General features: G+C 29.8%; 5 protein-coding genes across 6 annotated transcripts; 2 read left to right on the top strand and 3 right to left on the bottom strand.

Annotated features, from left to right (window-relative positions):
- Positions 1-2,844: 2,844 nt before the first annotated feature.
- LOC111675452 (programmed cell death protein 10) lies at positions 2,845-5,869 on the bottom strand. The gene is made up of 5 exons (XM_023436218.2): positions 5,589-5,869; positions 5,245-5,422; positions 5,050-5,182; positions 4,479-4,643; positions 2,845-3,080 (listed from the first exon to the last, which is right to left on the bottom strand). Exons 1-5 carry the CDS (start codon positions 5,655-5,657, stop codon positions 2,996-2,998), a joined length of 630 nt encoding a protein of 209 aa, XP_023291986.1. The 5' UTR covers positions 5,658-5,869; the 3' UTR covers positions 2,845-2,995.
- A 1,761-nt stretch (positions 5,870-7,630) lies between these two features.
- LOC111675435 (cullin-5) lies at positions 7,631-12,652 on the top strand. Its single transcript, XM_023436199.2, has 7 exons — positions 7,631-7,773; positions 7,896-9,364; positions 9,759-9,879; positions 9,951-10,308; positions 10,387-10,562; positions 10,629-10,778; positions 10,843-12,652. Exons 1-7 carry the CDS (start codon positions 7,765-7,767, stop codon positions 10,978-10,980), a joined length of 2,421 nt encoding a protein of 806 aa, XP_023291967.2. The 5' UTR covers positions 7,631-7,764; the 3' UTR covers positions 10,981-12,652.
- A 7,265-nt stretch (positions 12,653-19,917) lies between these two features.
- Positions 19,918-25,233, bottom strand: LOC111675428 (NAD-dependent protein deacetylase Sirt7). Its single transcript, XM_023436193.2, has 2 exons — positions 24,661-25,233; positions 19,918-23,610 (listed from the first exon to the last, which is right to left on the bottom strand). Exons 1-2 carry the CDS (start codon positions 24,820-24,822, stop codon positions 20,197-20,199), a joined length of 3,576 nt encoding a protein of 1,191 aa, XP_023291961.2. The 5' UTR covers positions 24,823-25,233; the 3' UTR covers positions 19,918-20,196.
- A 109-nt stretch (positions 25,234-25,342) lies between these two features.
- LOC111675433 (serine protease snake-like) lies at positions 25,343-27,723 on the bottom strand. The gene is made up of 3 exons (XM_023436197.2): positions 27,518-27,723; positions 27,120-27,390; positions 25,343-26,528 (listed from the first exon to the last, which is right to left on the bottom strand). Exons 1-3 carry the CDS (start codon positions 27,612-27,614, stop codon positions 25,934-25,936), a joined length of 963 nt encoding a protein of 320 aa, XP_023291965.2. The 5' UTR covers positions 27,615-27,723; the 3' UTR covers positions 25,343-25,933.
- An 8,044-nt stretch (positions 27,724-35,767) lies between these two features.
- Positions 35,768-55,855, top strand: LOC111675427 (protein kinase C). Of its 2 annotated transcripts, XM_046948912.1 has the most exons (12): positions 35,768-35,940; positions 42,949-43,200; positions 43,287-43,411; positions 43,496-43,569; positions 44,111-44,142; positions 50,392-50,462; positions 50,598-50,882; positions 50,953-51,390; positions 51,452-51,679; positions 51,746-51,998; positions 52,063-52,202; positions 55,268-55,855. In XM_046948912.1, the coding sequence occupies exons 1-12, from the start codon at positions 35,787-35,789 to the stop codon at positions 55,427-55,429; spliced, it is 2,214 nt and encodes a 737-aa protein (XP_046804868.1). In that variant the 5' UTR covers positions 35,768-35,786; the 3' UTR covers positions 55,430-55,855. The 2 variants fall into 2 exon arrangements, with proteins under 2 accessions (XP_046804868.1, XP_023291960.2); XM_023436192.2 differs by lacking the exons at positions 35,768-35,940; positions 44,111-44,142 and having other exon boundaries at positions 43,059-43,200.
- Positions 55,856-62,492: the final 6,637 nt, after the last annotated feature.

The raw sequence follows: 62,492 nt of genomic DNA, 5'->3' as shown, positions 1-62,492 counted from the left end.
AAGTTAGTAAGTTAGTAAGTTAGTAAGTTAGTAAGTTAGTAAGTTAGTAAGTAAGTTAGTTAGTTAGTTAGTTAGTTAGTTAGTTAGTTAGTTAGTTAGTTAGTTAGTCCAATTTCATCATCTTTCATTTCTTTAAATTGTGCAAAATTTATGTTTTGGAGACAAATATGTAGATGATAATTGCTGATCACATCATCTATATTTTGTCCGTAATTGTACTTCTTGTCCGCATAAGAAATCATCTCCACTTTTTGAGGAATTGTATGGAGTTTAGAGAGAAAAACAGAGTTAATGACCCTTTGAGATTTTCAGCATTTGCCTTTAAACTTAAGAAATGTTTAAGAAATATTAGTTAAATGTTAGTTAAAACTGTTGTTAAATAACTGGCCAACTGCTTGGAGAAAAGAGGTAAGACGGTCTATATGATTAGTTCTTGGTTGCACCGTTCTCTAGTTTAAGTATTGTGATAAGTTACGCCTTTCAATTCCCTTAAGAGTTAAGGGACTGCTCATCTCTTTAAGGTAGTTTGTTGGAAAACTGGCTGCTTTCGGTATATATTGGAAAAAGAGGTGTTTCCAATACTCAGTACTGCCAGTACTATAAATTGTAACAGTCTACTGCCTGGCTTAGTCCTTAGATTAAAAAGGTCATCGCTGGCTGGTCTGTTGGTTGAGGTTCCTTCGGGATCTACGTAGTGGCTGTGATTTAAACCCAAATTCGCGGGGAGAGAGTGTTGATTTAAGGACTGATATATCATATACCTAATGGGTTGGATAATCTCTCTTCGAACAGGTCTTTGTACAAAGCGGCATATGTTGGATACCTGAACCCGATCGATTTTGGGACGCCAATCGCGTTATTGGACAACGGCATATGTTGGGGAATTGTCAGGTTAGTATACAATGGTTGCCTGTCATCCCGTAGATTAATCTTTATGATCATGAGAATGGAACTGATGCGATGGCGTTTAGTACTGACTACTAAGTTTCTCGATGCTATTGCCATCTCAACAAGATACATTGATACATGCTATGCGACTATTTGTCGTGGCAATTATTGAAATTATTGACTTTGGAATTCTTACTTCGTTTGTCACATTATCGGTTCATAAAAGAGGGATCCTAATTTGTTGGGTATTTCAGACTACCAAATACGTCTATAGGTGCTGTTGTCGCATTAACAGAGGCCATCCCAGCGGCGTGGTTGTAAACGGAAGTGATGTTTTTACATCTCGGAAGTTAAGCAACTGAACAAATCCATGTACAAAAATTGCCACCTGAGTTCTTCATTGAAGGATTAAGGGACGATGGTAGACCGTTGTCAAGTCTACCCAATGGATGAAAAAGACCACTGTGGGGTAGGGTAGGCAGGTACTAACGTAAAACACTCGGCATTAATTTCCATGAAGTTATTCGTTTTTTGTATTAAAATCAAAGGGCACCAGGACTCCAAAAACCGTTCGAGCCATATGGGCGAGATGCTGCAGATGCAGATATTGTAATTTGATGATGACGATATATATTTCTTTATAGTTATTCTTGATAGCTAGCAACGAAATCATATAAATAGAATTCCTAAGCTGAAAACAGCTCAAGTAAGAATTACACCGATCCGGCACTCTCTAGGGGAATATATATTTAAGGATCTAGTTTTATTTATGCATTAACTAATATCATACGAAATATAAATGCCCAATGAACTTCTCTATAAACGAAAATTGTATAGTTGATGCTGGCACTTACTGGATTTAATAGAGTACTCTGTTGTCAGGGCCTTTTGAGCTTCCTGATCTTCTAAAACCTTTACTAAATTAAACTGCTTTAAAACAAATAATTGTTTTCAGATCGCAGATCCGAAATATAACCTAGGAATTTCTTTTAATAAAAATATCTTGTACAATTAAATAAATTAAATAGGTCTTCTTTCCGTTAATTTTTTACGATTTTCAAACCATTTGCTTCAAGTCTTAATGAAAAAAAAAAGTAATAAACTAAAACTCCCTTGCAAATCTTTGCAATTAAAACACATGAATATTTTAAGTTAAAATGGATTATAAATACATTTATTTGTCATAAGTATGTTAGTATCAATATACTACATGTTTTCTTCTTTTTACTTTCTCTCGTTTTTTTTAATTTAAAACATAAAATTAAAACAATGGAAATATATTTTTTTGTATTTCATTACTATTTTATAATAATTATTAATTGAATTGATTTCATTTTGTCGTTTTAATACAATAAAATTAGTTTTTATATTTTGTTTTGGAAAATTCTTTTTTTGTTATTAATTATTTTTTGTTCTTTTAATGCAATTACTTTTGAATTTCAGTGTTTTCTTTAGTTATCTTCTTCAGTGTCAAGTAAAATTATTTAATTGAAATGAACAAACAAATGTATAAACGAACGAGCAACAAAATTTAAGACAATAATTAAATATTTACATATTTTTAATGTTTTTCTTTTATTTTTTTGTTTAATTTTTATAAATAAATTGTAATATATATATATTGGTTTTTGTTAGTAATAATACTAAAAACTACATAAAAAATTGTTAAATAACTTTTAAATAATTTATTTTTGTTTAACTTTTCTTTTAAATTTATTGTTTTTTATAGTGAGAAAATAAAAAATAGTTTTTTTCTTTGTTTGTGTTAATTTTATTTATATATTTTTGTATTTGTAAATAAGTTTTTTTCTGTAGTTTTTGTTGATTTTTATTGATTTTAATTTAAATTTGTATTTGTTGGTTTTTTTTTTTTGTATTTGTGTTGGTTTTTGTTTAAATAAATAAATGTTTTTTGCTACTCTTTTTTATGTTTTTTGTTGTTGTTGTTTTGTTGTAAACTTTTTCTATTACAATGTTTTTAGATTTGTTTTATTATGTTCTTTTTAAAATAATATTTCATAATAATTGTTTTTAATTAAAAATTTTAAAAGAAAAATAAATTTATAATAAAATAAAAAATGCCACTAATTTTAAGCACTTAAATTTTCTACTCGCATTTACTTTTTACCGTCAGCATAATTTGATTAGTTTGTCGTATTAAATACAGGGCACTTATAAATACTGCATTGGGCCTGGAAAGAAAGAGAAGAAAATGAGGAAAGAATTGTGGTTTTATTTATGTAATACTTTATTTATTAATTACGAACTTTCGAACATATTTAAAACGCTTATATAGAAATCCTAACAAACTAACTAATTAACTATCTAACAAACTATCTTACTAGCTAGCTAACTAACTAACTAACTAACTAACTAACTAACTAACTAACTAACTAACTAACTAACCAGCTAACTAACTAACTAACCAGCTAACTAACTAACTTGCCAACTAACGAACTACCTAACTAACTAACCAACGTTAGAGCCATATTCCTCAAGCTGGCAGCCGGAAACGGATTGACTACGTGAACTCGACAGCAGTTAAATTGAATGAAAAATCATTCAAACGAATGTCGACTCTAATGCAAAAAAATTTCCTACAGTGACAAAATAATGACAGCTACTCTTTCTTTCGTATACTTAAATCTGTTTAAATTGATCACGAAAAAGTTATTTTCTCTTTCATTACACATACAAGACGCCGGTCCTTTTCCACGATGATACTTCTTCTTCAACATAGTTAGATGCTAACGATCCACCACCGCACCATTGTTAACCCAATGTTTGTACATGTTAACTGCAGACCATGTACAAGCAAAGTACATCAGCTATTTAATCTTTTAGTATATCTTCCCATTTGCTTAACTTCTGAGATGATTCAAAATAATCAAGCAACATCTCCAAGACAAGTATTCGGTAGACAGAAATATGAAACCATCATGTAAGTACACGTAGAGAACATACTGTGGTAAGTCAGGTATGAATAGAGCTATTCGTGGAAAAGATTAGAATTTCAAGAATGACATCATAATCAGTTTTCTGAGGGGTTCCAAATATTAGTCGATGATTCATCATTCACCAATAATATCACCAAATTAGAGGCCAATTGTACGTAGGCAATTACTTTTAGAAACACCTTTTCCATCAAAAAACTTGACAACAATAAATAAGTCACAAGGAAACCAACAATTATAAACCTAATTCAGTCTTTGAATTCAGAAAAAGTAAAAAATCCTTCTTCTATGTTCAAACATTAATACATTTTAATAAAAGTAAACTACCCTTATGTCTCACTTCAAAGGAATGTTTATATAAAAATAACAAAAAGTATATAACACAAACCAACTAGATAAGATAATGATAACAATAGCTCATATTAGTTTATTCTCACAATATGTTTTATAGATAAACCATATATACATATATGTATTTGTATTTTCTATTACATATTTAGAAAATAATCAAATTAGTCTGCATTATAGAAGATATACATTTGGTAGACTATGTTTTAAAAATAATACCTAGATTTTCCCTGTTTTTAATTTAAAGCAATAAAGAAAAATATGTTTTGTTTTGTAATTTTTACTTACTGTCCTTCTTTAAAGTATTCCTTAAGTGTTGTACTAAACTTTTTCGAATATTTAACAAATTCCTTTTTGCGCTGCTCCACAGCTTGTTTGCCAGTAACGCCGGGTATGAAATTACCAATTTCATTTACAACATCTAATAGTTTTTTAATAGCGCTGGCAATTTCTCTGTAAATGAAGAAAATAATTTTATTAGTTATTTGTTTAAAGGTAAAAAAAGAAAAGTTTAAAGTTAATATGTCACACTTTGAAACAATTGTTCTTGTCTCTTTTTGTTTGCAAATTTTAATTAATTCGATGAAATAGGATAAAAGGTAAACATTTCCTTAAAAAATGTTAAAACCACAATTAGAAGTATCACATCACCCAAACAAGTTTTTATTTAAAAAGTAAAGAAAATAAGTTTCAATTTTCTTACCATTTAATGAACGAAAATGGTTAAGAAAATTCTTTCTGTAGAGATTTGTATTTTATGTTTCTAGGCTCAATATTATAGAAAATTCAAAAAGTATTCCTTATAAACTTTACATGATCAACTGAACTTTAATTGTTTGATAACTGCACTAAAACTTACTTGATAGTTTCCAAAAATGTTTTACGATCTTGAATTTCATCAGGAATACGACTTAAAATAACTTTGAGTGCCACTGATTTGCGATTTAGTTCTTGGAATGGTTCTTCGGTACGTGTTAGGCGATATTCATTTACTAAAACCAGAAAAAATATATTAAATTAATAACAATTACCTAAAAAAAGCATTAAAACTTACAATCTGATTCTGGTAAATTTCCTTGTAATCTTAAAACGGATTCATTTAGATTGACATTCAGTTCAGCTCTACGTGTAATGGCCATGATAAGATCATAACAAAATCCTGGATTATTTTGTTCTGTTTTTAAGATTGCCGAACGCAGTGATTGAGCAGCTCCCACATCTCGTCGCTCCAACTGTGAGGAGAAATCACAAAAACATTTCAATTTTTCAATTAATTACCATTTTTGTACATGACCTATTTTTCCTAGAAATTCTTTAACACTTTACTACTTATGCATAGCTTGACTTAATCAGTAATTTATTGACATATAGTTCTTACTCTGTACGTTGTGACTTTACCTGTGCAAATATGGGTCTCAATATTACGGGCAAGACAAGTGACGGTGTTGGCATCTCACCCATGGTCATTTTACATTTACTTTAACTTGTTGTCTAATGAAAAATATTTTTTTTTCGTTTCTTTAATAAATTCCCACACAGAGTATAATAAAACAATTGTTGTTTTTTCTGTAATAATGTTGGCTTTTCGTAATATGCTTTGAATAGAATAAAAAATAATAATTAATTAAGAAAATTTCAACACGGAAGAACCAATGGGAAAGAAAAAATATTCACACAAAAATAAAACCTTACAAAAATACCAACAATGCAATGTAGGCATAATGTTGCCACAGTTATTCAGTTTTTTTAACCAAATTTCTTTTAAGAAATTACCAGAAATTAAAAGTTGCCATTCTATTAGTAACATATCGATATACTGGTCTTTGAACCTCAAAAGTTTATGCATGTGTGCTGAGTCCGTATTGCACTCTAAAATGATCAAACAATATCTGTCTGCTTTACTGCTAGCATGTACATTTTATAAAAACAATAATGTGTTATCAAGTTTTGTTAGTGGGGAAAAGAAATAACCAATTTGGGTTAAAATTAATGGCAACACTGAATGTAGTTCATGAACAAAAAAATAAGAAGAGAGAAACAGAAGGTGAAAGCAAAAATATCAATGACATTTGAAAATGTCAAATAGCAGCAGAAACAAGAGAGAAAAGCTGTGTTTAATTAACATTAGAGATGGTAAAATAAAAAACAATCGAAAATTTATAAATTATTAGACATTTTGATTACGATATTAAAGCTTCAACGGTATTTTCGCTTACTTTTATTATATTTATTTTTAAGATAATACAATTCTAATGAAACAGTAAGTGAAATCAAAATTCTAGAAATAAATAACATTCTCTTATTTGTTACGTACACATGTATAATGATTACATTCAATAGTCGCTTTTAGAATTTATAGCGAACTAAAAATAACTACAATAAACTAAAAAAATACATTTCCCCCATTATCACAAAGTCTGGTTATTTTTTAAGAATAAATTGACAGTTTTCATACAAAAAATATTTTAATCGGCAGAATAACTTTCAATTAAACGATAACTGTAGGTGCAGTTAACGGGGCTTTGCATGCAAAACTCTTTATCTTTCACAAAAAATACCTTGTCCTCTATTATTTTGAATAATTTGTTTCTACTTGTTATGTTTTTAACTTGGACGGGATGAACACATATCCGTCAAAATATTTGAAATCGGCTTAATGGTTTTCGAGATATCAACCATTATGATACTTATTACTTTAATTTTAAATTAAAATAAAAATACTACAGTTATTAGTTCTCCTGAATTTAACATATTGCGTGCGAATATGGCCTCAGAACTTCATCTCATTAATATATCGTATCATTAAAAACGGGAATTCACTACTTTGGGACATTATATCAGCGAAGAGCCATCTTTATTTATAAATGTTTTATGTCACCTAAAAGTCCAATCTGTCGACTTGAAAATGAATGTTTACCAATTTTTTGAAATGATCTACAGATCTAAGACATATGGTAATCATAGTCGTTAAGCATGTTATAACAATTTTGATTGTACCTTTATGTGCTATTAAGTATATTTATAATACAAGATATGAAAAACCAAATCATGCTCTATTTTAACAATATTTTATTAATTAATTAAATATAAAAAATACCTCTATTTATTTACATTTGAGTTCTTGACATGTTCTGGTAAACAATTACATCCAAATGTCATGGTGTAAAATTGACTCGTGCTGTCAAATCATATGTCTACAATAGATGTCAAACAAGAGAAAAATAGAAGAGAAGAAAAAATAGCGGCGAAAAGTAGAATTTTTGCATATTCGCAAAAAAAGAAAAAAATTCTTTTTCTTTATAATTTTTTGCAAACTATTTAGAATTTTAACAATATTTTATTGTTGTAAAATAAATATAAACAAAAAGAGCAACAAACTTTTAACAAAAATAACTTAGAAAAACAAGTAAAATTGTGCAAAAAAGGCTAAAAATTAAATGTCATTTTTAGCTTAAAAAACATTAATATTAAACAAAGTTTAAATTTAATTAGAAAAAACAAACCATTCGATTAAGTAAATAAATGAATAATAATTAATAAAAAAAAGTGTGAAATAAAATTATACTTGAGAAAAATGCTAAAGGTAAGTAGCAAGCAAGTTGATTGTTTAATTAAAAACCTTGAAAAAATCTTCATTTTTTTGAAATCTCTTTTGTTGTTGATTTTTCTACTTTTTGTTACATTGTGTGCCTTGCTGGCGTTTAGGGTAAAGGACAACGATCCTTTGAGGAAGTATGGCCTGATATGCGTATTATTGTTCTGAAACTTTTGAAGCAGGAAACAGTATCACAAGTTGAGTGGCAGGATTTATTTTATGGCGTCCATTTGGTGTGTTTGTGGGATGAAAAAGGAGCTGCCAAAATCTACGATTGTCTGCGCAATGATGTGGTGGAGTTTATAGCCCATGCCCAGCGAAAAGTGCAGTCACAACGCGGCGAACATGCTTTGCTAACGACCTACATAATAGAATGGCGTAAGTTTTTTACACAATCCAGTTACCTGCCTTTGCCTTTTCGACAATTGGAGCATTGGTTTCAATTGAAACAACCCTCCTCAAGCTGTTCATCAACTTCCGCCTCAAGTTCCTCGGCAGCAGCTGCCTCGACATCGTCGGCTGCCGCTGGCACCTCATCATCGTCTTCAGCTAATAACAATAATAATAATAACAACAATAACAAAAAGAATCCCACCGAAGACAGTATTGTTCGGAAACTAATGTTGGATTCTTGGAATGAGCACATTTTTAAAGACATCAAAGATCGTCTACAAGAATCGGCAATGAAAATTGTACATGCCGAGCGCAACGGTGATGCCTACGATGCCCAGCTGGTGATTGGTGTTAGGGAAAGCTATGTTAATCTCTGTTCTAATCCCGAAGATAAACTACAGATCTATAGAGAAAACTTTGAGGCAGCTTATTTAAAAGCCACGACTTCATTTTATCGCCTTAAGGCCACAGAACAGCAACAGGCGAATGGCGTCTTGGCCTTTATGAAATATGCCGATTCCAAATTAAAAGAGGAGGAATCAAGGGCTAAACGTTATTTGGAACCCAGCAGCTATGCCATATTGGCACAAACTTGTGTTAAGGTTTTGGTGGGCGATCACATGAACACCATTATAGCCGAATGTGCGCCGCTCATCAAAGAATACGAAACAGATCGTTTGAATCTAATGTTTCGTCTCTTGGATCGTGTACCCAATGGGGTGGATACTATGTTACGTGATTTGGAAAATCATATTGTTTCAGCTGGCCTAGCCGATATGTTGTCCGCCTCTGAAATCATCACTCAAGACTCGGAAAAATATGTAGAACGTCTACTCGAACTATTTACCAAGTTTAGTACTCTGGTTAAGAATGCATTCAACGATGATCCTCGTTTCCTAACGGCTCGCGATAAGGCATTTAAAACGGTAGTTAATGATACTAGTGTTTTCAAATTAGAATTGCCAACGGGTATACAAAATCGTGGTGTTAAATATACAGCTCCTGAGAGTAAATGTCCTGAACTATTGGCCAATTATTGTGACATGTTGTTGCGTCGTACACCGCTGAGTAAACGCTTGACCAGCGAACAAATTGATGCACGTTTAAGAGATGTTCTGTTGGTGCTGAAATATGTTAATAATAAGGATGTGTTTATGCGTTATCATAAAGTTCATTTAACGAGAAGGTAAGTTGAGGTGGTGGGGTTTTATTTATAAGATTTCTAAAGAAGAATGACTTTTTTAATAAGAACCATTTTGTTGTAGATAGATAGATGATAGATAGATAGATAGATAGATAGATAGATAGATAGATAGATAGATAGATAGATAGATAGATAGATAGATAGATAGATAGATAGATAGATAGATAGATAGATAGATAGATAGATAGATAGATAGATAGATAGATAGATAGATAGATAGATAGATAGATAGATAGATATATAGATAGATAGATAGATAGATAGATAGATAGATAGATAGATAGATAGATAGATAGATAGATAGATAGATAGATAGATAGATAGATAGATAGATAGAAAACATTTCTAATACTTTTTTATTGTTCATTGCTTTTAGACTAATATTAGGTACTAGTGCTGACAGCGAAAAGGAAGAAGATATAGTTGAATGGTTGCGTGAAGTTGGTATGCCAGCCGATTATGTCAATCGTTTAGCACGCATGTTCCAAGACATAAAAGTAAGTTTTAAGACTCCTATCTATTACCTTTTACACCTTAATAATCCATTACAATTTCTTCACCATTATAGGTCAGTGAAGACTTAAATACTCAATTTCGCAATTCGACTGGACGTCATGATGCCATTAATATTAAAATTCTTAATGCCGGTGCATGGGCTCGCTGTTCCGAACGTGTTTCGGTAAGTTTGCCTCTAGAACTGGAAGACTATATACCCGATGTGGAAGAATTCTATAAGAAAAAACATTCCGGCCGTAAACTTCAGTGGTATCATCACATGAGTAATGGCACAATAACATTTGTTAATAATTTTGGTCGCTATGATCTCGATGTCACAACATTTCAAATGGCAGTACTATTCGCTTGGAATCAAAGGCCACAAGATAAAATATCATATGAAAATTTACGTTTAGCAACTGAATTGCCAGGTAAAATCTATAAGAATATATACACACATTTGCTAGATTGATAAATTAATTTTGAAAACTATTTATTTATACTTAAAGATCCCGAATTAAGACGTACTTTATGGTCTCTGGTACAATTTCCTAAATTGAAAAAACAAATTCTATTAATGGAGCCGAATTGTCCAACACCGAAAGATTTTGCTGAGAATACATTATTTTATGTAAATCAAGAATTTGCAGTGGTTAAAAATAATAAATCACAACGCAGAGGAAAGGTAAAAATGCAATTATTATGTATTTATTTTGTAAAGCTTATATTCTTATATGATATCGTTTTATAGCTTAATCTAATTGGTCGCTTACAATTAAGTACTGAACGTTCTATACAAGAAGACAATCAATCTATAGTTCAGTTGCGTATACTACGTGTCCAAGAGGCCATTATAAAAATAATGAAAATGCGTAAACGTATGAATAATGCAACATTACAGGTAAATTCATTTTTTTAATTTTGTAAAAATCGTTTGATTTAATTGTGTTTCATTTTTCATACAGGCCGAATTGATTGATATTTTGAAAAACATGTTTTTACCGTCGAAAAAAATGATTAAAGAACAATTAGAGTGGCTGATCGAACATAAGTATATGCGTCGTGATGATGACGATATCAATACTTTCATATACATGGCTTAAGTATAATTTATTCTAAAATTTCTTTCTACGTTTATTTTTTACATATTTATATACATACATAGTACATACATACATCTACAGATAGAGAGAGAATCTTAATTAAGAATGCTCGGGTTATTAAATTTTACATTTTCTTTTAATTTAACATTAGGTTTACAGTTTATATTTTAATTTACTTTACACTTACACTCAAATGAGAAAAACAAATACCATTAGAAGAACAAAGCAATAGCAGAAACATAAATTACAGGGAAGGAATATTAAAAACAAAAGTATAAAATTCAATATAAAAATTTAAATTAATTAAATAATGAAAAACTTGATATAGTATAATAATAAACTGTAAGTGTATAGATGGGAAGGTTTTTAGTCTTGTTTAAAAAAAGAAAAGAAAATAAATATGATCTTAAAAAGGGAAAATAATATTAAACATCAAGACTTAAAGAAAAGTTGTGAATAAATATAATTATTTCATAATATAATTCCAAATTCTAAATTAAACATTTATTTACTACTTCCATACAATACCACCACAAGATTTTATACTATATGTCCTTCCTCTTTAAATACAATTCGATATTATCCTTCCTTTAACATGCAAAAGAACACAAAACGATTCTAAAGTTATTATGTATTTCTCTTTACCCACTCCACAAATAATCAGTTCATAATTTAAGTATCGGTAGTATATAGATCAGATTTTGCCTATTTTTTTTATTATAAAACTACTTATAAGGTTTATAATTTCTTAAAAATAACTTGTTTTATTTTTAATTTTAATATTGTGTGTTGTTTTTTTTTCCTTTTCATTAAGAACATATTCCTAATTTTTTTTATAAATTTTAAGTGTTTGTGTATTTAAATTGTAAATTATATATATTTTTTAATATCTTCCTTTTTCAACTTTAGCTTTTTTTAATTCCACATCTGTTCCAATTATGGTTGCTTATTTTTATTTTCGAAGAAAAAAATTCACAATTTAATTGTAATTTTTTTCTGTTATATTTTAAAAATTGTATACATTTTAATTTTTATAATTTATATTGCTTCATAAAAAAAAAACTTTTTAAACAAACAAAATCTTACGTTATATTTTATTTTATTCCTTAAACTTCTTACAATCTTTAATATAAATCCAAGAAAGAACATCTACCAGGAATTTTTCTGTCCTACTTCATCTGAAACACATCTGAATTTTAAAACAATTATCCAAATATTTATCTGAAATGATCAGAAAATGTGTTACTTCAAAGTTTTAAATGTATCAGACATACTCGTAAAGTACCGCGTTTAACTTGACATAAAAACAATGATTTGACATAAAAACAATGATTTCGGAAGAACAAAAACTTAATATTTTAAGTAAATTGCAATTTTCTGATTTGTTTTGTTTTATTAATTATTGTTTTAAATGTTTATTTAACATTTTTCCAAAATTTTCCATTTTACAAAAGTATTGCTTGCAAAAAACATCTGTTCATTGTTTATGTTTTTGAATGAAAACTTGACAATACTAACAAAGTTAATTGAGCTTTAATCTTAAACTGAGTTAAACTAGGTTTAACTTGCTGTTAGATTAAACTCGGAACAAATTTAGGCGGACTTTAACCGATAATTGTGTTTTTCAGTTATGGATTTAAGTTCAGTTAACTTTGTTAGTATTGCCAAAAACATAAACAATGAACAGCTGTTTTTTGCAAATAATACTTTTGTAAAATGAAACAAAACAAATCAGAAAACTGCAATTTACTTAAAATATTAAACTTTTCTTCTTTCGAAATCATTGTTTTATTGTTTTTGTTAATTGTGTTTTCTCACTTATAACTTGAGTTTAATTGGCCAATTACATTCAGTTAAACTAAGATAATAAGTAACTTTACTGATAACTAAAAACGCGAAACATATATTAAACCAGGTTTAACCAAAGAATGAAGATTATCTTTATCAGAAAAACTCGCCCTTAGATAACAGATAAAATTCAAACAACAGGCAAAGACGAATTTTGATACGTGCGTAGACGCTTATTACCTTTGTATATCTCAAATTCTTGATTTAATGAAAGCTGTCCGACTGGACAACTCCAATGTCCAAGGCTTTGATACAGCTTCATGTTACTCGCTTCCACCACTTACCCAAACTTTTGTACCCGATAATTCCAATAACTGCATAAAACTTCCTCCATGTAACACTAAAGGCAGTTATGAACAATGGCCATCATTTCGGGACATGTTCACTGCAGTGTACATAAATCATTCGAAACTCTCTACCGTCACAAAATTATATCAACTTCGAAACAAAACAAAAGTTGAAGCAGGTGCAATAGTAAAAAGATATCCACTTTCTTATGACAATTTTGAGCTAGCATGGAATGCTTTAAAAACTCGTTTCGAGAATAAACGAGCACTGTTAGATAACCAGATCAAAATCCTCTTTCATATTCCAGCAGCAAATTATCTGATAACGACTCGTTAACAGTGTCAGTCCAGTAACAGCTTTATCGATCAAACGTTTTTTTCCCAGGGAAAATACTTTCGGCCGCAATCGAATTGTTATAACGACATAACCTCGAACCTAGAGTTAATCATCGTTAATATATGTGAACATCTGCCTTGTCGGCCTCATTTCATTTTCATGGTCATTTTCAACCACAAATTGAGCTTTTGTGATGAGTTACCAACGCCCCATTGTTTGCCAGAAAGTACCTCTCCAATAACTGTCACAACAAAAAGTATAAACTCTGACCTTCGGGCTACCGGTGCCTGTGATATCAGATTATGTGGGTCTCGATATTTGCGAAGAAATATCGAGAATACAATTTTTAGTCCCGACAGACTAGAGGTATTGGTAGGACCAATTTTTGTCGGAATCGCAATCACACCAAGATGGGGTTTTTTCAAGTTAAGTTCCCCCGTGGGGTCTGTAACTGCACAGTGCTAGAACTGAATTTGACAGTTAATTCCGAAGATTACCCCAATTGGTGACAAATGCGATAGTCTTATGTCCTTAGCCCACACCAAATCTACAATAAACTTTAAAGTAGGAAAAAATACTCAAGTTTCTAGACGGATTGAAATGGACAAATGATGGCCAAAAAATGATAAACTATATAGCACAGTGTATCGTGGAAGGCTGTGTGCAAGTGAAATGGGAATATCATTTACATGACGGAAATGCTTACGATTAAGGAACATAAAATCATGCTTATCACACAATTCATGATAATGTGAACAAGTAAGTCTTTATATTAAGCCTATGATCAATAATCTCCATTAGGTCTAATTATACCCATAAAGTTCTTACTAAATAACTAAGTGGCTTACTAATTAAAAAGTAAAATGAACAAATACTTAGAGCAGTTCCACGTTCGATTGATTTATTATTACATTTGCCCAGATCGAGGTTTGAAGCGAGTTTTATCCTCAGTACATATATCGTAGATTATGTTTGCATGTAGTACTGTAGAATCTCCCCATGTTTACCCATTTAAAGGTTCTCGAAGGATGAAGTTACTCTCCCCAAATGATCTCATCGATATGGTTTATTAACATCCAAGCAAAAAAATGTTGATAAAGATGTAGAAATTTTATCACAACTAGTAACTTGAAGTGTTTCAAATTTGGGTGAAAAACCTATGAATTTTACATTAGCGTGTCATTGGAGGGATGTTGTTCATTTTTGGTAACTCTGAACTACATCTAATCTTAGTTTTAGAAGCAGTAAAAATCCAATATTTGAATGTCAAAAATGAAACATATAACCTTAATGACACTCTTATGAAAATTTCAATGGTTTTTCACCAAACTTTGATATACTTTAAATAGGTCAACTTTTAACTGGGTATTCTGAATTACGATCGTAGCTGCAGAGCGTCGAAATTCAGAATACCAAACGGAGAAGTGATCGATTCGAATTGAAATTCAGTGAAAACATTGGTCTATTGTTTAGTATATAATCTTGGACTAAACTGGTTTGCAGTCTGGACAATAGTAAAGTCTATAATTTGGACCTATAGTATGGAAAATAGTCTATAGTGTATACTGGATTATACACCCCTATTCTACATTTCTACTACGTTTATGCATTCAGTTACGTAATGATCGAAAAAAGGTATTCCAACAAAAACTGAATCGTAAGAAAAAGAAGAAGCAATTCAATTTCATTCCAATGTTTTACGATTGTGTGTATTCTGCATTTCGAGAATAATTACGTTTCTGTAAGTTGTTATGTATGTGGCGGAGAGTCGAATCGAAATGCAGAATGCCAAAGTTGCCAAACGGAAAAAATTTCGATTCAAATTGAAATGCAGAATAGGGTCCATAGTCTTATCTACTTTTGAATGCAAGTCTATAAGCTGGACTTAGTACAGTCCAGCTAGAGACTAGTCTATTGTAAGGAGTATAACTTGCTTGTGTACTTCAAACAAAGTACTCACGGAATTGTATTGTTTTTAAAACTTCAGAGTGCAATAACATTTTTAAAACATTTTTCACACGTTGTCATTTTATCCTTAAAATCTGACTGTAACTGACACGGTTGTTAGACATTCGCTAAACATTTTTCTGACAACATTGTAAGATCTAAGAATCGAGTATACATAACTTAAGAAACACTTAAAAACCCACATATATGCTTTATTTTTAATTATTTATGATGTTATGTTTCAATATATTTGTTTAAACATAATAGGTTTTAACATTTTTGTTTACATACCAACTGTAAATTTTTTTAAAATTATAGTTTATGCTTTAAATTAAGAAACATTAAAAAACAGCAAAACAAAATGATTAACAACAAAAATAATTTTATAAAACTGTAATAAAAATACACATTTAAATCTAAATTACCTACCTATATTACATATTTCTAATTTTTTTTATAATTAAAACACTTTGTTACAATTTGCTACAAAAAAAAAATTAAAACAGAATAAGAAAAAAATGAACGTAAAACGATGATCATGCCTACTTTTTAAAAGAAAATAATTTGTTCCATATAATTGATAAAATCGTAAAAGTAAAATTCATATTTAAAAAATAAGACATAAATTGCATAATAATAAAAAAAAGAAATGTTTCGAGTTTAATAAAAACTACATACAATAAAATTGTGTTTTTATTTTATATAGAAAAAAGGTTTAATTTTCTTTATTAGTTTAATTAAATATAATTTTTACAATAAATTTACACAATAATACTATACAGTGCATACTTAATACAAATCGTAACTAAATATTCTATAAATAATAAATGAAATCATCCTTAATTAGTGATCAGAGCAAATAAGTTAGAAATATTCTATGATATATAGATTATTAATAATATATAACTATAATCTCCAGAAGTACAAAAATGTACTTTAAATACATTATTTATTTTCATTTAACTATGTTATTAATCGAATATATATATATTATATATATAATATATATATTATATATATATTATATATATATATATATATATTATATATATATATATATATATATTATATATATATATATTATATATATATATATATATTATATAATATATATATATATATATATATATATATATATTATATATATATATATATATATATATATATATATATATTATATATTATATATATATATATAATATATATATATATATTATATATATATATATATATATATATATATATATATTATATATATATATATATATATATATATATATATATATTCTCTACGTTTTTTATTTCTGATTCGATATTTGTTTAAATTTTTAGTATTAAAATAATTATTTGAAAATCTAGGTAATATACATAGAAACAAAAACAACAAAGTAAAGCGATATCCATACACGATAATAGTTCCTGTTGTTTTTGGAGTTGACAGCCATTAGCCCAAAAAATCGTTTATCCGATATGTGGGTCGGATAGGTTGTGATTCTGGTTGCCGAGATCCCCATTTGAAGAAAGCTCGCGTGGCAACTTTTACCTGCAATTCATTTGGCACCCAGCTTTGCGTTCTTCGCAAACTTCAAAAATTCCACCTACTGAAGTTCGACAAACCTTCACAACAGCTGAATTTGCTGATGTCAACAACGCTAAACTATCTAATGCGATTGGCCCCGATGGAATATTTAAGCTGTGCTAAAACACTAGGCAAGGGGTAGGTTAAGTACCTAACTCTGATTTCAACACGTCAATGAGCAGCTTTAATTCTGTTTTAAAGCGACGGATGGATAATCATACAAGCCGATATTCCTCCTACAACTCTTAGGGCGCTTCTCCTCCCCCTACTGTGCTGCCACCTAACATCAGATTGGTTTCCTCAGCATTAACCGTTATTGCCATTCAGATCTCACAAGGGTTAAATCAGTTGAAGCGCTATGAAAGGACGGTCCTAATGACGTGATACTAGTTCAAAGTCTTCTACACTATTAACTATGCGACACCCTTCGAGGATATCCCGCAATCCATAATCCAAACAACACGAAAAGATGGGTCGTAAATTATCTAAGTAAATAGAGATAAATACTCTAAATCTTGTAAACTGTACAGTCATGACGTCAACATTGATGAATTAGGCGTTCAGGTGAATCTCAACGAAATACATTAATTATTCACTCACTGCCCGTAACCATCAACTATGATCAACGAAGTGGGCGAAGGAAATAAATGTAACCCTTGTCGGCGTGTTCGATTGAGCTTAAAATCTGACGGCGCATCACCAAAAATCTTTAGAATCATATACCATACCATACCTCACACAGATTTCGAAAGTCTACAAAGGTCTAGCAGGTAGCACTTGGGGTATGGATAATAAACATTATTAGCTATATAAAAACTATTGGTTGGTCAGTGGTTAACTATAATGCTGCAATGTGAAAAGAAGAGTAGTTATGGTACCACCATCAGCACCAAAGCCATCCTCAACGACTGTCCAGAATGTGACTAATGTCCGCATGTTACCCACTCTTAAGCCAACCATACTTCACTTCGTCTATTGGATTTATGGACACATCCCGTTAAGTGGTGGGTATCGTGAGGATCTTGACCAAAATATGGACATTTGTTGATGACGTCAAGGTCTATGCGTGACAAGTAGCCATTAAGCTTATTGATCCATCCCGGTCTTAGTTGTATATAAACCAATCCTGTTTTCTGTGACACGTTTTATCTTGTCTTGCAACCTCCAAGCACGATATTCTTGCATTAAAAAATCCAGCAGTGGCAGGTTATTTCTTCTATTAGAGTCCTAATACTCTGGCTGCCCTATCCCAATTGCCATAGTGCCTTAGAAACCCTTCAATGCATTCTACTGTGACTGGATCTATTTTTAGAAATTTGGATTTTTCGGTGATTAGTTTATAGAAGAAGCAGATAAAAGGTTTTACAAAATTATATATATGTACTATTAAGGTCCAAATCCGAGTTCTCCTTGCCTTAATAAGTACAATTCACTAACACTTCTAGGGTTATTATGCATCTAGCTACCAAGCTAGACTCTAAGGAAATCAAAAGGATTCCTTTGGATCTCCGAGTGTTATACAACCCTTTTTAACCAACTAAAGTATTATTTCTTACATCTACAGAATGTATAACTGAGTCTTTACAGATTTCAAATGGCTAGGAGATGATATATTTCGTAAATATTAAGTAGCTGTTATTATTGTAACAGGTTGGCTGTAATTGAATGTTCTTCCTGGGGAAAAACTTTTTTTGATTATTTGAATTGTTGGCTGAGCTCATAAACTAAATGCTAGGGTGGCCCACGTTGGTTTAAAGAAAATCCTCCAAGTCGACCTATATCTTCATATAGGAAGCTGGAAACCTATAAACACTATCGAAAGCCAGGCAACAAACACAAGCCTGAACGCGTTTTAGAAATAATCGCGATGACGCGAGAGTTGTTCCCCAACTCAGACCTGAATTACCACTGGGGAAAAAACTTCCGGTTTATACTATCTTTGGCCGATTGAGAATCGGGTCATGGGAACGATATATTAAATAGTAGATGGGTTTGCTTACACCATTAGATGGTGGTTCGGGTTACCCCTCCGATGGCATTCTAGTCGGAACTAGCCCTCTCATAAGTATAACATTTTACGATTTTGATAACTTTAGAGCTTCTTCCACTGGGTCCACACTGGTACAGCGTACTTTACCACCGACCAGTCAATCGTTTGGTTGGTATTTAACAAGTTTTCTTTATTCATTCTCTAAGTGCAGACGGCTAGATCTAAGTAATTGGTTCCAACTTCACATTTTGTTGTGAGGCTTTCGAATGTAACATAAAATATTTTTTCGCCATCGAATGTTGAGAATTACTGAGGATTTGGTCTGTGATATTTTTAAATTCCTCGAATAAAAGAAGTTGGAACGATCGAATAAATAGCTGTTCTTCAAATCATTAATACTGTTTCCTGTGGGCAATATCGAACAGTCTTCAGCGTAAGATATTATTTAAACTCCGATCGGCGGTTTAGACATATATAAATTAGAAAGGATCGGCGTAAGGACTCCATCTTGGAGAAATCCCTGTTTTTTCTACGACACTTGGATCTCTGGTTTCTTAACTGCAAGAATAACAATCGTTTACGCAGGTAATTCACGAGCCATCTCTTGGTGCTATCAGAGATATTGGATGTCAAAATATCTCTGAAGAGAATAGCGTGATTGACCGCATCAATTAATATTGTATCAAAGATAATTTTGGAGAATCCGAATCTCTAATCGCATATAATTTTTTAATTTTTCTAAAAATTCTATAGCATTTTCAGCAACTACTAATTGATTTATAAATTGTATAAGTCTAATTGAATCACTTAAAATTGAATGAATTTAGATTAAAAAAAACTACTTTCTAAACCTTAAAAATGTGTATTTCATAATAAAAATTGTACATTGAAAAATAAAAGCTATTTATAAAATATGTATAATCTATGAAATTATGCGAGTTTAAGAAAATGTTTGTAAAGTAAAATTTAATGCATATTCTTAAAATTAGAACAATTGTTTAACAAGTACATATAAATAATTACAAATGGCAACAGTTATTTTTTAATCTGTCGTTCAAAGGGATTCTGGACAAAATACTCTTAATTTCGTAACTTATCTAGTTATATAGATATAAATACATAAATATAAATACTTATTTACAACTACATGAACACAAACATAATTAAAACGAAAAGTAAAACGCCAACACATTAAACTTAAAACTTAAAAGTTTTTTATTGAGAAAAACTATTTTCTGCGTCGATTCTTTTTATAACCCTTGCCATACCAACCGGCCTGGGTGCGGGCCAATTTACGCGGAAATGTATTATTCAAATGCAATTGTCTTTTGGCCGTTTCGGCCGCTGCTATATGAGCCAATGAAATGTTTTCATCGTAGTCATCTTCATCGTCATCCTCGGTATAGGGACAACACTCACACACCACAAAGCGTCCATTGCGAGCACGTTTCTTATGTTTTCTATCGCACAGCAGGAACTTCTTATAGAATTGACACTCAAATTCGGCATAATGATCGAAACAGAATTCACACTTGGCTGCCGAACGATTCATGGCGAAATTCGGCACAATTTGATGACTCCAGATATCAACATCGGCCGGTGGGGGGAAAACTATGCTATGCAGGCCAGAATAGGCATATTTGACATCATACCAGACGGGTAATTTTCTTCTTAGCAAATGTTTTCTTTCCTGCGACAAGGCATACGAAGAAATTGGTGAGCTTTTTAAATTGCAGCTGTTATTGGATTTTGTGGGTGTTGTTAAGGCAAGATTTTTCAAAATATCCATTTGTGATAATATGGGTTCATCATTTTCTTCTTCCAAAGTCGAGATCTCGTCGTCTTCTATATCCTGCTTTTGATCATCGTCTATAGATTGCTCATCGGCTGATAAAGTTTCTTCATCCACAATGGCCTCTATGGGCTCTACAGATGGCAATGGTTTCTGTAGACTTGGGGATAAGAGTGATGTTTTGTATAGTGGTGCCAAGGGTGGAGGATCTGCTGAAGTTTTAGCTGTCATAGTTGTGGGTAGGGGAGTTGTTGTTACAGCGGATTGTAATTTTGTTTTGTCATTGGTTTTTAGTCCATTATAAGGAGCAGACTTAATGCCATCTTCTGTTTTATACTGCACCTGTATGCATTTCGGTAATTTCATTAATATATGCAGAGGAAACTGATTATTTCCAGGTGTTGGTTGTGGCGGTGATGGCGCAACAACTTGATTTACATTTTGTTCTGTTTTTATTGCAGAATTATGCAAGCCGTTGGATGACTTCGACGCAACACTTTCAGCTGACAATTGGTCTTGTACCAAGGCCAATTTTGGAGTTTCCGACTCTAAGGGATTCTTTAAACCCATTTCATTTTCTAGTTTTTCCAAAAATTCTTCTGCATTCTTAGTGATTTCTGTGGCTTGTTTTATTAGCAACTGTTCACTTTTGTGTAATTCTGCTATTTCTGCCAAGACATCGGTTTTTGGCTCAAGTTTAACCGGCAAATTAGCTAAAGCATCTGCATTCAATTCAATTTTAATCTCCTTTTTTGTAATCTCACAACTGTTTGTGGGCAGGGTTACATTTTGTTTCCTAAAATCTTTCAAATTGAGAGCGCAATCTTTCGATTTGGTCGCACTTTTCGAACAGGTGTCCTTAGGTTTTGATATTTCCACCGAGAAACCTTTGTTTCTCAAATCTTTTATAAAGTCCGTCTCAAGTTTTGTTTCAGGCACACTAGTTTGTTGGGACATTTCAACTTTAATACTGCTGTTTTCTTTTGCTTTTAAATTCTCCCCTAAAAGACCGTTCAGTTTCAAATCTTTAATCGATTGAAATTGTATTTCGGTTTTATTTGCAAACGTATTAACACACATATCATTTGATTTTGTTATGCCATTCATTTTGCCATCTTTGGCAGCGTTTGGTTTGTTTTCCGTCGGCATTGAGCTTATTTCTGTATTCGATTTATTTAAATTTGTAAATAAATCCTCTAATTTAATAGAGTTTTGAAAGGCATTTTCGTCGGTTTTCAATATATCTCCCGTGAGTAAATCGTTCTCTAAGTTGGCATCATATTTGAAATCATTAAGGCTGTTTGCAAGATTTGTTTCATCAAGTTTCGCATTATTGAGATTGAGATCAAACATTTTAATTTCTTCTTGCATTTCGAATTTAACTTCTGTGGGATTAAGTAAATTGTTGGAAAAATCAGTGGTCTCTTTGAAACGTTTGAAATTTTCATTATCTTGTTGTTGCTGTAAACAGTTTGAGTCGTAATCATTTGTTTGATTGAATAGTTCATTTTTAGCTTTAAGGGTCTCAGTAATACTTTCAGTTAGACTAATATTATTGATCTCATCTTGCTGTAACAAAATTTCCGTTTTAATTTCTTTTTTCTCCATCAAGCGGTTATCACCCTCATCTGATTCCATTTTGAGTTCTTGTTTTATTTTATTTTTTAGTTCCAAGTTGGTTTTGATACCCGTTGCCATTTGTTTTAAGGGCGTTCGTATACGTGGACCCTTACCAATGCGATATTCAGCACCCATAGCACAATAACTGTCACTACTCATGGTCGAATCTTGTGTTTCTTCATCAGCTGTACTGTCAGCTGATAATGTAGTGGTTTCTTCTTTCTCCTCCTCGTCGGATTGTTTGAGTAATGGTTGAGTCAGTGTATGCAGCTCTTCGGGCATTAACATGGTGGCATGAGCAAAAATGGGATCTTTTTCTTTTGTATAAACAGGCACGGGTATTTTCAAAGCATTCATTAGCATTTCCATTACACGATCGCATTTACCATTGATTTTCACCTGGGCCAGAGTGTCTTTCGGTGTCCACTGTAAATTAACTATACATATTTTAGCTCTTTGTCTAGCCGGCTTATCCATTTGCCAAAGCCAAGTGTATTTTTTCAATACTTTTAAGCTAGAACCTAAACACAGTATGACATCAGCCTTTTCCGCATGATGACAAGCACCGGCCCAATTCAAAGGCCACTTTAAGTTTCCCCTTTCGCCAAAATGCACAATTGTATCGCACAAGGGTTCCGAGCATTTGTGACATAATCTATTGGTTTTGTGGCAGTAGCGAGCAGTCATTTCGGTTGTATCAAACAGTCTCCAATACACCGAATTCGGTTTACAGTTCTTACATACCTCTACGTACATATTGCCATGAATTTCCGAGAGTGATGCTTTAGGCAGTCCCGATCTCAAATGTAAACCATCACAATTTTGTGATACCACATAGCGCAAGATGCCCCTCCGATGTAGTTCGTATAATGCCATATGTGTATATGTAGGATTTGCTGCAGACAAATCATGATCTCCTATTTCTTCACCTTTTTGCAAAAGCGTCCAAATACCCTTGCTCCCCCGATAATCGGGTATTAGAGCTGCTGTACTTATACCGGCCCCGGTATAACATATTAAATGTTTGGCCTGCAATATAATACTGGCTAATTCCTCCACCTTGGCTTCGATGACCTGGACATCATCTTCTTTTTCGATTACACGATCTTTATAGATTTCAACGCGCTCTTTGCGTTTTTTAACTTGTTTAACAATTTCCGGATGTTTTTCCAAAAAATTACTTTCTTCCAAGGTTCGTGTTGTTTCACATTTACGATAAATCGATGATACCTAGAGTGGATTCAAATAAAAAAAATATAATTGTTTATTTTTGCTTATTTTTTTACTATATTTTATTAAAACTAATGTTCGAATTCAATTCTCTAAATGCATTTCGGAAAACTTTGTTTGAAATTGTCTCTTTTGGTACGTTCTATAGAACGCATAAGTACTGCATTCATTGGGAATTAATTCAAAATTGTTTCTTAAACCATGATTCTGATTAATTTTTAGTTTCTAAAACAATATGACAATGTCTGTCTATTGAAAATACAAAAGAGTTCGCACCAAAAAATAGATAAAGAGCTGATATTCTCCAAAATTTGTCTTATTGTTGTAGGTTGTTTGCTATTAATGTCATCTAGCTTCCTATGAAGTTCCCGCAAAGGATAAAGTTTAAAAAATAGCTGTATAGAGCTGGAATTCATCAAAAAAAAGATAGATTTTTAATCTATCCTATTCCCCCCTCTATCACCGTTGTTACAGAAAACAGTTTATCATTAATAAATCGTTTTAAATTGTTAATATTTAAAAATTTTCATAAATATTTATAGAAATAATTTTAACTAAAAATGTGTTAATGTAAAGACAAATGACAAAATTTACACAAAATTTTTAAAAACGGGAACATGTTTTCCCAAGAAATTTCATTCTGACAAACTATTAAGGAAAATGCAGAGTGATATAATTAACATTAAACAGTCATCTTCTTATTAGAATTGTGGAAAAGAGATTAATTATTAAATTAACGTTAACATTTTAAAAGAAATTATTAATTAGTATTACAAATGCATTCATTTTAAGTCCATTATAGAAAAATAGACCGCATTAAATAGAAAAAAATACACACCCACCCCCAAAAATAAAAACTACAATGAAAAAAGAAAAATCGCACAAGGTACAGTGTACCAGCCAACAACAACACACATACACCTTATACACACATTCTCCAATTATAATTTACCCACCAAAATGCAAGAATATTATTATAGCTTAACAAATAGATATTCTTCAGTTTAACATAGAAAAAGTAATAAAATTTACAATTATTTCTTTATTTACCTTACGTAGAGTATCCTTTCGGCGTCTTTTCTCATTATCGGTCTTGGCCGGATTTAGTTTTGCTCGTGTTATATACGTTTGTAATGCTTCTTTTGCGGATTTTTCTTTTGATGGTATATCAGTGTTGTCCTGTGACGATGATTCCATATCTTCCGTATCCATTTTATTTCAATAACTCATTAACACATAAATAATAAAAAAAAAAAAACAAACACACAAAAATAATTTATAATTTTCCTTAACTTGGTGTTTTACAATTGGCCAAATAACCAACCAACTTGTCTGACCACTAATCACAATTTCTTTTGAAACTTCGACACACCACAGCAGAGTGAGTGTTACTACTTCTTGCACTGCTGCAAATGAACCCCCTTCGTTAAAAGTATTGTAGTAGACAAAAGGAAGCTGCGTTTTTTTCCACACACATTTACCAATAATAATTGCCAATGCTTTGGTTTTCTCATGGCTTATATAAAAAAGCACTTTATATTTGCACTTATGTTGTTGTCATTATTATTGTTATTTTTTTCTTTAATAATTATAATATTTATTGTTTTTTATTTTGATCAGTTAATTTTTAGATTTTCTTATAATATGTATATTTTATTTTAACAAAAATTTAACACAAAATAAACAAACAAAAACAATTCTTCTTTTGGCTTCCCTTTTACTATTGTCAAAATCATGACAACAAAACGAAATGGAAGAAAATATATATGAAGTTGCCAGATTGTTAGGATTTTGCTGATTGTTAGTAGAGGTAAACATTGATGTAAAAAATGTACAAGTTTGAATTGGATGTAAAAATACTACATGTGTTATTATTGATTAAAATGTAAAAGAATTTATTCTTATTAGATTATTAAAATCTAAATAGAAAATTAATAATTAAATAGAACATAATGTACAATCAACTAAACAACTTATATGAATTAAACATTTCAACTTCAAAATATTTTCTTATAAGTTAGAGAGAGAGCTAAATTTCGGTCAGACGAAATGCGAAATTCTTACATATATTATGAAATTTTAAGTTACTTTTAATGACACAATTTTGTCATGAAATAGCCTTAAATCGTTAGATAACGTTAGTTATACAAATTCACCGTTAACAATTTTATTTTTCAAAAATATTTCAGCGGAAAACTTCGTACTTTTGCAGAAGAAAATTTTGTCATTAAATAGCAAAAAATCGTTAGATATTCTTAGATATATTATAGAATTTAAAGTTAATTTTAATGACACAATTTTGTCATTAAATATTTCGATTCAATTAACGTACGTATTTACTAATCCAATCTAGATAAAAATTAACATTAGTATATATCGCTGGTACGTTTGGTAGGGCACAGCCACCAAAACCAAACGAAGTTATTCCGATCACATTATACATACAAGGATATTTCGTATGTTGCACCAGTAAAGGTCCACCAGAATCTCCCTGGCAAGTGTCTTTTGCTTCAGTAGAACCAGCACAAAGTTGAGAATATTTAAGTCCTTCTGGTAGTCGTTCTTGACCCTCTGATCCTCGAGCCAACCAATCACACTTGGCATGAGAGTATGACCTTAAAGTAACTTTCTGTAAATGAGCTGAACTTTCACCTGAAAATTTGGTATGACCCCAACCGATGGCAATTAAAGAATTGCTGTTTTGTAAACTAGGCGATGTTGGTAAACAGGCAGGATGTTTATAACGATCAAATTTTACAATTGATGATAATTTAACTAAACCTATGTCATTATAGGGTTTACCATAATCATAATCCGGATGTTCAATTAATTGTTGTACATCAAAGTCTTCGGGTTTAGCATCGTCAGTATCGGAGTTGAAGTCTAATTCGCCTAAGCGTACACGATTGACATGGCCTCTAGAAGCAATAGAATAAATAGAAAACACTAAATTAGAAATTTCGAAAAAAAGTAAACTAGTTGAAAGATTATCAGAACCTTCCGAAATATATGTTTTTATGTAAAATTTATTATAACGCAATGTATTTTCTACAAATATTCACCATTAACAAGGTTTATTTTTATTGAAAATGGACAATATCAGTCCGAGATTTCACACCCGTAATGGAATTAAAAAATTCCATTACAAGAATTCGTATATTAATGCTACATATTTGCAATCTTGTATATTTACTAGAGTATTCAATTATTCCGGTTTTTGTCTTATTCGGTTTATTCCACAAATAATTATTTGGGGTTTTAAGTTGGCCGGTTAATAAACGGATAATTCAAAATTATTCGGTTAATCGAATAGATTAATAATCTTTATAAATACTGGGGGTAGATTGAATTTTTATGCACTGATGTATTACTGCATATATACATATGTATTTTATTAGTGTAAAGTAAAAATCATTAATAAATGCAATGATGCAGATCATTTACACACGATTTTTGATAGAGGCTTTGTAAATTACATAATTATATGTATATTGTATGTAAACACTTACAGTGAAGCGTAAAAACAATGAGCCGCTGTTAAAACAAAAGATTCACTCAATAGTGTACCACCACAAAACCAATTAACATAACCATTCTCAGCCATATGACCCAAACGTGCCGCAAAAGCAAATTCTTTGGGACGAGCATTTTCACCACCCACAACAAAACCTCCAGCAGTTGAACAGTGATCTTCGGTAAAAGATATTTCATTAGCACCCGGCAGATAGTAACTGAAGGTTTTTGTTTCCTCAAATACCAATTGTTTGTATTTTGAACATTCTGAGGAATAGACAATAAACATTTAAAAAATATTGCATATGTATGTATATAAATAAATCGTGAAATAATTTTAAACATTTTATAAATAGAGTTTTATACTCGTAATAACAACAATAACAACACATACTAAAATCATTTTCCTGCATTTCGACACAATCCATAATCAATAGACTTAAGAAACAAAACTTGAGTAGAATTTGTTTATTTTTAAAAAAGTTTTGCATAATGATGTTTTTTGTTGTTGTTTAAATAAATTTATTTACTTTACTGTATTATTTATTTATATTTTATTGTTTATAACAGAAATTACACTGAAATAACGTTCAAACACCTTTAAAAGTCGCTCTAACAATGATGATGATCAAACGAATGCTAATTTTAAATCAAATTTGTATTTTCTGTTTTTTTCTGTTTTTCAGGCCCTCAAGTTTCTGCCAGAATAAGTACAAATACTTAGTAGTTGGGACTTTTTGTTAATAAGAATAAGAAAATGTATTTATTATATATTAGGTTTTTTCAACAATTACTTAAATAGTTAATATTAAAATGGGATTTTTCTAATAAAGTAATCAATATATGTATGTATGTATATATACTTAATTAAATACGTTATATGTATACATATGTAGGTTATTTATTTGCAGAGTTATAACAGAACCTATTGATCTCATTTAACAATTTATAGCAGATTTTATTATTATTTATAAGCAATGTGTACCTATATCAAAAGAAAGATATTCAATATTAATTTGATATACATATGTACATTTGTAGGAACTATGTGTAAGGGCGGGGTTTTTACTACTCAGTTAAACTAAGTTTAACTTGCTAACTTGTTAGTTTAAACTCGAAACAAATAAAGGCGGACTTTTACCGATGTTTGTGTTTTTCAGTTATGGATGTACGATCAGTATTGCCAACTTTTCATTCAAAAACATAACCAAAGAACAGCTGTTTTTTGCAAATATCACTTTTGTAAAATGTAAAATTGTAGAAAAATATAAATAAACATTTAAAACAGTAATAATATCGATAAAAGAAATCAGAAAATTATTTACTTAAATTATTAAGTTTTTCTTCTTCCGGATTCATTATTTTATTGTTTTTGTTGATTGTGTGTTCTTACTTACAACTTTGACCAATTTCACTTAGTTAAACGAAGAAAATAAGGGCGCGTTTTTCAGATAAAGATAATCTACATTCTTTGGTTAAACCTGGTTTAATATATGTTTTGTGTTTTTCAGTAATCGGTAAAGTTACTTATTATCTTAGTTTAACTGAGTGTTATTGGCCAATTAAAATTAAGTTATAAGTGAGAAAACACAATTAACAAAAACAATAAATCAATGATTTCGGAAGAATAAAAACTTAATATTTTAAGTAAATTGCAATTTTCTGATTTGTTTTGTTTTATTTATTATTGTTTTAAATGGTTATTTAACATTTTTCCAAAAATTTTCATTTTACAAAAGTGTTATTTGCAAAAACAGCTGTTCTTTGTTTATATTTTTGACTGAAAAGTTGGCAATACTAACAAATTTAACTGATCCTAGATCCATAACTGAAAAACAAAATCATAGGTTAAAGTCCGCCTAAATTTGTTCCGAGTTTAATCTAACAGCAAGTTAAACCTAGTTTAACTGAGTAGTAAGAATCCCGCCCTAAGTAACTTTACTGATTACTGAAAAACACGAAACATATATTAAACCAGATTTAACCAAAGAATAAAGATTATCTTTATCGGAAAAAACCAGCCCTATGAGATATGAACAATATGAACATTTAGCAAAACATTTGGGTTTTATTGGATATTTTTGAACAAAGTTCATTTAAAAAAATTAAAATTTGTATTATAATATTAAATAGTGAAGGTACATGATATTCGCACAAATCTAGCATAGTTTATATTCATTTTTCATAAATGCATTAATTTTAATGGAATAAAATTTATTTGAATTTACCATAAATCAAAGAAAGAATTAAATTTAGAATTATTTTATTTAGGAAACAAACATTTAATACATTTAAATCTCTGAGTTATGTTGCAGAAATAAAGAACTGGTTTTTATTTTAAAACTATACAATATGTGTGCAGATTTCAATAAACAAAAATTCAATGTTAAAATTTAAAGAATTAAAAATATATATATTGTTTGATATAAAGGGGACTTACATTTTCCAAAATAAGATTGCACCTGTAAGTTGTCAAATATGTCAATATTAAATGACATTTATTATTACATTTAAATTTTTGTCAGTCAGTGAATCATCCAGAGAAATTTAATTTATTAAAAACAGTTTTTTTTTAACTCATAATAGAGTTCTATCCCATAAGTTAAATTTATTTTTGTTTTATGTTTTTATATTTATATTTTTTATAAAACCACCGTTATCGCTAAAATATATATCAATAAAACGTTACTTCATATCACATTAATTTTGGACTTTCTAATGATGTATGGTAAAATGTCTATTCAACACCTACGAAATTGGTAAATAAATATTACAGATATGATTTAAATTTCGATCAAAATTTATTGCTCCTCTATTTTTGGTCTTCGGTAGTTTATTTGTTAGTTATCTAGTCTGGTAGACCGGAGGTGGTGGTTAAGGAGCATACAACAACCTTAATATAGGTCTGTGGGTTCATCTTCCTTTCAAATATTTGCAAACCTTATGACAATATATCAAAAACCTGATGTGATAGATAAATTCGGAGATTTCTGATTCTGTCTAGTTTCCCATTTTTTTAATTTTGTTTCGATCTCAGAATATTTAGGACAATTTTTAAAATATTTGCAACCGAAATTACAATTTTTATTCACTTGGATCCCGCTATTGTTCAATATCGTTGAAAATTTTAAAAAGCTGTTAAAAACTTAGACGGCTTACAAACGATTTTGAGCTGCCGCCGAAATTTATAGTATCAGCCGCTGCCGCCGTTAACATTTGCTGACGCAGATCTCTAATATGTAAAAAAAGTTTTTAGAAAAGAAAAATTGCAAGAATTCCTCAGTTTTCCAACTGTGTTTTTTCGTGTGTGTGTAAAAGAAAAAAGTTTTCGGACAAAAAACCAAAAAGAAAATTTTCCTCATTACAAAATTTTTCCAAAAAAAAATAAAAAATTAACACAAAAATATCCCAATTGGAATAAAACGAAGAACTAATTGGAATACAAAAGCTTAATAATAGAATAGTATTTATAACTAAGAAAAAATGTGCACAAATATTATGTGAAGTGAAAAAAATATTGGCATTGAAACGAAAAAGAAGAAAAGAAAAAAATTCTGTAGTAGTGAAAAAATCCATTTGTAAAAAAAGAGGAAAAGGCAGTGCAGCAGCAGAGCCGAGAAAAAGAAGTATATACGACGCGAGCAGAACACAAGCAGACACACAGACGGACGGACATACATTTATAGATGCTAGCGTTTCGCTAACGTTAGCTCATTGAGCTACACGGAGAAAAAAGTTGTATTTTTATATAGGTTTTTTTCGCTATTTTTCTGGCGGGGTCTAGGAGCACAAACAGCCCATAGGGAATGCACAAACTTGTGTGTAACATTTTGTTCAGTTTGTTCAATAAACAATTTTGTTGCAAGGTTTATTATTGTGGTGACAGACTGCAGCTTCGAATTCGTCAAACTGTTTGTATGGAGTAAGAAAAAGTGTCACATTTTTTTTTCGTGTGTAATTTGACATTCTGGTAACTGACAAAATGTCGACCTGCTACTACTAGAGAAAGAAAATTCAAGTAGAAAGAAAATTCAGCAGCACACAGCAGAAAAAAGAAAAAAAACGACGACGAAGAAGAAGAAAAAGAAAAATTTTCTTGTGTCAATGTGTATGTGTGAAAATGTGTGTATGTGTGAAAATATGTGTGTGGAGGAGATTAGAGAAAAATATAATTTTTTCTTGCTGCCACAATTTAGAAGAAGAAAAATAATACATATTTTTTCTTCTTCATTTTTTCTACTACTTTAATTACAATTTTATTCGTATTTATTTTTAACAAAAAATACATACCTACATATTTTCAAAAAAAAAAAAAAAAGAAATTTTGTACTTTACATGTTTTATGGAAAATGTAACAGTTTTATGAAAAAAAGTGAAAATTATCTCAAAATAAATAAATTATAAACTTGTGAAAAACGGCTGTAAACTTTTCTTATTTAAAAGAGTACCTATAAGAAGAAAAATTCTTATGACGCAGTAATGAAACTGAATAATTTCGTATTATTATTAATAAAATCTTAAAATTTAAACAAAAAATGTTAAAATCTAAATAAAACAAATGTTTAAAAGTGAAAAATTCCTTGGAAAAAAATTACAAGTTAAAAAAAAATAAAAGAAAACTTTAATACATACACACAAATTTTAGAAAATATTTTTGGAATTCATTCAGTAACGTCGTGATCAAAATCTTTAGGTACAAAAAAAAAAATATAGAGGAGCAAGTACATCTCTGCCAGCTATATTTCCGCGGTTGCCATTGTGGTTGCTCGGTTGATTGAATTGTATTGGTTTGTTGGTTGGTTGGTTGTAGGTCCAACTATGAGTATGTTGCCTTCACTTGCATTTTTCAACATCATCTCCACTCGTACTCATCAGCGTTAACATCATCATCATCTTCCCCACCATCATCATACATAGTTGTAGTCGTCATTGTAATTGAAAGTTTCTTGAATTTATGTTTTTAATAATTGGATGTGGGAAAAATTAATTTCTATAAATAAAAAAAAACATTTCTTATTTTATAATAAAGTGAACTTCTTTGAGGAATAACGGATATTATTTATATTTCAATTAAAACAAGTATTAAAGTGCTAACTACAGTGATTTCACGGTTTAACGAATACGAACGGACATTTCTTTTCATTGAGTTCCTTATACCTATTACGAATGAATGAGTAAATTTACTACTCGATATAACGAATTTCAAAACAAATTTTTTTTTTAAGATGGTAAAAATAATACAAAATGAGCACTAAATTTCATTATTATTGAAACGATATTAAAATCAAGATTCTTAATTGACTGTAAATTGGCATCTATCAGTTAAATTTAAAATTTTACAGAAGCGATTCTGACTATGCCTGGAATGCGAATAACATATAAATTTCGCGAGTTTATCGATTACGTATAAACCATTTCGAATAAAAATTATTCGAATTTTTAATATTTTTAAAATTCTATGAATTGCAAATTCATTAGACGTTGAAAGTATTTGAAAATTCTGGAAAGGAAAAATTTTATTTACATACTGATAGCCACTTTACAGTCGATACTATTAAGTAGTCTTTGGACTTGTCTATTGACTAATGTACTTAATATTACTATAAATAGTTTAACAATTTGTATATAGATTAGTCTATAGCCAATAGTCTTGGCTAGAGTTAAAAGTATCCGATAATTCCGGAAACTACAATCTTGTTTACATATTGATGACCATAGAATAATATCGACTATTATATATAGTTAAGTCTATGGGTAAAACTATTGGCTAGAGATGATGGTCTTTAAAGCTTTTTGTAATAATTGGGAAAATGTTTGTAAAAACATGTCATATCCGAATTAGGGTGGTCCCGTTTGTTTATCAAATAAAATTAAAGTTTAATTGATTCTAAGATATCGATTTTCAATTTTTTTATCATGGCTATTACTTTTTTTTTATATTTCTTACAAAGCAAAGATAAAATATATTGTTATCATTAGAAAATATTAAATAAAATAAAAAACAAATCGAAATTTAAAAAAAAACCGTTTTAGTGAAATAATATGATTTATATAATGTAATAACCTCAATTAATAACATTAAATAATTCTTTGCAAAATTTTGAAAAATCTAAAACATTTTGAATTCATATACAAAATTTTGTACTATAATTGAAGTCGTATCCCAAAGACCATTCATATATATTACTAAATTTACATATAGTTTCTTTCACGACAAAAAAAAGTATGGGAAAAACATTTTGATCGCAACTAGTAACCCGAAATGCTTTAAATTCGGATGAAAATCTTTTGAATTGTTGTTCAAGAAAAAATATGTAATCGCATTTTTAGAAGCAATTGAGGTGGCGTTTGGAAGGAAAGAGTTGCATTATTTTTTGCTGGTAAAAATCTTAGAAAAATCTTTTTATCATTTAATACAGCTCACAAATATTGATGTCAGGACAATTTAAGAATTGTTATATTATTTATTTATTTATTCATTTATTCATACATTTATTTATTTATTTATTTATTTATTTATTTATTTATTTATTTATTACTGCAATATAAAGGCCTCATTAGGCCAATATTTCCATGAACTAGTTTTTTCATTTCGATTTTAACGTTCATTTTGGGACAACCCTATTGTACATATATTTCAAAATGCAAATATGTAGTATGTAGTCTCAAATTTGCTTTGCAAGCAAACAAATATATCTATGATTTTTCTTATTTATTATCTTCTATGTGTGGTGTTTCCTCACTGTTCCGTGTTCTAACGTGATGTCAAAGTTCAGAAACTAACCTACACCTGTATTCATCCCGCGAGTTGGATTAAAACGCAGCAATGCATTTTTTTTCTCAATTAATGATGATTAATGAGCAAAAATTCGAATTTAATTAATAGAAATGATGTATAACTTATGCTGTGTATACACGGTTGTTAGATCTTACAACGTTGGCAGTAAAATGTGCAGAAAATGTCTAATATTTTTGTAAACTTACAAATCTTGTCTTCTAATATTGTCAGTAATTTTCTGACAACATTTTACTGACAACTTTGTAAGATTTAACAACCGTGTATCATGGCTTATATAAATGCAAGATTCACAACTAACATAAGCATATCATTCACACATTTTTTGTGTCTTTGCTATTTCCTCACTTTTTTATTAAACTTTAAAGGAAATTAATAAAAATGTTTTTGAAAAATTTCTAATTTTTTACTTAAAAGAATAAAATGACTTAAAACTCATGAAAAACAGTACTCATGAAAAACAGTACATTACTGGTGACGAAAAATTGATCCATTTAAGATATGTTAACAAAAAATGAATGACATACAATAGTAATGACATATTGAGTCAAAAAGACAAACTTATCATTTGCAAATACAGAATAGAATTGTCAATTAAAAAGCGCTTTTCCTGTAAAATTATAGCAAGATTCAATATATTTTTATGTATTATTCTATATACATGTACACATGTACATATCTTCTACATTTCATTAATTTAATTAATAAATAATTCATTTAAATTACTGGCTTTTGTAAAATGCACAAAACAAAACATACAAAAAATAACAACAACAACAACAACATTGTCCTTTACCCAATATTTAATTTTGTTTTCTCTAGTGCCAGTAGAACACAAACAACACTATCATCAACAACAAGAGCCATAAATGCATTATACATGTCCCACTTATTGCAAAAAAAAAGTAAAAAAAAAATCTACAGAAAAATCGTGACCCATATCGTTAAAAGGTTGCTTGCTCTGCTTTAGATTTCATTTAAAGGAAAATCGAATAATAAAATAAAGAAAAAAGTTTAAACAAACATCAAAATCAATCAAGTGAAGTGAATCGATTCTATCTAACGAAACCAACCAAACCAAACAATACAACCTTCTTCTTCGTTTATGTTCAGAGGACGACGACAACAACAATAACAACTGCAATATATTAAAACAACATTTTCTTCTTGTATTATTTTATTATAAAAAAAACAATAACAACAACTACTACAACGTTGCATCACTATTTTGTCTTTAATATTAAAAATAACAACAAAATAGAAAATCATTAAAATAAAAAAAAAACAAAAACATTACAAGAATCCCTCTACAATATCCTTTAAAATACTCTCACAACGACAACAACAACAATAAGAACAAGAAAAACGGTGGCAATAGAACAACTACAACAATAACAACAACGACAAACTAAATTGTGTCAGTCAGTTAGTTGTTTAGTAGTAGTTGGTTGTTCTTCATTTTCTTCTTCTGTTTTTCTTTCTTTTTTTTTTGCTCTCTGTCTCCATCAATAATAAAGTGCAGTTAGTTTTCAGCCAGTGTATTTCTGTTGCCTTTGTATATCGAAGAGTGTATGTGTAAGCGTCAGTGTGTTTGCCTCTGTGTATTTATACTTCATTCGTTCAATATTTTTTATACAGTTTGTTTCTTTTTTTGCATATTTTTACCTTTGCATCCGTATCCGTTTTCTTCATTCGTTCGTTCGTTCGTTTTTTATCACGTTTCCGTTTGAGTAACCTCAAAAATATTTTGTGTAATTAAAAAACAACAAAAACAACAATTAAAACATAAAAAAACTTGCTAAAAAAACAACAACCCACAACTGTTACTGCAATAACAACAAATCACAGCTTCCACACACACACAACAATGTTTACGGGTAAATTACAAATAAAAGTCTGCGAGGCGAGCGGTTTACGCCCAACAGATTTTCAAAAACGTCATAATCTTACATTTGGAAAATTGGCCGATGAACAATTAATTGATCCTTATGTCTCGATCGATGTTGATGATAATCATTTTGGTAAGTACGCATAGATTTTTAAATATTTATTTGTTTTATTTCTAAGAACCCAGCTTTTACTTAAGCTTAAAGTTGTTATAATATTCTAACCTCCTTATTCACAAACAACATTTTTATTTTATAAAAGGTTTATAAATTAGATTTTGTATGGAAATTTTGTTTTATAAACCTTTTATAAAGGCTTTAGTTTTTTTTTAAAAATAGGAAATGTAATAAATTAGAAATATACAAATGATAATTTATAAAATAATTATAATCCTTTGGAAAATACATATTTAGTTTACATTTTGAATCACCCTAACGTATAAGTAATATTTTTCAATAAATATTACTTATACGTAAAACTTAAACAATATGCAGCTTAACACTGTGACTTAAAACACGTATAACTTTCTTTGTTTAAAGAAGTACAGTGGCGGGCAAAATTAAATACGTGATTATCTAATAAGACTTAAAAATGCAATAAAACCCATAAAATTAAGGAAAAATAATTAAGTATTCAGTAATACAATATAAAAAGGAAAACAAAATTAAATTCATGATAATTAAATATTATTCTAAAAATTAAAACATGTCATGGTCATTGTCATGATCATCAGCGGAATACTAGGCCACTCCGTTTGTACTCTCGACCAAAGTTCTTTAAGATTTATTGGTGCATTATCGAATTGCGCAAGACGTTTTTTTAACAAAGCCCATAAAATTTCCATTGGATTGATTTCCGTTCATTTAGTTGGACATTGCGTCGTTTGAAAATTCTGAAAGTCAATTTTTTACGATTTTCGCTGTATGATTCGGTTCCCCATCCTGTTGAAGTATAACCTATGACTCTGGATATGCACATTCTTCCACAAAATCTGGAATATTCGATTGAAAATGCTCAAATAATCGTCCTTTTTCACTACAGCATCTAATTTTACAAAAGAAACGAGATTCTACCAAGTGAAACAAGCCCACACCATCAGAATACCACCCCATGTTTCACCGTTTCTTATATTTGGTACTTTTTGGTACGTCTGATATAAGGCCAATTCTACGAAGAGCTCTTCGAGCTGCCCATTTACTTGAGGGCTTATTTATGGCGACAAGAGCCTGTTCTTGGTGTTTCACCTGTTTGGATGTCAATAAAAGCTCCATAGTCATCTGGCATTTCTCCACGAAAGCAAGCACGATCGACCTTTCTTAACTTCTGGTTGCTTGTATTCTTTCCTTTCCGCACTTGTAGCACTCTTCGGTGGCAAATTCCTAACTTCTTGTGAATTTGACGAGCCCAGTAATTATATTTTGTCATTTCGACCAATTGGTTTTCCAATTGGTCGAATTATAATTCAATAACTTCGTTGAATACTTACTGACTTTACGTTTCTCAATTGAACCTTAGATTTATCAAGAAGAAACTGAGACAACTAAAATCAAATATTTAATTAAAATATTAAACATTTCAACATTATTGAGTTTCGATGAATATGAGTTCATATTCGGAAATCCTTCGCTACATCAAACATGTTTTAATAGACATAACTAATTTTTAGTAAAATTATTTATGTCTTCTTAAAGATCTAACTATTGGATTTAAAATTCGATTTAAACAATATTTCATATTACTTTTATCTAATTTTTTATGGAAACTATCTGTGTTAAGAAATTCAAATTTGTAAAACGAGTAATAACTACGTATACGTAATATTGTTTATAATAAAAATTACTTATTCGCTACTAAAATAAGTTTAAGTTTTCCGTCAAAATCATTTAGGACATTATGGATTATTGATGTTTTTTCTGTTTTTTTTTTTGTATGATTGATAGCAGAATTATCAATTCAATCTTAGGGGATGATAGGATTCGGAAACAAGTTCCCAGAGGTAAATCACAAGGAGGAATGTTATTACTCCAGCTATGGTTACTGGCTGTCAACATTATCCTCAGAATCTTTGAATATAAAGATAGAAGGGTAGTCGCTTATGTGTATGCCAAATGAATATATGTGTATTAAACATGGATGAAATTAAACTTCTCCCAACAATTACAGAAACGTGTTATCATAAAAACACCTTTAGGAGTAGTGTTATAACCTCTACTGACAGTCAGAATCTCTAAATATAAAAATAGGAAGTTGCTTTTACGGATCATACCCGCAGAATCTTTGAATGAACAAATGATGGGGTAATAGTGGTTAAAGTTAGAACCTCCCAACAATCGAAGAATTCAAAAATGGTCATGTTATGTTATCTATCAACCTGAACTTATAGGAATGGGTTTTTGTCAATCCATCTAAGACAGATACTTTTCACTATTTAATATAATATATAGCTAACTGGATTTACACGTCGTTGTACTATTTACTATTTATTCTAGATCTGGATAATAGCGATGTAAAATAGTCATAAATATACCGGATGAATGTGTCTTTCAGTCGAAAATTTTTGCAATAGGATGGTATGTCGGGGCAGACTATCTGCTACCTGTGAAGTTTAATATCAAAGAGTATATACAGAATGAATTGAGAAGAGCAAAGCAAGGTCACTGAACATCCCAACGTATATCAAACTTAAAGCTTTTAACTCCAATTTAAAGGCTGTACTTATATATGGATGCGAAACATGGAATATATCCCGTCGAGAAATGAGTAGTTTACAAGCTTTTGTCAATCGATGTCTCAGACGTATTCTCAGAATTATCTGGCCAGTCACTGTCTCAAATCTGGACTTTTGGAAACCTACTGATTAAGCTTCCATTCATGTGTGCATAAGTTCTCGCAAATTTGGTTGGCTAGATCACACTTTGAGAAAGCCAAGTACTGATCTCTTTCCACAAGCCATAGAATTCAACCCATATTTATAGAAGGTCTGCAGACCTGCAAATTCTTAGAGATGATAGATAGAAAAGTAGTTGCAAATATACGACCAAATATAAATGCAAAAGGAACCAGAGTGCTATTAGTATTGAAAAAGATGTACATAAGGAGTGAGATCGAAAAATTCTTAACACACAAGTTTTTCATTACATTTTTCAACCAAAGTATTATTTGATTTTTTTTTTTTTTTTTTTTTTTGATCAAGTTACCTTTGAAAAACATGTCAGTTATTATGTGTAATGTCAATTATATTAATTTTTTTTGTTAATCTGATTAAAATGAGTGACCAGAAAAAAGTGCGTACTGAAATTATTAAATATTTTCAACTAAACCCAACTTGGTCTTAAAAAAAGTTGGCCAAGCATACAAAGGTCTGCCGTCAAACTGTTTCCAATGTTAGTAAACAGTACCGGGAGAACTTGTCAGTTGATAGAAAACCTGGTTCAGGTAGAAGGAATGGTCCACATGATGTTTCTAAAGCCAAAAAATAGAACGCATTTTCAAAAGAGCTCACAACACATCCGGTAGGAAAGCAGCTCGGTTAGCTCAGTGCTAAGACTATTTGGTACGAAAAGTTAAAGATAATGCAGGTTTAAAAACATACAAGGCTCAAAAAGTTCCTGACAGGAACACTGCTAAAAATTTATTTTTGGCCTGACTTGGCATCCTGTCACTATGGTAAACAAGCCCTTGAGTGAGAGGCAAATCCTCCAAACTGCCCGGAGCTAAGGCCAGTGGAGAGATATTGGGCTCTTGTTAAAAGAGAATTGAAGAGTACAAAAAAGGTGTCTAAAAGTGTGGTAGATTTTAAACGGAGATGGACTACATGTTCGAGCAAAGTGACAGAAAGCACTATAAAAACGTTAATGGAAGGGTTTCCGAAAAGGGTTCAAAATTTCATCACTAGTGATTAAAACTATAAAAATATTTTTTTTGTAAATTGTAATAATAATTTGAATCAAATAAAAAAAATAAAGCTGTAAGTTTAGTGGTTTCTTTTTTATAAACATATATGTATGTTAAGAATTTTTCGATCTCACTCCTTATATCATGTGGTATACAAACATTTGAAAATAAACTAAAAAACTTACTTAGGACGGGTTTCTTACTACTCGGTTAAACTAGTCTTAATTTGCTGTTAAATTAAACTCAGAACAAATTTAGGCGGACTTTAACCGATGACTGTGTTTTTCAGTTATGGATATAGGTCCAGTTAACTTTGTTAGTATTGCCAACATTTCACTCAAAAACATAAACAGTGAACAGCTGTTTTTTGCAACTAATTCTTTTGTAAAAAGAACAATTTTGGTAAAATGTTAAATAAACATTTAAAACAATAATAAATAAAACAAAACAAATCAGAAAATTGAAATTTACTTAAAATTTTGTTCTTCCCAAATCATTGTTTTATTGGTTTTGTTAATTGTGTTTTCTCACTTATAACTTAAGTTTAATTGGCCAATAACACTCAGTTAAACTAAGATAATAAGTAACATTACTGTTTACTGAAAAACACAAAACATATATTAAACTAGGTTTAAACAAAGAATGTAGATTATCTTTGTCTGAAAAACCCGCCCTTAAACTGTCAAAATTAACTTAACGTGGAGTTTGCTATCAAATAAATCAATTCAGCGAAGCTCAATCCCTTAAGAAAAGTATTAGTTTTAACTTAGATAAAAACTGTCGTTAAAAATTCATTTTTAAACTTTTTCAAGACTGAAATAGCCGTTGTTTTAAACAGGAAATGCATATAATTTCATTATTGTGAAACATTAATAATCTTCAAAATATTTCTATGAAATCTTCTATTAGACCTTAAAAGTTTAATTTAAATTTTGAATTCTCATCACTCACTAAGAAGCGGATAAATTATTTTACACATATGTATGTATGTATTTATTTACTACGAACATACATACATACATATGTGGGTCACATTAAGCTGAGAATGTTTTTGACCTTACACAATATTTCTTTGTCAAAATTGTACGAAAAAGACCTTGTGTGTTTATCTTTCATACAAAGAACTTAAGAACTAAAATAATTGTTTATTCTGAATAATTTTTTTTTTAACAAATTATGTTTTTATGCTTTAATTTTGTTTGAGATTTATTGTTACTTCATTTATTCTTTTAAATAATTGTACAAAATCTCTAATAAGTTGTAATAAAAACTAGTGTTGTAATATGTGTTTTTTTAGTTTTGTGCTATATCAATAGTTATAGCTTTAGAAGATTACAAATTATTATAAATTTGATTTCATTAAAGATTTACAAAACTCTTTTGTTTTCCTAAACTACCAAGTTTAGAGTGAAAAGTGTCACAAGATGTGCTGAAAATAGCCTCTTTTCAAGGCAATGAGTTCTCTACATAATTAACTATCAATTATCAATACGATTCTAGAGCTATTTTGTACAAATTGCCTTTGCAATATATTTGTCCACATAATATCAACCATTTGTCCACATAATAATAACCAACCGTATTTCATTCTGTCCAATGGATTTGAGGACATATCCTTTTGAAATGGGACAATTTAAATAAACTAAAACTACTGAACCCACAATGAAATTTTAACAATTGAAACTATTACATTTATTAATCGGTTGTAAGGCCTATTATTATGAATACAGTCTGGCCAGAAGCTTTATTAGTTATTTGATTGGTTTAACATGTCCAGTGAGATTTCTGATCATAGATTTCGCAGAGTTTCCGAGTACGCACTATTGGCTTAGATTCAATAAGTTGATTGGCGTTATTGCCGGCATTTATATTGCTAACATTCTTAGACGATTGCAATGTCTTCCAGATTGCTTTCCTAGTTTTGGGTATTTGATGTTTCAATCTATGACCGTAGCCAGGTTGCACTCAAAACACTCTTGCCTGAAGCATTCTTGTTTATACGTCCATGGTAGAAATCCATTTGTTCGAGAAAGATTCAATCATTCGAAAATTAAAGTAATTTGCACTAACGTCTAATAACCTGAAGACAGTCGTCATTTTAGCGTCACTTTTTTAAGCGTTTCATCACTTTACAACACCAAAGTAATCAATAGGATCTCCGCTCCGGAACGACCCGATTCTCAATCGGCCAAAGATTGTCTAATTAGCAACAGCTGTATCAACCGGAAGATTTTTCCTCAGGGAAGAACATCCAGTTACAGCCAACGTGTTAGAACAACAACAAAGAGTTAAAACATTAATAAAACTTAAGCGAAAAGGTAGAATTTTCTTTTATGATCATTATTGTCTAGCTTTTGAATGTCAAAACGGAGACTGGATTCACTTGACCGCCTCATAAGTTACCTAGAGAATATACACTTAAACTTAAGCGAAAAAGTTTAATGACATGTATTGAATCCTTTAAAGTAGCTTTTCTTTTTGTAACCAATAGAGTGACGGTTGTCTTTCTTCCAATAAAAGCATATGTTAAAATACCTAGTTATGGTGGGTAGTTGAGTGTCTAGAGGATGTAGGTAAAATAGTTCTGTATTGTCCCCCCTCTCACGACTGGGATTACTCAGAGTGAGCTCACGAGACCACATAATATGTCATTGTCTAGTGAAAATGGCTAGGAAGTAGATTCCTCGAACTTAGGAACATTGTTTGGTGCAAATCATGCAATTTAAAATAATTTTGCAGGAAATATGCTATAGAGACCATTTTGATCTCTCTTTTATTATTTAAACGATAAAAGAGAGATCCATTGTCTTGCTTCTTCAGAATCAAAGTTTGGTGATATTTAGACACTATGCTGAGACCATAGTTTTGTTTCTTATCCCGATCTATCACTTTCTTTGTTCTTTCCGTTCTACTAATAACTCTCTCTTTAATCATATTGATATCACAATAACATTGTTCTTTCAGTGAAGTTGTTACTTATAGTATATAACCTTTCAAAGTCTGATCTACTGACTGATTTTGTTTCTTTTTACACGTGTGTGTGTATACGTACGAGAGAAAGAATGAGTTGCTCATTTGAGAGCTCATTGCCTTTATCTGCTTTATATTGATTAATCAGGTTTTACTCATTACTTACTTTGTCACTTAAAATCTTTAAAGTTTATATTAATGTGTATTTCACAGATTAGCAATTATTTTCTAAAATTTATTAATTAATTAAATTTAATATTTTTTAATAATACTTACAGATCGCTCAACAACACGTCCAAAAACTTTTGATCCTGTATGGAATGAACAATTTGTACACGATGTAATAAATGCAAAAAACATCAATTTAACGGTATTTCATGATGCAGCCCTCCCACCGGATGATTTTGTGGCCAATTGTATAATACCATTGGAAGATATTATGCAACATGAAACTAATGTACCAGATTTATGGGTGAATTTAGAACCTCAAGGAAAAATTCACGTAGTAATTGAATTGAAAAATAAAAATGGTAAGTAAAATGAAAAAAAGAAAACCTAAAATTATCTAATACCATATATGTATGTATATATATTTTATTTATTTTTATATATTTAGATACTACTAAAGATACCACAGAAGTGGATCATCCTGTTAGTGGTGGCGCTGGCGCCAATAAAGAATTTAAAGAAAGAGCAGGTTTTAATCGCCGACGCGGTGCTATGCGTCGTCGTGTACATCAGGTAAGAAATTATAAAATTTATAATTGTTTAATTTTTGTCCTGTTTTACTATTTATTTATTTACTTTCTTTTGTGTGCATTTTAGGTTAATGGTCACAAATTTATGGCAACTTTTTTGCGCCAACCAACATTTTGTTCACATTGTCGCGAATTCATTTGGTAAGCTTATCACGCAAATTAATCTTTCTCTTAATTTTCAAATCATTCATATTATTTATTTCACTTATTATTTAATTAAACACTTTTTTAAAAAAATTAAAATAGTAATTAACAATTAATTTGGTTTGTTAATTGGGGTTTCGTTTTATTTTTTTTTTTTATGTAAACATTTGGGTTTTACTTTATTTTAGTTTAGGATTTGTTTAGTTTTGAGTAAAACTATTCGTATTATTATTTTTGCTTTTAATTGTGTTTTTGTATGCTATTTTACATTTAGTTTATTTAGTTTTATTTCAAATCATTTAAAAGAGAATTGTTAGGTTTAAATTTTTTTTATAATTTTTGTTCATATTATTATTTTCATTTGTGGTGCTCGCAAAATACATTTAGTTTTGTTTTCTTTTGCTATTTTATTATATTTTTTTACATAACTTTTTTTTTTAATTAAAATCAATCTTTTAAACATAACATATAACTCTATAATAAAAATATCTTGAGTATATACATATATACAAGCTACGGACATTTTTTGCATTTACAGGGGAATTGGTAAACAAGGATATCAGTGCCAAGGTACGTGTATTGTTTTATAAAAAAATTAAAAGACAAATTCATCTTAAAGAATATTCAAAGAAAGTAAATTATGAATGTTGTTAAATTTTTTTTGTAATGTTTTTATTATTATTTTTTTATTTTCTTTTCAATTATCATTATGCATTTGCTTTATTTTTTCTGTTTTAAAAAGAGTTAAAAATTTTCTACTAATTTTTTGTTGCTATTTTTTTTTAATCCATAATAACACATAGAAAACAGATAATATTTTTTTTGTTATTATATATTAAAACCAAAATTTTGTCTACATTTATGTTATTGACCCAAACAAATTGAAAAATGCGAAGTAAACAAAATAGTTTATTTACCTTCGTAGAAAAGAAACATCATAATCTTATGTCTAGATAATAAAAACTGTTTGTAGACAGTACCGAAGGGATGTTTATAGTTTATTAAAAAAATCAAGTAGTTTTTAATTTCAAAAGATAAATGAATATTAAGTAAAATAAGAAATAAATATTACACACAATCTATGAAGTGATTTTAGTATTTTTATTAGTTGTCTATATTCTCGATTAATGATAGTTTGTAATCACCAGGGCTAAAATTTCTATGCAAATGCATGTTTATAGTAAGTAACTCAAAAAAACTTAACTACTTTTCTTTTCGAATCAAAGGATTTGCTACAAAATGGCATTGATTTGCTATTGCATATGTTAGTACTTTTTCTAACTTATCAACTTTTGATAAATATATACGTCCTTACGCACAATGAAAAACGGGCTGCTAATTTCTTTGTGTGTAAATCCCACAAGGAAGATTAAAAGCTTGTTAGTCAGCAGTTAGTTTTTTATAATCTATAAGGCCGATAGTCTAGTCTATATTATTTATCTAGTCTTTAGTCCAGTCTATATTCCAGTCTATAGTCTAGGCTATAGTCTAGTCTATAAGTTAGGCTATATTCTAGTCTATAGTGTGATGTATAGTCTATTCTGTAATCTAGTTAATAGTCTAGTATATAGTCTAGTCTATAATCTAGTCTATTCTGTAGTCTAGTCCACAGTCTAGACTATAGTGTAGTCTATAGTCTAGTCTATAGTATAGTCTATATTCTAGAATATAGTGTAACCCATAATGTACTCTAGAGTCTAGTCTATAGTCTAGTCTAAAGTCTAGTCTATAGTCTAGTCTATAGTCTAGTCTATAGTCTAGTCTATAGTCTAGTCTATAGTCTAGTCTATAGTCAAGTCTATAGTCTATACTCTAGGCTATAGTCTAGTTTTTACTAGTCTAGTATTGTAACCTATAGTGTAGTCTATAGTATAGTCTGGAGTCTAGGCTATAGTCTAGTCTATAGTCTAACCTATAGTCTAGTCTATAGTCTAATCGCAGGGGGAAAACAGTTTACAACTACACCTAGTTTAATTCCAGAATTTTCTACAGTCTAATCTAGTATAGTCTAGTCTATTGTGTCTATAGGCTACACTACAAAAAAGTTTAAAGTCGTAACCCTGACCTAAGTTCGACTAATGAATAGTCTAAATTTCGACTTTAAAATAGTTTATAGTGACGACTATATAGAATGGAATAGTCTTGTCTCCAATAATATTTACTATATAATATATTACATCGAATTTGGAATAGTGTTTAGTTATACTTGCCTAAAAACTATAGAATAATCTAATGTCTCAATTATAGAATAGTCTATAGTATAGACTATAGGACAATATATTTGTATAGACTATATAGTCTTAAGTCTTGCTTTCTAATTACCTATAAATTATAGTCTATAATCTCGAGTTAACTTTCGATTTTTGTTGTATACTTTCATTAAAGTTAATTTCTAAGAATTTTTTTTTAACGTATTTTGAAAAATCTTTTTTATCTCTTATCTGAAGGCAATGACATACTACATGTTATCTGAAAATTTGAATGTTAAATCTGAAAATTTTTAACTCTTTAAAAAAGAAGTACAAATAAAATCAAATGAATCATAATTACTTTTTAAATAATGATAAGTTTTATTTAAAATATTTTCATAACCATTACTATTCACTACTTACATATGTATGTATTTCAAATTGTCTACTTCATAAATGCATTTTATTACAAATTTACCAAATTAAATAATAAAAGCCTACAGAAATACTGCATTTCTATGTCAATGTCTGTCTGTAATTCATTTTGTCGCTTAGTCTGTCTGTATTTATAACGTATCTAAATAATATAATACAATGATAAAAACTATTTATTTGTTGTTAGTTAGTTAGTAAATGTCTCAAATAATTTACGCGATTTTTTTGTTTAATGTAACACACAGCATCTTTTTTTATTTGTGTTCTTTTCTTATCTCGGTAGTCACACAAATGTAAATAAATCTATTTTAATTTATTTTTTTTTGTTGTTCATATTGTTTATTCATCTTTAAGATAACATTAGCAATATTTTGTTTATTTATATATGTATTTATTTATGTACGTGTGTGTGTCTTTTGTTGTATTATGCTAATATTTATTATTATAATAATTATTATAACATTTTGTTTGCAATTTTAACAAATTAATATTAAATAAGAAAATTATTACTAGAAATTGTTATTTTTTTACAAACTATATATAAGTTTGAAAATTAAATGTTTGGAGCCACAGTATTTGTAATTAAAGCCAATGTTATATTCAAAAACTTTAGAACTTAATTTTACAATGTGAAACGTTTTAATTGGTACTGACAGGAAAATTACCCTACAAGAGACAATATTAGGATTTTAAAAGGAACTAAAGAATAGTCTGAGAGTATACGAAAGTTAGTATATAATCACCGACTGACAAATCTGTACTATATGTTTCGATGAATGAACAGTTTATAGTCTCTACTATATATATAAAAGTCAAACGTCTCGACAATAAAATAGTATAAAGTCTCGTCTTGGAATAATGAAACAGTGGGTAGAACCAAGAAGATCCTATGGAGTGACCCTGATGGCGACAGGACGAAAAATCTCCTCAAAATTAACTAACCTAACCTAAAGTCTCATCTATTTTATGTTCATAATAAACAGTCTTGACTATAGACTAGACTATAGACTTGACTATAGACCAGACCAAAGATTAGACTATAGATAAGACTATAGATAAGACTATAGATAAGACTATAGATAATACTATAGATAAGACTATAGACAAGACTATAGACAAGACTATAGATAAGACTATAAACAAGACAATCGACTCGACTAGACAATCGACTAGACTATAGACTAGACTACAGATTCGACTAAAGACTAGACTATAGATTAGACTATAGAATAGACTATAGACTAAACCAAGGACTAGAATATATACTACTACATATACTGCTATAAACAAGACAATCGACTAGACTATAGACTACACTATACATTAGACTGTAGACTAGACTATAGACTAGACTATAGACTAGACTATAGACTAGACTATAGACTAGACTATAGACTATACTATAGACTAGACTATAGGCAAGACTGTAGACTAGACTATTGACTGGAGTTAAAAAACAAAATCATAACATGATATTTATATATTATGTTGTATAGAAATATACATATGTTTTTTTTTATTTGGATCTCTAAGATCATTTTTTCTATCAAAAACTGAATTTGCAAAATTTAGCTAGTCTATAGACTAGTATATATAGACTAGACTATAGACTAGACTATAGACTAGACTATAGACTAAACTATAGACTAGACTATAGACTAGACTATAGACTAGACTAGGCTATAGACTAGACTATAAACTAGACAATCGACTAGACTATAGACTGGACTATATACTAGACTATATACTAAACTATAGACTAGACTATATACTAGACTATAGACTAGACTATAGACTAGGCTATAAACTAGACTATAGACTGGACTATAGACTGGACTATAGACTAGACTATAGACTAGACTATAGACTAGACTACAGCCTAGACTATAGACTAGACTATAGACTAGACTAAACTATAGACTAGACTATAGACTAGACTATAGACTAGACTATAGACTAGACTATAGACTAGACTATAGACTAGACTATAGACTAGACTATAGACTAGACTATAGACTAGACTATAGACTAGACTATAGACTAGACTATAGACTAGACTATAGACTAGACTATAGACAAGACTATAGACTAGACTATAGACTAGACTATAGACTAGACTATAGACTAGACTATAGACTAGACTATAGACTAGACTATAGACAAGACTATAGACTAGACTATAGACTAGACTATAGACTAGACTATAGACTAGACTATAGACTAGACTATAGACTAGACTATAGACTAGACTATAGACCAGACTATAGACTAGACTATAGACTAGACTATAGACTAGACTATAGACTAAACTATAGACTAAACTATAGACTAGACTATAGACTAGACTATAGACTAGACAATAGACTAGACTATAGACTAGTCTATAGACTAGGCTGTAGACTAGACTATAAACGAGACTATAGGCTAGACTATAGACTAGACTATAGACTAGACTATAGACTAGACTATAGACTAGACTATAGACTAGACTATAGACTAGACTATAGACTAGACTATAGACTAGACTATAGACTAGACTATAGACTAGACTATAGACTAGACTATAGACTAGACTATAGACTAGACTATAGACTAGACTATAGACTAGACTATAGACTAGACTATAGACTAGACTATAGACTAGACTATAGACTAGACTATAGACTAGACTATAGACTAGACTATAGACTAGACTATAGACTAGACTATAGACTAGACTATAGACTAGACTATAGACTAGACTATAGACTAGACTATAGACTAGACTATAGACTAGACTATAGACTAGACTATAGACTAGACTATAGACTAGACTATAGACTAGACTATAGACTAGACTATAGACTAGACTATAGACTAGACTATAGACTTGACTAGAGACTATACTAGAGACTAGACTAGAGACTAGACTATAGACTGGACTAAATACTAGACTATATACTAAACTATAGACTAGACTATATACTAGACTTTAGACTAGACTATAGACTAGGCTATAAACTAGACTATAGACTGGACTATAGACTAGACTATAGACTAGACTACAGCCTAGACTATAGACTAGACTATAGACTAGACTATAGACTAGACTATAGACTAGACTACAGACTAGACTATAGACTAGACTATAGACTAGACTATAGACTAGACTATAGACTAGACTATAGACTAGACTATAGACTAGACTATAGACTATAGACTAGACTATAGACTAGACTATAGACTAGACTATAGACTAGACTATAGACTAGACTATAGACTAGACTATAGACTAGACTATAGACTAGACTATAGACTAGACTATAGACTTGACTAGAGACTATACTAGAGACTAGACTAGAGACTAGACTATAGACTGGACTAAATACTAGACTATATACTAAACTATAGACTAGACTATATACTAGACTTTAGACTAGACTATAGACTAGGCTATAAACTAGACTATAGACTGGACTATAGACTAGACTATAGACTAGACTACAGCCTAGACTATAGACTAGACTATAGACTAGACTATAGACTAGACTATAGACTAGACTACAGACTAGACTATAGACTAGACTATAGACTAGACTATAGACTAGACTATAGACTAGACTATAGACTAGACTATAGACTAGACTATAGACTAGACTATAGACTAGACTATTGACTAGACTATAGACTAGACTATAGACTAGACTATAGACTAGACTATAGACTAGACTATAGACTAGACTATAGACTAGACTATAGACTAGACTATAGACTAGACTATAGACTAGACTATAGACTAGACTATAGACTAGACTATAGACTAGACTATAAACTAGACAATCGACTAGACTATCGACTAGACTATAGACAAGACTGTAGACTAGACTCTAGACTTAAGTTAAAAAAACAAAATCATAACGTGATATTTATATATTATGTTGTATAGAAATATACATATGTTTTTTTATTTGGATCTCTAAGATCTTTTTAATCTATCAAAAACGGAATTTGAAAATTTTAGCTTTTAATAATATCACTAACATTTTGAATTGATTAATCTAATAATGCATATTGTTTATTAAACGTCTCACATAATTACAATAACAATGTTTGAAGCTATTTTTAAAGCACCAATTTATTTATGAAATCAAAATAAAAATATTCAAACATTTTACCGACTTATAAAACAAATAAATTATTTTCATAAAACTTCCAGTTTGCACCTGTGTTGTACATAAGAGATGCCATCGTTCAGTGGTTACCAAATGTCCCGGCATGCGAGAAGAGGTAAGGGTTTATTTTACTGCAAGAAGAGAAACCATTCACTGGTTTTACGATTTGTTTACTTATTATTCAAAAAAATAAGATTTTTAACTCTAACATTATAGAATTATTAATTTCATAAACATTTCCTTCTTAAAGCAAAACAATTTGGAACCGGTACCAGCTGGACAGCGTTTTAATGTTAATGTACCACATCGTTTTGTCGTTCACAACTATAAACGCTTCACATTTTGTGATCATTGTGGTTCCCTGTTATACGGCCTAATTAAGCAGGGTCTTCAATGTCAAGTGTGTAATATGAATGTACACAAACGTTGCCAAAAGAATGTAGCAAATACCTGTGGCATAAATACTAAACAAATGGCTGAAATACTTAGCTCACTGGGCATATCGCCCGATAAGCAGGCACCTAGACGATCGAAGGTTTGTTAAAGTTATACCTTTCGCTTCTAAAAAGAAAGAAATTTATTTTGTTTCTTACAACTTTTTTCAGTATTTAAGTCAACCCGGTGGTGAGGATAATTTCGGAGCTAGTATTCATGGCGATAACAGTGATTGTATCTCAACTACCACACGTAGTTCAACAATGTCGCATCAGACTACATCGTCGGGTAGCTCTGGTGCGACTAATATAAGTGGTGGTAGCGGAGATTTGGGAATGTCAAGTTCTAATCGTTGTTATGACTCGCGTCCCGGTAAAACTTGTTTGCAAGATTTCAATTTCATTAAGGTACTGGGTAAGGGCTCATTCGGCAAGGTTATGTTGGCGGAAAAGAAGGGCACCGATGAAATATACGCCATCAAAGTGTTGAAAAAAGATGCAATCATACAAGATGATGATGTCGATTGTACAATGACCGAAAAACGCATTTTAGCTTTGGCTGCTAATCATCCATTTTTAACGGCTTTACATTCCTGTTTTCAAACTCCGGTACGTTCAAAGATAACTAGTAAAAAATATTAATTCTATAATGAGTTTTCTCTTTTCTCAGGATCGTTTATTTTTTGTTATGGAGTATGTTAACGGTGGTGATTTAATGTTTCAAATTCAAAAAGCTCGCCGTTTTGAGGCTGCTCGTGCTGCCTTTTATGCTGCCGAAGTTACATTGGCCTTACAATTTCTACACGCTCATGGTGTTATTTATCGCGATTTGAAATTAGATAATATTTTATTGGATCAAGAGGGTCACTGTAAATTGGCTGATTTTGGCATGTGCAAGGTGAGTTAAACAAATACATATATTTTCAAAATATACAATTAATTTGATTATTTTTTTTTTTTGTAGGAGGGCATTATGAATGGTGTTTTAACTACCACCTTCTGTGGTACACCTGATTATATAGCCCCAGAAATTCTTAAGGAACAAGAGTATGGCGCCTCGGTTGATTGGTGGGCTCTTGGTGTTCTCATGTATGAAATGATGGCTGGTCAGCCACCTTTCGAAGCCGATAACGAAGATGAATTATTTGATTCGATAATGCACGATGATGTTTTATATCCAGTTTGGTTATCAAGAGAAGCTGTGTCCATTTTGAAAGGTAATTTATTTAAATGTTTATTCTTTATTTTCTAATAATAATTATTTGTATATGATTTGTTTAGGTTTTCTTACTAAAAATCCTGAACAACGTTTAGGCTGTTCGGGCGAAGAAAACGAAATACGTCGTCATCCATTCTTTAGTAAATTAGATTGGGATGAATTAGAAAAACGTAATATAAAACCACCATTCCGACCGAAAATGGTAAGTTTTTGTTTGGTTTTATTATTAAACAAAATTATTAAGATTTTCAAACGTATAGATATACCAATATAAAGAGTTTAGCACTAATAGTTTTTCAAATATACAATTTTTTTATTTTATACATATGCGTGATGTCAACCATTTGTCCAAACGTTAATTTAGGTTTTAATGTAATTTACCAAAAAAATTAATATTAAAATTCTAATAGATTCCCAGATTCTTGTGCGGAATATGAGAATTGTAGTTTTAAAGGTTTCCTAGATATCAGATTTTTGCATTTATTTTATAAGGAAGGTTCCACGCCCTGTTTTGCTAGTCCCTACATCTTTTGTCTTAAATTTTCATGTTGATACGAAAGTGACTTTGAAAAAAGGACTAGCTCTTATTTTTTTCTCAGATATACGAATAACAGGTTTTCTTTATGTGAGAATTGCACGCCTCCTATAACTATGGGGCGGATTTTGTCATTATTGATCACATGGTATCTCTCCCTAGAATTTTGAGTTGAAATGCTTACTTTGTTGTCAGATCTTACAACGTTGTCAGTAAAATGTTCAGAAAATATCTAACAATCGTCTGAAATTATAATTTTTCTTTTGCAACGTTATCAGAAAAAGCACTACTGACAATATTGCAAAACAAAATTTGTAAGTTGGCAGTGTTATTAGACATTTTCTGCACATTTTACTGCCAACACACGGTGGTCCCAATGACAAGTTTAGCCCGAAAAAAGTAGTTTTGTGGGATCGTACATATGTGATTTTTTTGTATATTTTTAAAATCACAAGTGTCCAGCCTACATAACAGTGATAGTAAAATATATTCGTTTAATAGTATTATAACTTGTTTTTTAAAGTTTTAATCGTGAATTTAATCCGATTTAGATAAATGTTGTCTGTTGTTGTAACAGCAAAAACTATACAATAATCTAGTTGGGGGGTTCTACATCAATGTCCAGGCTAAAAATTGGGCTACATCAACTGGATGCGTCCATAAATCCATTGGACAGAGTGAACTAGGGTTGGTTGAGCAGTTGAATATGTGATGGTTATCATGAGGATCCAGACCACATGCAGGACATTCGTTGGGGAAGGCACGGTATATACGTGACCAGTAGGCATTAAGCCTGTTGCTCCATCCCGATCTTAGTTGTGCCAGAACTACTCATGTTTTCCGCGGCAGGTTTTCTTCCGTGTCTGGAAGGACCTTCGTTTCCTCGTGCAGGTGATGTTCCGAGGTAATTTGCAGCAGCCCGTTACAGTCCTGAGGGCGGCATTTTGGCAGCTTTGGATGTTTCTCCACTGGGTATCACTTAGCGAAGGTTACTACACAGGAGCAGCATAGTTAACCACTGACCGACCAATCGTTTTATATGTAGCTAACAAGGTTTATTTATCCATACCCCAAGTGCTGTCGGCTAGCGCTTTGAGGACCTTATTTCTATTTCGCAATTTGTGAGTGATTGCAGTGGCGTGAGCTGAGGAAGTAAAGAGGCTATCAAATGTGACCACCAAAATTTTTGTGTGGTGTACGGTCGGAATTTGGACTCCATCGACCACGATGCCAAGGTTTAGGTTTACTTCCTTCGTTCAGGTGGTAAAAAGTGTTGTTGACGACTTCGCTGGTGATAATTGCAGGTTACGCTCAGTGAAGAACTGATGTATTTCGTGGAGATAACCATTCATGTTGTATGTCGTTATCATCTATCATATGTGCTCAGTAAAATGGTAAAAAATGACCTGCCGATTTCTGCTTGAAAACTTTCATATCAAAACATTTAGTTGCGAAGTCTATCACAAAAATTGAATTGTTTAATGTTTGTTACTTAGAAGAGACCCAGGAAAAGCAAATTATATTGTTATATTTTAAATAAATATTTTCATCACCCAGTTATCGAAAAAATGGTCCCTGGTACATAGAACAAAGCGAGTATTCCAGAATTTCTTTAAAAGTTGGTTAGATGAATTTTTTGTTCTCGTCGATGTACAGACGACCTTCCTAAATTATTGGTCCAACACACACCTTAAAGTATAGAAATTTCCTCAGGATCACCAATATGTCCGTCTGTTTAAGTTTTGTGCGCACGCTATATTTCGCAAGATAATTTTATGAAATGTGGCACATACTCTTCTATTGACCCAAGGACGAAATCGGTCCATTATTTCACTAAAAAAAGATCAACATACTCACTGGTGTAGAGTATCATATGGTCGACCATGCCCGACTATACATTCTTACTTGTTTTTATAACTATGATTAATATCTTGTGCTCTTAGTGAAAATATTTAAATACATAAATGCAGTCCTTATGTAAGTTAGTCTTGTATGAAAAGCGCCACGACCACCTAATAAAATTCGGTCATTTTTGGCATAAGATCGCACCATACCAAGTCACATATTCATACAAATTTTGATCTTTCTACGTGCTTTTAATCAAGAGTTATTTACCCCTATTCTGCATTTCGATTACGTTTACGCATTCAGTTACGCAATGATAGAAAAGGTATTCCAAGAAAAAAATGAATCGTAAGAAAAAGAAGCATTTTGTTTCAATGCTTTACGATTGTGTGTATTCTGCATTTCGATCGTAATTACGTTTTTGTAAGTTGTTGTTCATGTGGCGGAAAGTCGAATCAAAACACAAAATACCAAACGGAGAAAATTTCGATTCAAATTGAAATGAATAGGGGCCATTACTTTTTATCGTAAAAATTTGTCGTTGCTACAACGTTGTAAGATCTAACAAAGTGTATACATGGCATTTCTTTCTTACTTACTTACTTACTTACTTACTTACTTACTGACTTACTTACTTACTTACTTACTTACTTACTTACTTACTTACTTACTTACTTACTTACTTACTTACTTACTTACTTACTTACTTACTTACTTACTTACTTACTTACTTACTTACTTACTTACTTACTTACTTACTTACTTACTTACTTACTTACTTACTTACTTACTTACTTACTTACTTACTTACTTACTTACTTACTTACTTACTTACTTACCTCCCTTATAACTTCATTAATGTTAACTTTTAATTTATTTCATTTTAGAAAAATCCACGAGATGCCAATAATTTTGATACAGAATTTACTAAGGAAGAACCAGTTTTAACGCCCATTGGCAATGATGTTGTACGCTGTATTAATCAAGATGAATTTGCTGGTTTTTCATTTGTCAATCCTAAATTTGGACCAGAACGTAAAGTATATTAGAAGCACACAAACTAAATGCTAACTAAAATCCTCAAACAAAACAAAGAAAAAAAAAACAAAACAAATACAAAAACCTAATTTGTCGTTCGTAAACGATGACGACGAAAGTAAAGATCTTTTTTCCTTCAAACTATACTTTCAAAATGAAATTATATTTCAAAGATTTGGCAAGAAAAAAAAACAAAACACAGTATAATTAATTTATACTAAAAGTTTTAAAAGTTGTTTTAGATATTTACTTTTTTTTAAACAAAACCTAAAAAGAAATAAACTGTGGTAACTTGTGTCACAGTCGAATTTATTAACACTTTTTTTGTTATTTTAATTCTTGTTTTTAAGTTTAAAGAAAATAAAATTGAACACAGCATCTACACACACACACAAACAAGAATGAAAAATGTAACAAACTTTTTACCAAAAATTATTATTATGTACTATTATTATTGTTAATAACAAACAAATTCTTCAGAGTCTTTTAATATAATTATATAATTAGATGATGATGATGATTATAAAAACTATTGAAATTTATTTATGTTTTAATGTAAACGTTTTTAATTTTATGATTTTTTTCTATTAACTATATATATTTTTTAATATTTTAATTATTAAATGGAAATTATTATTATTTTTATGCTATTTATAAGTATAGAAAGTTAGGGATTTATATTAGAGTCTAAACAAAAACAAAACAAATGAAATGAAATGAAATTGCCTATAAAATTAAAATAACAAAAACAAATGAAAACAAAAAATACTTGAAAAATGTTCCAAAGAAATGTTTAAGCAAAAGAAAAGCATAACAAACAAACAAACAAAAACAAAACAAAAACAAAAGAAAAGAAAAATAGTATTTAGTAAACTAACAACAACATGAACAAAAAAATTGCGTTAAAATTATAAAAGTTTTTAGAACAACAAAAAGTGCATCATTATTATATTAGATAACGAAAATATAACAAACAAAAACAACAATTAACAAGTAGACAAAATTTGCATGAAATTGTTTTTACATTTATATTAACTGTTTTCTTTTTATGTTTGCAAACAAAAACAGCGGGTTTTAAATCTATTTTTTATTTTACTTTATGTTTTATCTCTCATAAGAATTTTCTTAATGAATCTCTTTTTTATTTTCTTTATTTATATTAACAACAAATAGCTCAAAAATATCTATTTAAAGCCAGTTTCGAAATGTTTGTCATTCTTTTAAATCACTTTCACTTTCGATTTGTTTGAGCAATAGGAATCTTATTAAAGAATCTCTTTTTATTAATTCTTCATTTTAAATTTAAAATAAAATATTTAAATCTCAACATTTGATAGAAAAACATTTCAATACTTTCTTCCTTAATTTATGCTAAACATTTTCTATTTGTTTAACTTTCAAGTTTACCATTGCATTTTACAATTACAACAGATTCGAACGAACAAGTTCAAAATGAACAACAAAATTAATTATTTGTTTTATTAATAAACCGCACACAACAGTTGGAATTTAATTATTTATAGTCAAACGATTTATTTTCATATACATACAATAATTATTTAATTTTTGTAGCACAAAATAGTTTTAAACAATTAAGTACTCTTCCTTTTTAGCTTAAAAAGTATTATTTTTTTCTTTATTATCAATAATGTGTAATTAATTTGTTGTATATTAATCCTATATTTAGATGTTAATTAATCGTGTTTTATTGCCATTTATATTTTTAATTTGTTTTCATTTTTTTTTAGTTTTTTTCTAGTCAAATGCTCCTTTATTTAGATAAATAAATTATATATTTTTAATGTTTGAAAATTTTGCATTTTATAACATATTTTTTGTTGAAAATTTTTTTAAAACAATTATAGAGATTTTATTTTATATATAAACAATTATATATTTTATTTTTATGTTTTTTTTTTCAAAGAATATAATTCTTATTTTAAAAAAATATATATTATTTAATTTTTCTAGTTTTTAAGTAATTTCAAATATTTATTATTGTTAAAACTTTTTAAAAACAACAAAACTAATTTATCACCCGAGCTTCATTGATTTTACTACGGCTAATTAAAAGTACTCAATTGTGAAGTTTTAAATAACATTTTTAATTAAGTAAATGTGTATGTTATCAAAAATACAAAAAGTTTTATTTTACTTTTCAAAAGTGGTCTATTACAAAAGCTGACACAATTTTAAATTGGCCCAAGGTGACAAACAGCATAAGAATATTAACTTTTATTTATGAAATTATCAACTGAAATATTCAAACAAAAAAAAGGAAATCCATTTGTGAATGAATAGGAAAAATTAAAATATATTTCAAAGATTTTGCAAATAATCCATTTTCTTCATTAAATTAGAAGATCAAAAGAAAAACCAAACATTAGGAAAACAAAAAAGAACATACATAGTTGCAGAGGAGAGTTAAATAGAAACTATCGAATTCCAAGAGGTTTTAACCTAGAAGATTTACCGAGAAATGTAAGAAAATCTAAGGGCGTATTCAGAAAGTATTTTAAAATCTTGTATGAAAAGCACTAACAACAACTGAGTAGTAGCGTTCCCACGACAATCGGTTCTTCGCACCGAAACGACTCGGAGTTCAACGAACAACCACCAAGGATTGTCAACACAGCCACACGGACTTCACACGTGTCGCTGCTACAACAACAACTGAGTAGTTTTCATACAAAATTAAGAAAAAATCTTTGTGAATTCTGGCATAAGTCTCCCTATAAAACCCAGGCGATGAAATAACAAATTTACCTGATAAAAGCTAGTATACTGCCTAAATACCGCAATTTCCCCCCCAGTTCAAGATAAAATTTCTTAGGGCGAGTTTTTCAGATAAAGATAATCTACATTCTTTGTTTAAACCTAGTTTAATGAATATTTTGTGTTTTTCAGTTAACAGTAACGTTACTTATTATCTCAGTTTAACTGAGTATTATTGGCCAATTAAACTTAAGTTATAAGTGAGAAAACACAATTAAAAAACACAATAAAACAATGATTACGGAAAAACAAAAACATAATATTTTAAGTAAATTGCATTATTCTGATTTTTTTTTTGTTTTATTTATTGCTGTTTTAAATCTTTATTTAACATTTTTTTTTTTCAAAATTTTTTTATTTTACAAAAGTTTTATTTGCAAAAAAACAGCTGTTCATTGTTTATGTTTTTGAGTGAAAACTTGGCAATACTAACAAAGTTAACTGAACTTAATCCCTAACTAAAAAACACAATCATCGGTTAAAGTCCGCCTAAGTTTGCTTCGAGTTTAATCTAACAGCAAGTTAAGCCTAGTTTAACTGACTAGTAAGAAACCAGCCCTTAGCCACTTAAACCTGAGATTTTGTATTCTAGGTGAGTGGCAAATTATCTTCTTATAAACTACATAAGTAAGTTATATTACTGTCACACTTACTGACAAAAGTCCCTAATAGAGTAGTACTCTGTTAGAATCTCTATCAGTATCCTTAGACTGCATCTATCCAGTCATATTATAATCTTGCTAGCCCTCACATCAAGTTTTATCCATAAGACCTTTATTGTTTTACAATCCGTTCATGTGACAAATGAGTGAATTCACTATCCTTTTCCTGTCAAATTAAACTAGCTATTTCTATTCAACAAACTCACTACCTAAAAGGATTTGATTCCCCAATTTCGACCATTTCGTTATGTATTGTCCTATTTCCAAGCCATTTTATTGTGAAATACTGTATTGCCACAAATACTGCCAAGAGAGCAATGCCCCATAAGAATTCCTATCAGAATCCCTTAACAACGTCTATCCAGTCCTATGAGAAGCTTGGTAACGCTCACGTCAAGTGCTGACCATAAATTCTTTGATTTTTTGCTATACATTTTACTATTCCAGGACTGGTTGACGAACTCAAGTATTCTTACGTTGTTCGAACCTAATCTAGTTAGTTCTTGAGCAACCTCATTGCCATATACATTGCAGTGCAGTGCTATGCTCCTACACCCAACACAGTCTTATGTAAAACAGTTCCATAATGTCCCTTAGAACATTTCTTCAATCTACAACCTGGCATTAGGATCTCTGCTTGCAAGACACTACAAACATCATAGAGTAGCCCATAGACTAGTCAGTATACACGGCCATAAACTAGTTCAAAGTACATAGATTTAGTCTTATACTAGTTTATAGAAAAATCCATAGAAAAAGTCCATCGGAAAAAACGCAGCTGACTTCCAAAACGTCAATTGCTTTGTCTATACATTGCAATGTATACTATTTCAAAATGTCATTGACCAGTATTAACAGCGCAGCGAAATTGCAATCAGCGAATTAATTTCAATGTTGATGCTTGTTGAAATTATTATCTAAAACTACACAAACAGCTGATTTACTAAATACAATACATTGTAATGAATGTCGAAGTGCTTTACGTGAGTACCTGGCATGTTGCCCTATCTCGCGGTGGTACTTTTTCAACAACTGGGTGAGTAAAAAGTAAACAATTCACCACTGCCTCTTTGTGCATCTGAAACGCAATTTTTGCACACGGATTGAGCCGGTCCATGTACAAGCACTTTGCTCGAGTACTTGAGCTATCTAATCTCTGGAAATTGCTGCCCGTTGCTTAACTTTCGAGATGTAAAACATCACGGAAGTTGATTTGGCAACATCACCTAGAGACATAACCGGTAGACCGAAGTACGAATCCATCAAACAAAGCCGAGATTTTGTTCTTTCTTACAGGCAAACCCTGTAGTAATTACTCTGAACATATCTGGACATGTAACATGCCCCCGGGGGGACAATATGTGTAATGTTTTAAACTTTACATAGGTTCAAGATTTGAATACCGCAGTGAAATTGTGCTTAAACTTTGTATAGATACCTTTTGGAAATCAACCTAGTTAATAGACATAGACACTATTTAGTAGACTATTTTATACAAAAGTAAATCGATTAGGCCATAGTCAAATTTAATATGTCGCATTCGTTAACGATTATTAAAATTAATGTTAATTTTCCTTTTTGAGATGATGGCATTTGTTATCGAACAACAAATTTATAATTATTTAAGTTTCTCTTCGATATAAATTCTGAACCTGAGTTAGTTTTTTTTTAGAAATATTTCTTAAATATTTCAAAATTTGTATTTAAAACTTTCAATCAATTGAAACTCAAGTTTCACATTTAGAAATTCGTAAAATATATTTAATTAAAAATGTTATTTCCACATAAATTGAGTAACAATAATTTTATTATGCAAAAATCAAATTAGAACATATAAATTATATTTATAAAAAATTTATTTTTTTTTAGTTGAATCTCAACTTTGTTTTATTTTATTGTTAATTTGTTACTTTTAATTTTTCTTTCAATAAATAAATTCATATAAAAACTATATTTAATGTTATACAATTCAATAAAAGAAAGAAGAATAAGAAATAAATTTCTTTATTTGTTAAATATTTTATTTAAATTATTAAACTCAAACCCACCAAAAGTAACAAAAAACAAATGAAAAAAAAAACAAAACAAAAATTATTAAATAAAAAGTTTTTAACAAAAATATAATAAACAAACAACTATAGTTTAACAATAAAAAGAAATTATGAAAAATTGCATTAAATACTAACAAGCAAAAATAACAACAACAACAACAACAACATAAACAAACTTCTGAACAAAGTATTAAAACAAAAAAGATATTAAAAATTAAAAATATATTAAAAAAAATAATAAAACAAAATTTGTATTTAAAAAAAAAATAAAAGCATTTCATACAAAACAAAAGAAAAAAATACAAAATATTTAAGTAATAAAAAGGCACAAAAAACTAAATAAAAATTAAAACAAAATATTAAAAAACATGAAACAAATTTAACAAAATACCTAAGCGCAATAAATTATAAATTATATTAAAACAAGTAAACAAAAAAAACTATATTCTAGAAACATGTGAAAAATAATTAAAAACAAAATAAAAACGCAACAAGTAACAAAACAAAAAGTAAAAGAAAAAATATATAGATTTGATTGTACTTTATATATAAAAAAACAAAACATTACAAATATGTAACAAAAAAAGTAAATAATTTAAACTTAAGTGCTTAAAAATATTATAATAAATAATAATAAAAAAACATAATAATAATAGTGTGTAACATTTCGTTAAATCTGTTACAAAAATCGTAAAAAAACAACAATTTAACACGTTTATAAAATAATGTTAGTAACAGTAATACAAAAAAAACAACAACAACAAATAAATAAAATATAATAATTCAGCAAACCACAACTAACAAAGAAATGCATAAATTTAAGTATAAATACTAAAAAAAAAGAAAACAAAATGAATAATAATAATAATATTATATTATGATGATATAAATATATAATAAATAAATAAATGAAAGAAAAAATCTAGTAAATATTCTATATTAAAAAAAAAAAACAAAAACAGAAACAACAAAAAAAACCGTAGTATTTTAACTATCATTATAAGAATATTTGAAAAACAAACAAGAAAACAAAAGATATATTTTGCGTTTGTTAAACGTAAATTAACAACCATAAAGGGGAAATTATTTAAAAAACAAAAATTAAAACCGTACACACTCTTACACCAACACATACATATTTACACAAATAGCAAAAATTATTTTATTTATCACTAACCTTTGTATAATTTCAATATCACCTCTTTATAAATCGATTTTATATTATACTTGCTCAATTAAGAAAATCTAATTCTTCAGTTTTAAAATTCAGAAATGTGCCATTGTATATTTTTTTTTTAATTAAGCAAAATAAAACTTGGACTTGATGGGGCACATTATAGACTGTACATGTGATGAAAAATAAGGTTTAATATTGTCCCTAAAGTTGTTCTCTATTTCAGGGATGAACTGCAAGTTAGAAAATTCATACGATAAGTTGTTACTGCGCTATTAATGACTCTCTAGAGTTGCTTCATACGAGTATTGGTCGATTATACCGTTCACGCGCGAAACTAAACCGCTGGACTTTTTATGGATATGACTGCACCACAGACACTTTATTTTGACGTATATCGATCAATTTTGAT

Source organism: Lucilia cuprina, chromosome 4, assembly GCF_022045245.1.
Source record: "Lucilia cuprina isolate Lc7/37 chromosome 4, ASM2204524v1, whole genome shotgun sequence".
In the NCBI taxonomy this organism is placed as follows: domain Eukaryota; kingdom Metazoa; phylum Arthropoda; class Insecta; order Diptera; family Calliphoridae; genus Lucilia; species Lucilia cuprina.
This window is presented reverse-complemented; position numbering and strand designations above follow the sequence as displayed.

What these genes read in the sequence shown, in the direction of transcription:
- LOC111675452 (XM_023436218.2), bottom strand. Translation starts at nt 5,657, where the DNA reads ATGACCATGGGTGAGATGCCAACACCGTCACTTGTCTTGCCCGTAATA. An exon ending in TGAGACCCATATTTGCACAG is followed by an intron (nt 5,423 to 5,588) that starts GTAAAGTCACAA and finishes TTCTCCTCACAG; the next exon opens with TTGGAGCGACGAGATGTGGG. An exon ending in AAATTTACCAGAATCAGATT is followed by an intron (nt 5,183 to 5,244) that starts GTAAGTTTTAAT and finishes TTCTGGTTTTAG; the next exon opens with TAAATGAATATCGCCTAACA.
- LOC111675433 (XM_023436197.2), bottom strand. Translation starts at nt 27,614, where the DNA reads ATGCAAAACTTTTTTAAAAATAAACAAATTCTACTCAAGTTTTGTTTC. An exon ending in AATGCAGGAAAATGATTTTA is followed by an intron (nt 27,391 to 27,517) that starts GTATGTGTTGTT and finishes TCTATTCCTCAG; the next exon opens with AATGTTCAAAATACAAACAA. An exon ending in CATTGTTTTTACGCTTCACT is followed by an intron (nt 26,529 to 27,119) that starts GTAAGTGTTTAC and finishes TATTGCTTCTAG; the next exon opens with AGGCCATGTCAATCGTGTAC.
- LOC111675435 (XM_023436199.2), top strand. An exon ending in AAAGTTCATTTAACGAGAAG is followed by an intron (nt 9,365 to 9,758) that starts GTAAGTTGAGGT and finishes CATTGCTTTTAG; the next exon opens with ACTAATATTAGGTACTAGTG. An exon ending in GCATGTTCCAAGACATAAAA is followed by an intron (nt 9,880 to 9,950) that starts GTAAGTTTTAAG and finishes TCACCATTATAG; the next exon opens with GTCAGTGAAGACTTAAATAC.
- LOC111675428 (XM_023436193.2), bottom strand. Translation starts at nt 24,822, where the DNA reads ATGGATACGGAAGATATGGAATCATCGTCACAGGACAACACTGATATA. An exon ending in GAAAGGATACTCTACGTAAG is followed by an intron (nt 23,611 to 24,660) that starts GTAAATAAAGAA and finishes AATCCACTCTAG; the next exon opens with GTATCATCGATTTATCGTAA.
- LOC111675427 (XM_046948912.1), top strand. Translation starts at nt 35,787, where the DNA reads ATGTTTACGGGTAAATTACAAATAAAAGTCTGCGAGGCGAGCGGTTTA. An exon ending in CTGATTTTGGCATGTGCAAG is followed by an intron (nt 51,680 to 51,745) that starts GTGAGTTAAACA and finishes TTTTTTTTGTAG; the next exon opens with GAGGGCATTATGAATGGTGT. An exon ending in CACCATTCCGACCGAAAATG is followed by an intron (nt 52,203 to 55,267) that starts GTAAGTTTTTGT and finishes ATTTCATTTTAG; the next exon opens with AAAAATCCACGAGATGCCAA.